Source organism: Triticum urartu, chromosome 5A (assembly GCF_056163025.1).
Source record: "Triticum urartu cultivar PI428250 chromosome 5A, HENAU_Tu73, whole genome shotgun sequence".
NCBI classification, from domain to species: domain Eukaryota; kingdom Viridiplantae; phylum Streptophyta; class Magnoliopsida; order Poales; family Poaceae; genus Triticum; species Triticum urartu.
The window spans coordinates 519,748,993-519,821,081 of NC_141877.1; the positions used below are offsets into that span (position 1 = coordinate 519,748,993).

General features: G+C 43.4%; 4 protein-coding genes and 2 pseudogenes across 8 annotated transcripts; all 6 read left to right on the forward strand.

Moving 5' to 3' along the window:
• The first annotated feature begins 28,510 nt into the window (after positions 1–28,510).
• On the forward strand, positions 28,511–34,030 carry LOC147972421 (F-box/kelch-repeat protein At3g23880-like). The gene is made up of 2 exons (XM_087523060.1): positions 28,511–28,649; positions 28,742–34,030. Exon 2 carries the CDS (start codon positions 28,751–28,753, stop codon positions 30,023–30,025), a length of 1,275 nt encoding a protein of 424 aa, XP_087379186.1. The 5' UTR covers positions 28,511–28,649; positions 28,742–28,750; the 3' UTR covers positions 30,026–34,030.
• Positions 34,031–36,939: 2,909 nt separating this feature from the next.
• Positions 36,940–44,227, forward strand: LOC147972422 (putative F-box protein At5g62660). Its single transcript, XM_087523061.1, is given in 2 exon segments — positions 36,940–37,390; positions 43,479–44,227. Coding segments are annotated over 2 exon segments (1,200 nt in total).
• Positions 44,228–44,948: 721 nt separating this feature from the next.
• LOC147972423 (uncharacterized) lies at positions 44,949–47,043 on the forward strand (annotated as a pseudogene).
• A 1,376-nt stretch (positions 47,044–48,419) lies between these two features.
• LOC147972424 (F-box/kelch-repeat protein At3g23880-like) lies at positions 48,420–50,666 on the forward strand. Of its 2 annotated transcripts, XM_087521456.1 has the most exons (3): positions 48,420–48,556; positions 48,649–49,942; positions 50,517–50,666. In XM_087521456.1, exon 2 carries the CDS (start codon positions 48,658–48,660, stop codon positions 49,921–49,923), a length of 1,266 nt encoding a protein of 421 aa, XP_087377582.1. In that variant the 5' UTR covers positions 48,420–48,556; positions 48,649–48,657; the 3' UTR covers positions 49,924–49,942; positions 50,517–50,666. The 2 variants fall into 2 exon arrangements, with proteins under 2 accessions (XP_087377582.1, XP_087377581.1); XM_087521455.1 differs by lacking the exon at positions 50,517–50,666 and having other exon boundaries at positions 48,649–50,245.
• Positions 50,667–50,702: 36 nt separating this feature from the next.
• Positions 50,703–55,524, forward strand: LOC125510151 (protein DETOXIFICATION 40-like; annotated as a pseudogene). Its single transcript, XR_015603548.1, has 6 exons — positions 50,703–51,328; positions 51,417–51,473; positions 51,563–51,801; positions 54,873–54,993; positions 55,084–55,171; positions 55,456–55,524. The product of XR_015603548.1 is annotated as a protein DETOXIFICATION 40-like (transcript).
• Positions 55,525–60,818: 5,294 nt separating this feature from the next.
• On the forward strand, positions 60,819–69,360 carry LOC125510153 (protein DETOXIFICATION 40-like). Of its 3 annotated transcripts, XR_015602543.1 has the most exons (8): positions 60,819–61,148; positions 66,133–66,764; positions 66,882–66,938; positions 67,030–67,268; positions 67,646–67,777; positions 67,867–67,953; positions 68,207–68,480; positions 69,027–69,360. XR_015602543.1 is itself a non-coding variant. In XM_087521454.1 (7 exons), exons 1-7 carry the CDS (start codon positions 60,819–60,821, stop codon positions 68,212–68,214), a joined length of 1,485 nt encoding a protein of 494 aa, XP_087377580.1. In that variant the 3' UTR covers positions 68,215–69,005. The 3 variants fall into 3 exon arrangements, 2 of the variants coding, with proteins under 2 accessions (XP_087377580.1, XP_048531204.2); XM_087521454.1 differs by lacking the exon at positions 69,027–69,360 and having other exon boundaries at positions 68,207–69,005; XM_048675247.2 differs by lacking the exon at positions 69,027–69,360 and having other exon boundaries at positions 67,659–67,777; positions 68,207–69,005.
• Positions 69,361–72,089: the final 2,729 nt, after the last annotated feature.

The window sequence follows — 72,089 nt, forward strand, 5'->3', positions numbered from 1 at the left end:
ATTTGAAAAACTGTGGAATAGTTTCGCAACTCACGCCACCCAGAACACCACAGCGTAATGGTGTGTCCGAACGTCGTAATCGTACTTTACTAGATATGGTGCGATCTATGATGTCTCTTACTGATTTTACCGCTATCGTTTTGGGGTTATGCTCTAGAGACGGCTGCATTCACGTTAAATAGGGCACCATCAAAATCTGTTGAGACGACGCCTTATGAACTGTGGTTTGGCAAGAAACCAAAGTTGTCGTTTCTTAAAGTTTGGGGCTGCGATGCTTATGTGAAAAAGCTTCAACCTGATAAGCTCGAACCCAAATCGGAGAAATGTGTCTTCATAGGATACCCAAAGGAAACTGTTGGGTACACCTTCTATCACAGATCCGAAGGCAAGACATTCGTTGCTAAGAATGGATCCTTTCTAGAGAAGGAGTTTCTCTCGAAAGAAGTGAGTGGGAGGAAAGTAGAACTTGACGAGGTAACTGTACCTGCTCCCTTACTGGAAAGTAGTTCATCACAGAAAACTGTTTCAGTGACACCTACACCAGTTAGTGAGGAAGCCAATGATAATGATAATGAAACTTCAGATCAAGATACTACTGAACCTCGTAGATCGACCAGAGTAAGATCCGCACCAGAGTGGTACGGTAATCCTGTTCTGGAAGTCATGCTACTAGATCATGATGAACCTACGAACTATGAAGAAGCGATGGTGAGCCCAGATTCCGCAAAGTGGCTTGAATCCATGAAATCTGAGATGGGATCCATGTATGAGAACAAAGTATGGACTTTGGTTGACTTGCCCGATGATCGGCAAGCAATTGAGAATAAATGGATCTTTAAGAAGAAGACTGACGCTGATGGCAATGTTACTGTCTATAAAGCTCGACTTGTCGCAAAAGGTTTTCGGCAAGTTCAAGGGATTGACTACGATGAGACCTTCTCACCCGTAGCGATGCTTAAGTCCGTCCGAATCATGTTAGCGATTGCCGCATTTTATGATTATGAAATTTGGCAGATGGATGTCAAAACTGCATTCCTGAATGGATTTCTGGAAGAAGAGTTGTATATGATGCAACCGGAAGGTTTTGTCGATCCAAAGGGAGCTAACAAAGTGTGCAAGCTCCAGCGATCCATTTATGGACTGGTGCAAGCCTCTCGGAGTTGGAATAAACGTTTTGATAGTGTGACCAAAGCATTTGGTTTTATACAGACTTTCGGAGAAGCCTGTATTTACAAGAAAGTGAGTGGGAGCTCTGTAGCATTTCTGATATTATATGTGGATGACATATTGCTGATTGGAAATGATATAGAATTTCTGGATAGCATAAAGGGATACTTGAATAAAAGTTTTTCAATGAAAGACCTCGGTGAAGCTGCTTACATATTAGGCATTAATATCTATAGAGATAGATCAAGACGCTTAATTGGACTTTCACAAAGCACATACCTTGACAAAATTTTGAAGAAGTTCAAAATGGATCAAGCAAAGAAAGGGTTCTTGCCTGTGTTACAAGGTGTGAAGTTGAGTAAGACTCAATGCCCGACCACTGTAGAAGATAGAAAGAATATGAAAGATGTTCCCTATGCATCAGCCATAGGATCTATCATGTATGCAATGCTGTGTACCAGACCTGGTGTGTGCCTTGCTATAAGTTTAGCAGGGAGGTACCAAAGTAATCCAGGAATGGATCACTGGACAGCGGTCAAGAACATCCTGAAATACCTGAAAAGGACTAAGGATATGTTTCTCGTATATGGAGGTGACAAAGAGCTCACCGTAAAAGGTTACGTTGATGCAAGCTTTGACACTGATCCGGACGATTCTAAATCGCAAACCGGATACGTGTTTACATTAAACGGTGGAGCTGTCAGTTGGTGCAGTTCTAAACAAAGCGTCGTAGCGGGATCTACATGTGAAGCGGAGTACATAGCTGCTTCGGAAGCAGCGAACGAAGGAGTCTGGATGAAGGAGTTCATATCCGATCTAGGTGTCATACCTAATGCATCGGGTCCAATGAAAATCTTTTGTGACAACACTGGTGCAATTGCCTTGGCAAAGGAATCCAGATTTCACAAAAGGACCAAACACATCAAGAGACGCTTCAACTCCATCCGAGATCTAGTCCAGGTGGGAGACATAGAGATTTGCAAGATACATACGGATCTGAATGTTGCAGACCCGTTGACTAAGCCTCTTCCACAAGCAAAACATGATCAGCACCAAGGCTCCATGGGTGTTAGAATCATTACAGTGTAATCTAGATTATTGACTCTAGTGCAAGTGGGAGACTGAAGGAAATATGCCCTAGAGGCAATAATAAAGTTATTATTTATTTCCTTATAATCATGATAAATGTTTATTATTCATGCTAGAATTGTATTAACCGGAAACATAATACATGTGTGAATACATAGACAAACAAAGTGTCACTAGTATGCCTCTACTTGACTAGCTCGTTAATCAAAGATGGTTATGTTTCCTGACCATGAACAATGAGTTGTTATTTGATTAACGAGGTCACATCATTAGTTGAATGATCTGATTGACATGACCCATTCCATTAGCTTAGCACCCGATCGTTTAGTATGTTGCTATTGCTTTCTTCATGACTTATACATGTTCCTATGACTATGAGATTATGCAACTCCCGTTTGCCGGAGGAACACTTTGGGTGCTACCAAACGTCACAACGTAACTGGGTGATTATAAAGGAGCATTACAGGTGTCTCCAAAGGTAGATGTTGGGTTGGCGTATTTTGAGATTAGGATTTGTCACTCCGATTGTCGGAGAGGTATCTCTGGGCCCTCTCGGTAATACACATCACATAAGCCTTGCAAGCATTACAACTAATATGTTAGTTGTGAGATGATGTATTACGGAACGAGTAAAGAGACTTGCCGGTAACGAGATTGAACTAGGTATTGGAAACCGACGATCGAATCTCGGGCAAGTAACATACCGATGACAAAGGGAACAACGTATGTTGTTATGCGGTCTGACCGATAAAGATCTTCGTAGAACATGTAGGAGCCAATATGGGCATCCAGGTCCCGCTATTGGTTATTGACCGGAGACGTGTCTCGGTCATGTCTACATTGTTCTCGAACCCGTAGGGTCCGCACGCTTAGACAGTTATATTATGAGTTTATGCATTTTGATGTACAGAAGGTTGTTCGGAGTCCCGGATGTGATCACGGACATGACGAGGAGTCTCAAAATGGTCGAGACGTAAAGATTGATATATTGGAAGCCTATATTTGGATATCGGAAGTGTTCCGGGTGAAATCGGGATTTTACCGGGTTACCGGGAGGTTACCGGAACCCCCCGGGAGCCATATGGGCCTTCATGGGCCTTAGTGGAAAGGAGAAAGGGGCAGCCAAGGTGGCTGCGCACCTCCCCCCTCCCCTAGTCCTATTAGGACTAGGAGAAGGTGGCCGGCCCCCCCTCTCTCTCTCTCCCCCCTTGGGAATCCTAGTTGGAATAGGATTGGGGGGGGAGTCCTACTCCCGGAAGGAGTAGGACTCCTCCTGCGCCCTCCTCCTTGGACGGCGCCCCCTCCCCCCTTGGCTCCTTTATATACTGAGGCAGAGGCACCCCAGAAACACACAATTGATCCTCGTGATCGTTCCTTAGCCGTGTGCGGTGCCCCCTGCCACCATATTCCTCGATAATACTGTAGCGGAGTTTAGGCGAAGCCCTGCTGCTGTAGTTCATCAAGATCGTCACCACGCCATCGTGCTGACGGAACTCTTCCCCGACACTTTGCTGGATCGGAGTCCGGGGATCGTCATCGAGCTGAACGTGTGCTCGAACTCGGAGGTGCCGTAGTTTCGGTGCTTGATCGGTTGGATCGTGAAGACGTACGACTACTTCCTCTACGTCGTGTCAGCGCTTCCGCAGTCGGTCTGCGTTGGGTACGTAGACAACGCTCTCCCCTCTCATTGCTATGCATCACATGATCTTGCATGTGCGTAGGAAATTTTTTGAAATTACTACGAAACCCAATAGGTAGAACATCATCATCGTCACCACGCCGTCGTGCTGACGGAACTCATCCCCGAAGCTTTGCTGGATCGGAGCCCAGGGAGCGTCATCGAGCTGAACGTGTTCCAAGAACTCGGAGGTGCCGGAGTAACGGTGCTTGGATCGGTCGGATCGTGGAGACGTACGACTACATCAACCAAACGCTTCCGTTGTCGATCTACAAGGGTACGTAGATCACACTCTCCCCTCTCGTTGCTATGCATCACCATGATCTTGCGTGTGCGTAGGAATTTTTTTGAAATTACTATGTTTCCCAACAGTGGCATCCGAGCCTAGGTTTTATGGTTTGATGTTATATGCACGATTAGAACACAAGTGAGTTGTGGGCGATATAAGTCATACTGCTTACCAGCATGTCATACTTTGGTTCGGCGGTATTGTTGGACGAAGCGGCCCGGACCAACATTACGCGTACGCTTACGCGAGACCGGTTCTCCCGACGTGCTTTGCACAGAGGTGGCTTGCGGGTGACAGTTTCTCCAACTTTAGTTGAACCGAGTGTGGCTACGCCCGGTCCTTGCGAAGGTTAAAACAACACCAACTTGACAAACTATCGTTGTGGTTTTGATGCGTAGGTAAGATTGGTTCTTACTTAAGCCCGTAGCAGCCACGTAAAACTTGCAAACAACAAAGTAGAGGACGTCTAACTTGTTTTTGCAGGGCATGTTGTGATGTGATATGGTCAAGGCATGATGCTGAATTTTATTGTATGAGATGATCATGTTTTGTAACCGAGTTATCGGCAACTGGCAGGAGCCATATGGTTGTCGCTTTATTGTATGCAATGCAATCGTGCTGTAATGCTTTACTTTATCACTAAGCGGTAGCGATAGTCCTGGAAGCATAAGATTGGCGAGACGACGACGATGCTACGATGGAGATCAAGGTGTCGCGCCGGTGACGATGGTGATCATGACGGTGCTTCGAAGATGGAGATCACAAGCACAAGATGATGATGGCCATATCATATCACTTATATTGATTGCATGTGATGTTTATCTTTTATGCATCTTATCTTGCTTTGATTGACGGTAGCATTATAAGATGATCTCTCACTAATTATCAAGAAGTGTTCTCCCTGAGTATGCACCGTTGCGAAAGTTCTTCGTGCTGAGACACCACGTGATGATCGGGTGTGATAGGCTCTACATTCAAATACAACGGGTGCAAAACAGTTACACACGCGAAATACTCAGGTTATACTTGACGAGCCAAGCATATGCAGATATGGCCTCGGAACACGGAGACCGAAAGGTCGAGCGTGAATCATATAGTAGATATGATCAACATAGTGATGTTCACCAATGAAACTACTCCATCTCACTTGATGATCGGACATGGTTTAGTTGATTTGGATCACGTAATCACTTAGATGATTAGAGGGATGTCTATCTAAGTGGGAGTTCTTAAGTAATATGATTAATTGAACTTTAATTTATCATGAACTTAGTCCTGGTAGTATTAGCATATCTATGTTGTAGATCAATAGCTCGCGTTGTTGCTTTCATATGTTTATTTTGATATGTTCCTAGAGAAAATTGTGTTGAAAGATGTTAGTAGCAATGATGCGGATTGGATCCGTGATCTGAGGTTTATCCTCATTGCTGCACAGAGGAATTATGTCCTTGATGCACCGCTAGGTGACAGACCTATTGCAGGAGCAGTGCTGACGTTATGAACGTTTGGCTAGCTCAATATGATGACTACTTGATAGTTTAGTGCACCATGCTTAACGGCTTAGAATCGGGACTTCAAAGACATTTTGAACGTCATGGACCATATGAGATGTTCCAGGAGTTGAAGTTAATATTTCAAGCAAATACCCGAGTTGAGAGATATGAAGTCTCCAACAAGTTCTATAGCTAAAAGATGGAGGAGAATCGCTCAACTAGTGAGCATGTGCCCAGATTGTCTGAGTACTACAATCGCTTGAATCAAGTGGGAGTTAATCTTCCAGATAAGATAGTGATTAACAGAATTCTCTAGTCACCATCACCAAGTTAGTAGAACTTCGTGATGAACTATGATATGCAAGGGATAACGGAAACAACTCCCAAGCTCTTCGTGATGCTGAAATCAACGAAGGTAGAAATCAAGAAAAACATCAAGTGTTGATGGTTGACAAGACCACTAGTTTCAAGAAAAGGGCAAAGAGAAGAAGGGGAACTTCAAGAAGAACAGCAAGCAAGTTGCTGCTCAAGTGAAGAAGCCCAAGTCTGGTCCTAAGCCTAAGACTAAGTGCTTCTACTGCAAAGGGACTGGTCACTGGAAGCGGAACTACCCCAAGTGATTGGCGGATAAGAAGGATGGCAAAGTGAACATAAGTATATTTGATATACATGTTATTGATGTGTACTTTACTAGTGTTTATAGCAAACCCTCAGTATTTGATATTAGTTCAGTTGCTAAGATTAGTAACTCGAAACGGGAGTTGCAGAATAAACAGAGACTAGTTAAGTGTGAAGTGACGATATGTGTTGGAAGTGGTTCCAAGATTGATATGATCATCATCGCACACTCCCTATAATTTCGGGATTAGTGTTGAACCTAAATAAGTGTTATTTGGTGTTTGCGTTGAGCATGAATATGATTTGATCATGTTTATTGTAAAACGGTTATCCATTTAAGTAAGAGAATAAATTGTTGTTCTGTTTACATGAATAAAACCTTATATGGTTACACACCCAATGAAAATAGTTCGTTGGATCTCGATCGTAGTGATACACATAATCATAATATTGAAACCAAAAGATGCAAAGTTAATAATGATAGTGCAACTTATTTGTAGCACTGCCGTTTAGGTCATATTGGTGTAAAGCGCATGAAGAAACTCCATACTGATGGGCTTTTGGAATCACTTGATTATGAATCAGTTGATGCTTGCGAACCATGCCTCATGGGCAAGATGACTAAGACTCTGTTCTTCGGAACAATGAAGCAAGCAACAGATTTGTTGGAAATCATACATACTGATGTATGTGGTCCGATGAATATTAAGGCTTACAGCAGGTATCATTATTTTCTGACCTTCACAAGATGGTTTGAGCAGATATGGGGATATCTACTTGATGAAATATAAGTCTGAAACATTTGAACAGTTCAAAGAATTTCAGAGTGAAGTGGAAAATCATCGTGACAAGAAAATAAAAGTTTCTACGATATGATCGCAGAGGTAAAATATTTGAGTTACGAGTTTGGTCTTCAGTTAAAACAATGTGAAATAGTTTCACTACTCACGCCACCTGGAACACCACAGCATAATGGTGTGTCCGAACGTCATAACCGTACTTTATTGGATATAGTGCAATCTATGATGTATCTTACCGATCTACCACTATCGTTTTGGGGTTATGCATTAGAGACAGCTGCATTCACGTTAAATAGGGCACCATCAAAATCTGTTGAGACGACGCCTTATGGACTGTGGTTTGGCAAGAAACCAAAGTTGTCATTTCTTAAAGTTTGGGGTTGTGATGCTTATGTGAAAAAGTTTCATCCTGATAAGCTCAAACCCAAATCGAAAAATGCGTCTTCATAGGATACCCTAAAGAAAATGTTGGGTACACCTTCTATCACAGATCCGAAGGCAAGACTGTTATTGCTAAATTCGGAGTTTTTCTAGAGAAGGAGTTTCTCTCGAAAGAAGTGAGTGGGAGGAAAGTAGAACTTGATGAGGTAACTGTACCTGCTCCCTTATTGGAAAGTAGTTCATCACAGAAATCTGTTCCTGTGACTACTACACCAATTAGTGAGGAAGCTAATGATGATGATCATGTAACTTCAGATCAAGTTACTACCAAATCTCGTAGGTAAACCAGAGTGAGATCCGCACCAGAGTGGTACGGTAATCCTGTTCTGGAAGTCATGTTACTAGACCATGAAGAACTTGCGAACTATGAGGAAGCGATGATGAGCCCAGATTCCGCGAAATGGTTTGAGGCCATGAAATCTGAGATATGATCCATGTATGAGAACAAAGTATGGACTTTGATGGATTTGCCCGATGATCGGCAAGCCATAGAAAATAAATGGATCTTCAAGAGGAAGACGGACGCTGATACTAGTGTTACTATCTACAAAGCTAGAATTGTCGCAAAAGGTTTTCGACAAGTTCAAGGTGTTGACTACGATGAGAGTTTCTCACTCGTATCTATTCTTAAGTCTGTCCGAATCATGTTAGAAATTGTCGCATTTTATGAAATCTGGCAAATGGATAAACAAAACTACATTCCTTAATGGATTTATTAAAGAAGAGTTGTATATGATGCAACCAGAAGGTTTTGTCAATCCTAAAGGTGCTAACAAAATATGCAAGCTCCAGCGATCCATCTATGGACTGGTGCAAGCATCTCGGAGTCGGAATATACACTTTGATAAGTTGATCAAAGTATATAGTTTTATACAGACTTCGGTGAAGCCTGTATTTACAAGAAAGTGAGTGGGAGCACTACAGCATTTCTGATAAGTATATCTGAATGACATATTGTTGATCGGAAATAATGTAGAATTATTCTGTAAAGCATAAAGGAGTGTTTGAAAGGAGTTTTTCAAAGAAAGACTTCGGTGAAGCTGCTTACATATTGAGCTTCAAGATCTATAGAGATAGATCAAGACGCTTGATAAGTTTTTTCAATGAGTACATACCTTAACAAGATTTTGAAATAGTTCGAAATGGAGCAGTCAAAGAAAAGGTTCTTGCCTGTATTACAAGGTGTGAAGTTGAGTAAGACTCAAAGCCCGACCACGGCAGAAGATAGAAAGATAATGAAAGTCATTCCCAATGCCTTGGCCATAGGTTCTATAAAGCATGTCATGCTGTATACAAGATCTATTGTATACCCTGCACTGATTTGGCAAGGGAGTACAATAGTGATCTAGGAGTAGATCACTGGACAACGGTCAAAATTATCCTTACTGGAATAAGGATATGTTTCTCGATTATGGAGGTGACAAAAGGTTCGTCGTAAAAGGGTTAGGTCGATACAAGTTTTGGCACTGATCTGGATGACTCTTAGTCTTCATCTGGATACATATTGAAAGTGGGAGCAATTAGCTAGAGTAGCTCCGTGCAGAGCATTGTAGACATAGAATTTTGCAAAATACTTACGGATCTCAATATGACAGACCCGTTGACTAAAATTATCTCACAAGCAAAACATGATCACACCTTAGTACTCTTTGGGTGTTAATCACATAGATATGTGAACTAGATTACTGACTCTAGTAAACCCTTTGAGTGTTGGTCACATGACGATGTGAACTATGGGTGTTAATCACATGGTGATGTGAACTATTGCTGTTAAATCACATGGCGATGTGAACTAGATTATTGACTCTAGTGCAAGTGGGAGACTGAAGGAAATATGCCCTAGAGGCAATAATAAAGTTATTATTTATTTCCTTATTTCATGATAAATGTTTATTATTCATGCTAAAATTGTATTAACCGGAAACATAATACATGTGTGAATACATAGACAAACAGAGTGTCACTAGTATGCCTCTACTTGACTAGCTCGTTAATCAAAGATGGTTATGTTTCCTAACCATGAACAAAGAGTTGTTATTTGATTAACGGGGTCACATCATTAGTTGAATGATCTGATTGACATGACCCATTCCATTAGCTTAGCACCCGATCGTTTAGTATGTTGCTATTGCTTTCTTCATGACTTATACATGTTCCTATGACTATGAGATTATGCAACTCCCGTTTGCCGGAGGAACACTTTGGGTGCTACCAAACGTCACAACGTAACTGGGTGATTATAAAGGAGCATTACAGGTGTCTCCAAAGGTAGATGTTGGGTTGGCGTATTTCGAGATTAGGATTTGTCACTCCGATTGTCGGAGAGGTATCTCTGGGCCCTCTCGGTAATGCACATCACATAAGCCTTGCAAGCATTACAACTAATATGTTAGTTGTGAGATGATGTATTACGGAACGAGTAAAGAGACTTGCCAGTAACGAGATTGAACTAGGTATTGGATACCGACGATCAAATCTCGGGCAAGTAACATACCGATGACAAAGGGAACAACGTATGTTGTTATGCGGTCTGACCGATAAAGATCTTCGTAGAATATGTAGGAGCCAATATGGGCATCCAGGTCCCGCTGTTGGTTATTGACCGGAGATTTGTCTCAGTCATGTCTACATTGTTCTCGAACCGTAGGGTCCGCACGCTTAACGTTACGATGACAGTTATTATGAGTTTATGCATTTTGATGTACCGAAGTTAGTTCGGAGTCCCGGATGTGATCACGGACATGACGAGGAGTCTCGAAATGGTCGAGACATAAAGATTGATATATTGGAAGCCTATGTTTGGATATCGGAAGTGTTCCCGGGTGAAATCGGGATTTTACCGGAGTACCGGGAGGTTACCGGAACCCCCCCGGGAGCTATATGGGCCTTAGTGGGCTTTAGTGGAAAAGAGAAGGGGCAGCCCAAGATGGGCCGCGCGCCTCCCCCCTCCCCTAGTCCTATTAGGACAAGGAGAGGTGGCCGGCCCCCCTCTCTCTTTTACCCCCTCAGCGAATCCTATTCCAACTAGGATTGGGGGGGGGTCCTACTCCCAGAGGGAGTAGGACTCCTCCTGGCGCGCCTCCCCTTGGCCGGCCGCACGCCCCCCTTGATCCTTTATGTACGGAGGCAGGGGAACCCCAGAGACACACAAGTTGATCTTCGTGATCGTTCCTTAGCCGTGTGCGGTGCCCCCTTCCACCATATTCCACCTCGGTCATATCATTGTAGTGCTTAGGCGAAGCCCTGCGTCGGTAGAACATCATCATCGTCACCACGCCGTCGTGCTGACGGAACTCATCCCCGAAGCTTTGCTGGATCGGAGCCCGGGGAGCGTCATCGAGCTGAACGTGTGCCAAGAACTCGGAGGTGCCGGAGTAACGGTGCTTGGATCGGTCGGATCGTGGAGACGTACGACTACATCAACCAAACGCTTCCGTTGTCGATCTACAAGGGTACGTAGATCACACTCTCCCCTCTCGTTGCTATGCATCACCATGATCTTGCGTGTGCGTAGGAAATTTTTTGAAATTACTACGTTTCCCAACACCACCACCACGCCGTCGTGCTGCTGCTGGAGCCATCTTCCTCAACCTCTCCTTCCCCCTTGCTGGATCAAGAAGAAGGAGACGTTACGCTGACCGTACGTGTGTTGAACGCGGAGGTGCCGTCCGTTCGGCGCTAGGATCTCCGGTGATTTGGATCACGTCGAGTACGACTTCCTCATCCCCGTTCTTTGAATGCTTCCGCGCGTGATCTACAAGGTATGTAGATGCAGTCCAATCACTCATTGCTAGATGAACTCATAGATGGATCTTGGTGAAACCGTAGGAAAATTTTTGTTTTCTGCAACGTTCCCCAACAGTGGCATCATGAGCTAGGTCTATGCGTAGTTCTTCTTGCGCGAGTAGAACACAATTTGTTGTGGGCGTAGATGTTGTCAACTTTCTTGCCACTACTAGTCTTATCTTGCTTCAACGGTATTGTGGGATGAAGCGGCCCGGACCAACCTTACACATACGCTTACGTGAGACCGGTTCCACCGACTAACATGCACTAGTTGCATAAGGTGGCTGGCGGGTGTCTGTCTCTCCTACTTTAGTCGGAGCAGATTCGATGAAAAGGGTCCTTATGAAGGGTAAATAGAAGTTGACAAATCACGTTGTGGCTTTCACGTAGGTAAGAAAACTTTCTTGCTAGAACCCTATTGCAGCCACGTAAAACTTGCAACAACAATTAGAGGACGTCTAACTTGTTTTTGCAGCAAGTGTTTTGTGATGTGATATGGCCAAAGTTGTGATGAATGATGAATGATATATATGTGATGTATGAGATGTTCATGCTATTGTAATAGGAATCACGACTTGCATGTCGATGAGTATGACAACCGGCAGGAGCCATAGGAGTTGTCTTTATTTTTTTGTATGACCTGCGTGTCATTGAGAAACGCCATGTAAATTACTTTACTTTATTGCTAAACGCGTTAGCCATAGTAGTAGAAGTAATAGTTGGCGAGCAACTTCATGGAGACACGATGATGGAGATCATGATGATGGAGATCATGGTGTCATGCCGGTGACAAGATGAACATGGAGCCCCAAGATGGAGATCAAAGGAGCTATGTGATATTGGCCATATCATGTCACTATTATTATTTGATTGCATGTGATGTTTATCATGTTTTTGCATCTTGTTTACTTAGAGCGACGGTAGTAAATAAGATGATCCCTCATAATAATTTCAAGAAAGTGTTCCCCTAACTGTGCACCGTTGCGACAGTTCGTTGTTTCGAAGCACCACGTGATGATCGGGTGTTAGATTCCAACGTTCACATACAACGGGTGTAAGACAGATTGACACATGCAAACACTTAGGTTGACTTGACGAGCCTAGCATGTACAGACATGGCCTCGGAACACAGAAGACCGAAAGGTCGAGCATGAGTCGTATAGAGGACGTCTAACTTGTTTTTGCAGGGCATGTTGTGATGTGATATGGTCAAGGCATGATGCTGAATTTTATTGTATGAGATGATCATGTTTTGTAACCGAGTTATCGGCAACTGGCAGGAGCCATATGGTTGTCGCTTTATTGTATGCAATGCAATCGTGCTGTAATGCTTTACTTTATCACTAAGCGGTAGCGATAGTCCTGGAAGCATAAGATTGGCGAGACGACGACGATGCTACGATGGAGATCAAGGTGTCGCGCCGGTGACGATGGTGATCATGACGGTGCTTCGAAGATGGAGATCACAAGCACAAGATGATGATGGCCATATCATATCACTTATATTGATTGCATGTGATGTTTATCTTTTATGCATCTTATCTTGCTTTGATTGACGGTAGCATTATAAGATGATCTCTCACTAATTATCAAGAAGTGTTCTCCCTGAGTATGCACCGTTGCGAAAGTTCTTCGTGCTGAGACACCACGTGATGATCGGGTGTGATAGGCTCTACATTCAAATACAACGGGTGCAAAACAGTTACACACGCGAAATACTCAGGTTATACTTGACGAGCCAAGCATATGCAGATATGGCCTCGGAACACGGAGACCGAAAGGTCGAGCGTGAATCATATAGTAGATATGATCAACATAGTGATGTTCACCAATGAAACTACTCCATCTCACTTGATGATCGGACATGGTTTAGTTGATTTGGATCACGTAATCACTTAGATGATTAGAGGGATGTCTATCTAAGTGGGAGTTCTTAAGTAATATGATTAATTGAACTTTAATTTATCATGAACTTAGTCCTGGTAGTATTAGCATATCTATGTTGTAGATCAATAGCTCGCGTTGTTGCTTTCATATGTTTATTTTGATATGTTCCTAGAGAAAATTGTGTTGAAAGATGTTAGTAGCAATGATGCGGATTGGATCCGTGATCTGAGGTTTATCCTCATTGCTGCACAGAGGAATTATGTCCTTGATGCACCGCTAGATGACAGACCTATTGCAGGAGCAGTGCTGACGTTATGAACGTTTGGCTAGCTCAATATGATGACTACTTGATAGTTTAGTGCACCATGCTTAACGGCTTAGAATCGGGACTTCAAAGACATTTTGAACGTCATGGACCATATGAGATGTTCCAGGAGTTGAAGTTAATATTTCAAGCAAATACCCGAGTTGAGAGATATGAAGTCTCCAACAAGTTCTATAGCTAAAAGATGGAGGAGAATCGCTCAACTAGTGAGCATGTGACCAGATTGTCTGAGTACTACAATCGCTTGAATCAAGTGGGAGTTAATCTTCCAGATAAGATAGTGATTAACAGAATTCTCTAGTCACCATCACCAAGTTAGTAGAACTTCGTGATGAACTATGATATGCAAGGGATAACGGAAACAACTCCCAAGCTCTTCGTGATGCTGAAATCAACGAAGGTAGAAATCAAGAAAAACATCAAGTGTTGATGGTTGACAAGACCACTAGTTTCAAGAAAAGGGCAAAGAGAAGAAGGGGAACTTCAAGAAGAACAGCAAGCAAGTTGCTGCTCAAGTGAAGAAGCCCAAGTCTGGTCCTAAGCCTAAGACTAAGTGCTTCTACTGCAAAGGGACTGGTCACTGGAAGCGGAACTACCCCAAGTGATTGGCGGATAAGAAGGATGGCAAAGTGAACATAAGTATATTTGATATACATCTTATTGATGTGTACTTTACTAGTGTTTATAGCAACCCCTCAGTATTTGATACTAGTTCAGTTGCTAAGATTAGTAACTCGAAACAGGAGTTGCAGAATAAACAGAGACTAGTTAAGGGTGAAGTGACGATGTGTGTTGGAAGTGGTTCCAAGATTGATATGATCATCATCGCACACTCCCTATAATTTCGGGATTAGTGTTGAACCTAAATAAGTGTTATTTGGTGTTTGCGTTCAACATGAATATGATTTGATCATGTTTATTGTAATACGTTATTCATTTAAGTAAGAATAAATTGTTGTTCTGTTTACATGAATAAAACCTTATATGGTTACACACCCAATGAAAATAGTTCATTGGATCTCGATCGTAGTGGTACACATAATCATAATATTGAAACCAAAAGATGCAAAGTTAATAATAATAGTGCAACTTATTTGTGGCACTGCCGTTTAGGTCATATTGGTGTAAAGCGCATGAAGAAACTCCATGCTGATGGGCTTTTGGAATCACTTGATTATGAATCAGTTGATGCTTGCGAACCATGCCTCATGGGCAAGATGACTAAGACTCCGTTCTTCGGAACAATGGAGCGAGCAACAGATTTGTTGGAAATCATACATACTGATGTATGTGGTCCAATGAAACATTGAGGCTCGTGACAGGTATCATTATTTTCTGATCTTCACAGATGATTTGAGCAGATATGAGTATATCTACTTGATGAAACATAAGTCTGAAACATTTGAAAAGTTCAAAGAATATCAGAGTGAAGTGAAAAATCATCGTAACAAGAAAATAAAGTTTCTACGATCTGATCGTAGAGAAGAGTATTTGAGTTACGAGTTTGGCCTTCAGTTAAAAACAATGTGAAATAGTTTCACTACTCACGCCACCTGGAACACCACAATGTAATGGTGTGTCCGAACGTCATAACCGTACTTTATTAGATATGGTGCGATCTATGATGTCTCTTACCGATCTACCACTATCTTTTTGGGGTTATGCATTAGAGACAGCTGCATTCACGTTAAATAGGGCACCATCTAAATCCGTTGAGACGACACCGTATGAACTATGGTTTGGCAAGAAACCTAAGCTGTCGTTTCTTAAAGTTTGAGATTGCAATGCTTATGTGAAAAGGCTTCAACCTGATAAGCTCAAACCCAAATCGGAGAAATGTGTCTTCATGGGATATCCAAAGGAAACTATTGGATACACCTTCTATCACAGATCCGAAGGCAATACTTTTGTTGCTAAATTCGGAAACTTTCTAGAGAAGGAGTTTCTCTCGAAAGAAGTGAGTGGGAGGAAAGTAGAAAAACTTGATAAGGTAATTGTACCTTCTCCCTTATTGGAAAGTAGATCACAGAAATCTATTCTTGTGACTACTACACCAATTAGTGAGGAAGCTAATGATGATGATCATGTAACTTCAGATCAAGTTACTACCGAATCTCGTAGGTAAACCAGAGTAAGATCCGCACCAGTGTGGTACGGTAATCCTGTTCTGGAAGTCATGTTACTAGACCATGACGAACTTGCGAACTATGAGGAAGCGATGATGAGCCCAGATTCCGCGAAATGGTTTGAGGCCATGAAATCTGAGATATGGTCCATGTATGAGAACAAAGTTTGGACTTTGGTTAACTTGCCCGATGATCGGCAAGCAATTGAGAATAAATGGATCTTCAAGAGGAAGACGGACGCTGATAGTAGTGTTACTATCTACAAAGCTAGAATTGTCGCAAAAGGTTTTCGACAAGTTCAAGGTGTTGACTATGATGAGAGATTCTCACTCGTATCTATGCTTAAGTCTGTCCGAATCATGTTAGCAATTGCCGCATTTTATGAAATCTGGTAAATGGATAAACAAAACTGAATTCCTTAATGGATTTATTAAAGAAGAGTTGTATACGATGCAACTAGAAGGTTTTGTCAATCCGAAAGGTGCTAACAAAATGTGCAAGCTCCAGCGATCCATCTATGGACTGGTGCAAGCATCTCGGAGTTGGAATATACGCTTTGATGAGTTGATCAAAGCATATAGTTTTATACAGACTTACGGTGAAGCCTGTATTTATAAGAAAGTGAGTGGGAGCACTACAACATTTCTGATAAAGTATATGTGAAAGACATATTGTTGATCGGAGATAATGTAGAATTATTCTGCAAAGCATAAAGGAGTGTTTGAAAGGATTTTTTCAAAGAAAACCTCGGTGAAGCTACTTACATATTGAGCATCAAGATCTATAGAGATAGATCAAGACGCTTGATAAGTTTTTTCAATGAATACATACCTTGACAATATTTTGAAGTAGTTCAAAATGGAACAGTCAAAGAAATAGTTCTAGGCTGTGTTACAAGGTATGAAATTGAGTAAGACTCAAAGCCCGACCACGGCAGAAGATAGAAAGAGAATGAAAGTCATTCCCTGTGCCTCAGACATAGGTTCTATAAAGTATGCCATGCTGTGTACCAGATCTATTGTATACCCTACACTGTGTTAAGCAAGGGAGTACAATAGTGATCTAAGAGTAGATTACTGGACAACGGTCAAAATTATCCTTAGTGGAATAAGGAAATATTTCTCAATTATGGAGGTGGCAAAAAGGTTTGTCGTAAAAAGTTACGTCGATGCAAGTTTTGACACAGATTTGGATGACTCTAAGTCTCGATCTAGATACATATTGAAAGTGGGAGCAATTAGCTAGAGTAGCTCCATGCAGAGCATTGTAGACATAGAATTCGCAAAATACTTACGGATCTGTATGTGACAGACCCGTTGACTAATATTATCTCACAAGCAAAACATGATCACACCTTAGTACTCTTTGGGTGTTAATCACATAAACGATGTGAACTAGATTATTGACTCTAGTAAACCCTTTGGGTGTTGGTCACATATCGATGTGGACTATGGGTGTTAATCACATGGTGATGTGAACTATTGCTGTTAAATCGCATGGCGATGTGAACTAGATTATTGACTCTAGTGCAAGTGGGAGACTGAAGGAAATATGCCCTAGAGGCAATAATAAAGTTATTATTTATTTCCTTATATCATGATAAATGTTTATTATTCATGCTAGAATTGTATTAACCGGAAACATAATACATGTGTGAATACATAGACAAACAGAGTGTCACTAGTATGCCTCTACTTGACTAGCTCGTTAATCAAAGATGGTTATGTTTCCTGACCATAGACAAAGGAGTTGTTATTTGATTAACGGGATCACATCATTAGTTGAATGATCTGATTGACGTGACCCATTCCATTAGCTTAGCACCCGATCATTTAGTATGTTGCTATTGCTTTCTTCATGACTTATACATGTTCCCATGACTATGAGATTATGCAACTCCCGTTTGCCGGAGGAACACTTTGGGTGCTACCAAACGTCACAACGTAACTGGGTGATTATAAAGGAGCATTACAAGTGTCTCCAAAGGTAGATGTTGGGTTGGCGTATTTCGAGATTAGGATTTGTCACTCCGATTGTCGGAGAGGTATCTCTGGGCCCTCTCGGTAATGCACATCACATAAGCCTTGCAAGCATTGCAACTAATATGTTAGTTGTGAGATGATGTATTACGGAACGAATAAAGAGACTTGCCGGTAACGAGATTGAACTAGGTATTGGATACCGACGATTGAATCTCGGGCAAGTAACATACCGATGACAAAGGGAACAACGTATGTTGTTATGCGGTATGACCGATAAAGATCTTCGTAGAATATGTAGGAGCCAATATGGGCATCCAGGTCCCACTATTGGTTATTGACCGGAGACGTGTCTCGGTCATGTCTACATTGTTCTCGAACCGTAGGGTCCGCACGCTTAACGTTACGATGACAGTTATTATGAGTTTATGCATTTTGATGTACCGAAGTTAGTTCGGAGTCCCGGATGTGATCACGAACATGACGAGGAGTCTCGAAATGGTCGAGACATAAAGATTGATATATTGGACGGCTATATTCGGACACCGGAAGTGTTCCGGGTGATTTCGGAGAAAACCAGAGAGCCGAAGGTTTACCGGAACCCCCCCGGGAGAAATAATGGGCCATATGGGCCTTAGTGGAGAGAGAGGGGCTGCCAGAGGTGGGCCGCGCGCCTCCTCCCCCCTGGTCCGAATTGGACTAGGAGAGGGGGCGGCGCCCCCCGTTCCCCTCTCCCCCTCCACCTCTTTCCCCCTCCTAGTAGGAGTCCTACTCCTACTAGGAGGAGGACTCTTCCTGGCGTGCCAAACAAGGGCCGGCCGGCCTCCCCCTGGCTCCTTTATATACTGAGGCAGGGGGGCACCTCTAGACACACAATTGATCCTCGTGATCGTTCCTTAGCCATGTGCGGTGCCCCCTGCCACCATATTCCACCTCGGTCATATCATTGTAGTGCTTAGGCGAAGCCCTGCGTCGGTAGAACATCATCATCGTCACCACGCCGTTGTGCTGACGGAACTCATCCCCGAAGCTTTGCTGGATCGGAGCCCGGGGAGCGTCATCGAGCTGTACGTGTGCCAAGAACTCGGAGGTGCCGGAGTAACGGTGCTTGGATCGGTCGGATCGGAAAGAAGACGTACGACTACTTCCTCTACGTTGTGTCAACGCTTTCGTTGCGATCTACAAGGGTACGTAGATCATACTCTCCCCGCTCGTTGCTATGCATCACCATGATCTTGCGTGTGCGTAGGAAAATTTTGAAATTACTACGTTCCCCAACAATACTCACTATGTCTGGGTTACATAACCGCTTGACTCAGCTGGGAGTTAATCTCCCGGATGATGCGGTCATTGACAGAATCCTCCAGTCGCTTCCACCAAGCTACAAGAGCTTTGTGATGAACTTCAATATGCAGGGGATGGAAAAGACCATTCCTGAGTTATTTTCAATGCTGAAATCAGCAGAGGTAGAAGTCAAGAAGGAACATCAAGTGTTGATGGTGAATAAAACCACTAAGTTCAAGAAGGGCAAGGGTAAAAAGAACTTCAAGAAGGATGGCAAGGGAGTTGCCGCGCCCGGCAAGCAAGCTGCCGGGAAGAAGCCAAAGCATGGACCCAAGCCCGAGACTGAGTGCTTTTATTGCAAGGGAAGTGGTCACTGGAAGCGGAACTGCCCCAAATACTTAGCGGACAAGAAGGCCGGCAAAACAAAAGGTATATGTGATATACATGTAATTGATGTGTACCTTACCAGTATCCGTAATAGCTCCTGGGTATTTGATACCGGTGCAGTTGCTCACATTTGTAACTCAAAGCAGGGGCTGTGGAATAAGCGGAGACTGGCAAAGGACGAGGTGACGATGCGAGTCGGGAATGGTTCCAAGGTCAATGTGATCGCCGTCGGCACGCTACCTCTACATTTACCTTCGGGATTAGTTTTAAACCTTAATAATTGTTATTTAGTGCCATCTTTGAGCATGAACATTGTATCGGGATCTCGTTTAATTCGAGATGGCTACTCATTTAAATCCGAGAATAATGGTTGTTCTATTTATATGAGAGATATGTTTTATGGTCATGCTCCTACGGTGAATGGTTTATTCTTAATGAATCTCGAGCGTAATGCTACACATATTCATAGTGTGAATGCCAAAAGATGTAAGGTTGATAATGATAGTCCCACATACTTGTGGCACTGCCGCCTTGGTCACATAGGTGTCAAACGCATGAAGAAGCTCCATACAGATGGACTTTTAGAGTCTCTTGATTACGAATCATTTGACACGTGCGAACCATGCCTCATGGGTCAGATGACCAAGACTCCGTTCTCAGGAACAATGGAGCAAGCAACCAACCTATTGGAAATCATACATACTGATGTGTGCGGTCCAATGAGCGTTGAGGCTCGCGGTGGCTATCGTTATGTTCTCACCCTCACTGATGACTTGAGTAGATATGGGTATATCTACTTAATGAAACACAAGTCTGAAACCTTTGAAAAGTTCAAGGAATTTCAGAGTGAGGTTGAGAATCAACGTGACAGAAAAATCAAGTTTTTGCGATCAGATCGTGGAGGAGAATACTTGAGTCACGAATTTGGTACACACTTAAGAAAATGTGGAATAGTTTCACAACTCACGCCTGGAACACCTCAGCGTAATGGTGTGTCCGAACGTCGTAATCGCACCCTATTAGATATGGTGCGATCTATGATGTCTCTTACCGATTTACCGCTATCTTTTTGGGGATATGCTTTAGAGACTGCCGCATTCACTTTAAATAGGGCTCCGTCGAAATCCGTTGAGACGACACCGTATGAATTATGGTTTGGGAAGAAGCCTAAGCTGTCGTTTCTAAAAGTTTGGGGATGCGATGCTTATGTCAAGAAACTTCAACCTGAAAAGCTCGAACCCAAGTCGGAAAAATGCGTCTTCATAGGATACCCTAAAGAAACTATTGGATATACCTTCTACCTCAGATCCTAAGGCAAGATCTTTGTTGCCAAGAATGGATCCTTTCTAGAGAAAGAGTTTCTCTCGAAAGAAGTAAGTGGGAGGAAAGTAGAACTTGATGAAGTATTACCTCTTGAACCGGAAAATGACGCAACTCAAGAAAATGTTCCTGAGGTGCCTGCACCAACTAGAGAGGAAGTTAATGATGATGATCATGAAACTTCAGATCAAGTTGCTACTGAACTTCGTAGGTCCACAAGGACACGTTCCGCACCAGAGTGGTACGGCAACCCTGTCTTGGAAATCATGTTGTTGGACAACAGTGAACCTTCGAACTATGAAGAAGCGATGGCGGGCCCAGATTCCAACAAATGGCTGGAAGCCATGAAATCCGAGATAGGATCCATGTATGAAAACGAAGTATGGACTTTGACTGACTTGCCCGATGATCGGCGAGCCATAGAAAATAAATGGATCTTTAAGAAGAAGACAGACGCGGATGGTAATGTGACTATCCATAAAGCTCGGCTTGTCGCTAAGGGTTATCGACAAGTTCAAGGGGTTGACTACGATGAGACTTTCTCACCGGTAGCGAAGCTGAAGTCTGTCCGAATTATGTTAGCAATTGCCGCATACTATGATTATGAGATATGGCAAATGGACGTCAAAACGGCATTCCTTAATGGTTTCCTTAAGGAAGAATTGTATATGATGCAGCCGGAAGGTTTTGTCGATCCTAAGAATGCTGACAAGGTGTGCAAGCTCCAACGCTCGATTTATGGGCTGGTGCAAGCATCTCGGAGTTGGAACATTCGCTTTGATGAGATGATCAAAGCGTTTGGGTTTACGCAGACTTATGAAGAAGCCTACGTTTACAAGAAAGTGAGTGGGAGCTCTGTAGCATTTCTCATATTATATGTAGATGACATACTGTTGATGGGAAATGATGTAGAACTCTTGGACAGCATTAAGGCCTACTTGAATAAGAGTTTTTCAATGAAGGACCTTGGAGAAGCTGCTTATATATCAGGCATCAAGATCTATAGAGATAGATCGAGACACCTCATAGGTCTTTCACAAAGCACATACCTTGATAAGATATTGAAGAAGTTCAATATGGATCAGTCTAAGAAGGGGTTCTTACCTGTGTTACAAGGTGTGAAATTGAGCTCAGCTCAATGTCCGACCACGGCAGAAGATATAGAAGAGATGAGTGTCATCCCCTATGCCTCAGCCATAGGTTCTATTATGTATGCCATGCTGTGTACCAGACCTGATGTAAACCTTGCCATAAGTTTGGTAGGAAGGTACCAAAGTAATCCCGGCAAGGAACACTGGACAGCGGTCAAGAATATCCTGAAGTACCTGAAAAGGACTAAGGAAATGTTTCTCGTTTATGGAGGTGACGAAGAGCTCGTCGTAAAGGGTTACGTCGACGCTAGCTTCGACACAGATCTGGATGACTCTAAGTCACAAACCGGATACGTGTATATTTTGAATGGTGGGGCATGCCCGCTGGTGCAGTTGCAAGCAGAGCGTCGTGGCAGGATCTACATGTGAAGCGGAGTACATGGCAGCCTCGGAGGCAGCACATGAAGCAATTTGGGTGAAGGAGTTCATCACCGACCTAGGAGTCATACCCAATGCGTCGAGGCCGATCAAGCTCTTCTGTGACAACACTGGAGCTATTGCACTTGCCAAGGAGCCCAGGTTTCACAAGAAGACAAGGCACATCAAGCGTCGCTTCAACTCCATTCGTGAAAATGTTCAAGATGGAGACATAGAGATTTGTAAAGTACATACGGACCTGAATGTAGCAGATCCGTTGACTAAACCTCTCCCTAGAGCAAAACATGATCAACACCAGAATTCCATGGGTGTTCGATTCATCACAATGTAACTAGATTATTGACTCTAGTGCAAGTGGGAGACTGTTGGAAATATGCTCTAGAGGCAATAATAAAAGCATTATTATTATATTTCCTTGTTCATGATAATTGTCTTTATTCATGCTATAATTGTGTTATCCGGAAATCGTAATACATGTGTGAATAACAGACACCAACATGTCCCTAGTAAGCCTCTAGTTGACTAGCCCGTTGATCAACAGATAGTCATGGTTTCCTGACTATGGACATTGGATGTCATTGATAACGAGATCACATCATTAGGAGAATGATGTGATGGACAAGACCCAATCCTAAACATAGCACAAGATCGTATAGTTCGTTTGCTAGAGTTTTTCCAATGTCAAGTATCCTTTCCTAGACCATGAGATCGTGTAACTCCCGGATACCGTAGGAGTGCTTTGGGTATACCAAACGTCACAACGTAACTGGGTGACTATAAAGGTATACTACGGGTATCTCCGAAAGTGTCTGTTGGGTAGACACGGATCAAGACTGGGATTTGTCACTCCGTATGACGGAGAGGTATCACTGGGCCCACTCGGTAATGCATCATCATTATGAGCTCAAAGTGACCAAGTGTCTGGTCACGGGATCATGCATTACGGTACGAGTAAAGTGACTTGCCGGTAACGAGATTGAACGAGGTATTGGGATACCGACGATCGAATCTCGGGCAAGTAACATACCGATTGACAAAGGGAATTATATACAGGGTTGCTTGAATCCTCGACATCGTGGTTCAACCGATGAGATCATCGAGGAGCATGTGGGAGCCAACATGGGTATCCAGATCCCGCTGTTGGTTATTGACCGGAGAACGATCTCGGTCATGTCTACATGTCTCCCGAACCCGTAGGGTCTACACACTTAAGGTTCGGTGACGCTTGGGTTGTAGGGATATGTATATGCAGTAACCCGAATGTTTTTCGGAGTCCCGGATGAGATCCCGGACGTCACGAGGAGTTCCGGAATGGTTCGGAGGTAAAGAATTATATATAGGAAGTGCTATTTCGGCCATCGGGACAAGTTTCGGGGTCACCGGTATTGTACCGGGACCACCGGAAGGGTCCCGGGGGTCCACCGGGTGGGGCCACCTATCCCGGAGGGCCCCATGGGCTGAAGTGGGAAGGGATCCAGCCCAAAGTGGGCTGGGGCACCACTTCCCCTAGGGCCCATGCGCCTAGGGTGGGGAAAACCCTAAGGGGGGCGCCCCCTTGCTTGGGGGGCAAGCCCCCCACCCCTTGGCCGCCGCCCCCTAGGAGATTGCATCTCCTAGGGCCGCCGCCCCCCTAGGCCCCCTATATATAGTGGGGGGAGGGAGGGCCTCTCACCCCACGCCTTTGGTGCCTCCCTCTCCCTCTCCAACACCCCCTCCTCCTCCATAGTGCTTGGCGAAGCCCTGATGGAGTACTGCAGCTCCACCACCACCACGCCGTCGTGCTGCTGCTGGAGCCATCTTCCTCAACCTCTCCTTCCCCCTTGCTGGATCAAGAAGAAGGAGACGTTACGCTGACCGTACGTGTGTTGAACGCGGAGGTGCCGTCCGTTCGGCGCTAGGATCTCCGGTGATTTGGATCACGTCGAGTACGACTTCCTCATCCCCGTTCTTTGAACGCTTCTGCGCGTGATCTACAAGGTATGTAGATGCAATCCAATCACTCGTTGCTAGATGAACTCATAGATGGATCTTGGTGAAACCGGAGGAAAATTTTTGTTTTCTGCAACGTTCCCCAACAGTATGATTTCGTTCCTTTCTTTTCTAATAATGTGACCGCATACATCCTTGATGTCTGGACTAGTTCATATTTTATTGGTGTAGGGGCCGAATATAAATTGGTATACATTTGATATTAAAATATATTTTTTGGCATGGTAAGATTTTTACTATTACGACATCCATGCATCTTTTGCATATATTCTTCTAAAGCTAAACTACATTGCTAACTACAATGTTACTATTATGTTTTTCAACAGAAAATCCCGAAGGATTGTGTGCCTCTTCTGATGTTTCCGAAAGGTCGCCTTGATGTTATTAGCCTATGGCCAAGTCTGCCTAGGCTTCACCGCTGTTCATACCGGATTCCTAAAACCGATGAAGACATGACAATTAAAGAATGAAAAATATGTATGAACAATCATAGGGAGCTACTTGGAAGCAACATTGTGCGAAGCGAAAGAATTGGAGACAGGATAATCTCCATTCTCCATAATGGAGCGTCAGGGCCACTCTTGTTTTATGCTATTTTACCTTAGAGAGGGTAGTAGGTCCTAGCTAATACTCATGATCATGTGCTAAGAACAATTAAATAGGGTTGGTTAGATGACTAAGATGATGATGAGTATGACTTGTTATTATGATAACGAATAGAAGTTGTATGATGATGAGTATGACTTTTCATTATTAACGAGTAGAAGTTGTCACATGACTATGATGATGATGAGTAGGACTTGTTATTACGATAACAATGATGAGTTATATATTATTATGATGATGCATGATGCTAAGTTGTTATATGAGCATGCTGAGTTATTATATATATCAGTGGGTGAAATAAACATGGATCAGATTCAAGGCACTTCGTGTCACTAGAATTGGTGACCGACGTCAGGTAAGTGAGGTTATCAGCTTTGATGACACCAGCCATGGAAGCTGGAGGAGAAAGTAGGACCCTCCGTCCAGTATCTGTACAGGTCGCAAGGTGAGATGCGTGGTCGTCGATGTGGTGGTCTACTTCTTGATGGATTTTGGTCAGTTTGTAATAATCAAGCTTTTGAATGTGGTGTTTCAAAATATAACACGCTGGTCCGAATGCAACATATGAGTACAAGAATGCACTCGTATCAATAGTGATGCACAGTACCTTGTTCCTTAAAGATGATCTTACCCTTTGGTGCTTTTCTCACATTTATGTTGTCCTTGAATGTTCAATGCTACCTGGTGTACATTGGTGTCACTGAGTCACATCTTCTGTTTCACTGTTATCCTTCGATCTCTTGGCTCCTTTCTTTTGTCACCATTGTTTTACTGATTTTTGTGCTTGTAGTTCATCTTCTGCTCCGGTTTTGAAGGGACACAAAATTAACGGAGTCATGATTAATCTGTTTGCTGATCTATGGGTGGCTCATATCGAGTGAATATTCGAAAAGAAGTCCTGTAATCGCTGGCTGTGGTAATTTACAAGCTCTCTTCTCCGCTGGTTCCATGTAAAATGAAATGATGGCAAGGAGCTTTTCTGCGATGAAGAGAGAACTCAGAACCCAACTCTGTAGGGCAAGGCTTGCTGTACAAAGAGGCGTAATTACGGCACGGAGAGTATTTTGGTCTTTTGTGTCTGGTGCTAGTTGGATAATTGGATTTTATAGATTTTGGTCTTGTAACTGTAGGACTCGGATAATTTAAAAGAACCAGATTTTGGTAACCATGCATGTGCAAGGCACTTCTCACATAAAATTTATCTTTAACATCCAATGGAATTAATGCCTACTATAACTCTCTTCCTGAACGAATAAGATAGCTGATTCTAATCTGGCTTTTGCCTTTTGGTACCTAAAATCACCAATCAATTTCTACAAAACTTGCTCTATCTTGCATCTTCAAATTTATAATTTGCTTCCTCTGTTCCTAAATATAAGTCTTTTTAGACATTTTAAATGGAATACAACATACGGATGTATGTAGACATATTTTAAAATGTAGATTCATTCATTTTGCTTCGTATGTAGTCACTTGTTGGAATTTCTAGAAAGATTTATATTTAGGAATGGAGGGAGTATAATTTATCTGGGCGAGAATGGTTGGCCTCCTGGTGAATGGAAGCTGGAAATCCTTGCACCTTATTAGATGCCATGTAGGTTGTAGTTAATTGATGCCAATCAGATGTATGATGCTTGGTACAAGGTCAAAGGGTATCTATGAAAGGTGAATGACGATTAACATATAGGATAATCGACGGCTTACCCGCAGTTCATTAGTTACTTCAACTTCCCAATCATGTCTTCCATTCCACAGTGAAGCAAAGGTTGTTGACCTGGTATGCATAGGCTTACCTCGAAAGTCATCTAAATTGCACGTATTTGATCTTGTGACAATAACATCAGTGCTTACCTCGAAAGTCATCTAATGTCTTCATGTTCACTATATTTTCCATTGCTGCCTACTTGTTGGTCTGGATGTATAGAAGTAAAAACATTAATAGCTTAATCCTGGAATCTTAAACACTGAAAGCTCCTTGCAATGAACTAATATTTTTTGACATTTTCTTAAGGAAAAGATAGCAAGGCTGGGCAAAAATATATTAAAAAAAGTTTAAGAAACGGTGAACATATACCTACAGGTGAAAAGAAAAAAGATGGAATAAAAATAAATATGCATTAAAAATATTCATTGTTTATTTTAAAAATGTCCATCGGGTATTTCAAAGCTGTTCATCGCGTATTTTGAAAAAAATTCATTAACTATTTTAAAAAATGTTCGTCGTGTATTTTTTAAAAATCATCCGTTATTTAGACAATGTTTGTTCAGTGTATTTATAAAATCTTCATCATGTATTGTTTAAAAATATGCAAACATTTTAAAAATGAACTATTTCTTAAACTTCATGAACATTTTTGAAGTAAGTGGACACTTATTAAAAATAAAAAATTATAATTTATGAGCACGGATTAAAAATACATACCCAATACTTCTCGTTATAATTGACGAACACTAATTAAAAGTATAGTTTATGGGAAATGATTGGAATCATCTGACGGAACACGACGCGTGCGTCCGTCATTCCGTGGACGTTGGATCATATTTTAATGAGATGGCTAGAAGCAACGTATTACCTAGACTAGTTTTTACAATTAAGTGATCATTGCAATTTATCCCATCGCAACAACTGGTTTGTTGCGGGATCTAAATCTGGATCTCCTCAAGAGCAGCCACCCCCCGTGCTCCTCCAAAGCACCCCCCGATGCGCCACCACTGACGCCGGGGAGCACCCCTGTTGCGCCACCGCCAAGCATCCCCATTGATTCCACCATGACGCCCGCGAGCACGCGCTCCGTCGTCGTGGTTGTCGGCCGCCTCCACCACCATCCATCCTCTCTCCTCCTCCCTCTTCTCACCTTCATCCAAACCAGGCGCTGGCAGCCGCACCGCCACTGAGCACCCCTGTTGTGCCACCGCTGACGCCGGCGAGCACGCGCTCCGCAGTCGTCAGCCGCCTCCACCATCACCCACCCTCTCTCCTCCTCCCTCTTCTCAATCGACGACACCCGCTCCCGCTGCTACCGGGGGATGAAGAAGACAACCTCCGCTCGACACCGACAACACAAGGCGGCGTCCACTTCTGCAACATCACTGCTGTTGCAAAAAAAAATTGCACAAAGACCTCTGTTGCAAAAAAAAAAATCGCAACACAACCTCTGTTGCAAAAAAATTCTGCAAGACAACCTCGGTTGCACAAAAATTCTGCAACACAATCTTTGTTACTCCCTCCGTCACGGTTTAGAAGGCACACTTGGAAATTCTCTGGGACTTAGGTGGTTATCTATTGGTTGTGAGATGGGTTAAAAAATAGCATTCACACTACGCATACATATAGAAATAGTATATCGAAGTACTAATTAGCTACTAGAAATAAATGCAATGCGCCCTAAACCTTGTCTATTGTGGAAACACACGCAAATTTAACTGTGCCTTCTAAACTGTGACGGAGGGAGTATAAATGTTTCTGCAACAAGGTCTTTGTTGCAAAGTTGAGAAGCAAAGTTGAGAAAAGAAGTTCACCCTATTAGATCTGTGTCAGAACCGACGGCTAGATCCGCCGGTCGACGCGCAGCAGCCCCCTTAATTTATATAGAAGATTTATAAAAACAGGGAAAACATGAAAACAAAAATGTGAGAAGAAAAATGAAAGAGAAAACCTGCTCCCCCCAAACAAAAATGAAAGAGAAAAGGGAAAGAAAAATGTGCCGCTCCGGCTAGGCCTGGCCCATACCGCGGCGCTGTAGGCGAGTCCGTGCTCCCCCCAAACCCTCGACGACTGCAGTGGCCGCTTTCCCCTCCGCCTTCCTCGTCCACGGCGCTCGCCCCGCCGCCCGGCTGCTCGCCGCCGGCGCTCTCGGTAAGGCCAAGCCCTCCTCGGCACAGACCCATCTGAATCTGTCGTCGGTTTGGCGCCCTTGATTGCTCACCCACGGCATCTACTTACCACAGCTGACGGCGATGTCGTCTTCGGAGCTGCGCCCGCGCCCCGCCGCCCCCTTCTCCGGCGACCTCCCCGCGGACGCGCTGGACGAGGTCCTCCTCCGCATTCCGGCCAAGGAGCTCTGCCGCCTCCGCGTCGTCTGCCCCGCCTGGCGCGCCCTCACCTCCGACCCGCTCTTCGTCGCGGCGCACAAGTCCCGCCACCACACGGCGCCCCCGCTCCTCGCCATGGACTACCGCGACGATAGTGGGGTCAACGGCATCGAGATTTCGGATTTGTCTGGCAATGTGGTGAAGCGGATACCAAGCGCCGGGTATGAAATTGTTCTGGTGGACGGGTTGTCAGGGGTTGCCAGTGGGCGGAAGTCAAGCAAGGACGATACCATCCGTGTTGCGCGCACGCGGCTTGACCTTGTCTGTTTCAACTGGAGTTTCTGCTCTGGGGACTTCTGGGTGCTGAACCCGGCCACCGGAGACACCATCACCTTGCCGATGGGCTTCTCGGACGAATTGGCGCATGAGCTAGAGGTAGAGGGGATAAAGGAATGGTGCTGCAGAGTCGAGTGGTGTGCTTTCGGGCAGGTCTCCTCTACCAGAGAGTACAAGGCGCTCCGCCTTTCTGATATTGGTGATCGGAAGGTATGTGAGGTTATCACCTTTGATGCCACCAAACATGGAAGCTGGAGAAAGCAGGACCCTCCACCGGCCCACATCTTTGCGAGTCTCAAGATGAGATCATTGAAATCTGTGGTCGTCGATGGGGTGGTGTACTTCTTACTGGACTTCTACTCCACGTATCATGAAACTGGAGTTATGACCATCGAACCTGGTAGTGTAGCTTCGTTCAACCTCGAGACGGAGGAGTGGGGTGTTCTACGTGGCCCAGAACAGGTACAGAGGGTTGTGCAAGAGAACCACAACATTTCCGGTTACTTAGAACTTGAACTCCAGTTATCATTGGCTGAGTTGAATGGATGCTTAGTTATGGTTCATAATATTCATAAGGTATCTATGGACTTGTGGTTTTTGACAGATTTTGAGAAAGGTACCTGGATTAAGAAATACAGCATGCCTTCACATGTTGCTAGGTTTGGCAATCCTTTTTTGATGTTAGATGATGGGAGAATTTTCTTCAATCGGTTGGATTATGGACAAGGTTTCTTTAGTGCTGGAGAGCATGGAGAGGGATTTCTGCAAAGTTATGATCCAACAAATGACACTTCTGGTGAGGCACTAAAACTGAAAGAGTCCAAATCCATTGGCGTTTACACAGGAAGCCTGCTGAGTTTGTAGAGTAGCTATCATTAATGAGGTGAATAATGCATCGAACTGGCTGGTCACCTTATGTTGTGGAGTATATGTGAACAATTAGTGAGAGAATGTTCTGATGTATGCATCGATGAAAATGTACCTTTGTGCCTTCAAAGTATTCACAAATTAATCAACCCCTCGAAAGCATGCAGGGACAAATGTGGTGGTTCCCCTGGCCTTCTTCTTGCCCCTCCTTTGGTATCTTGGGCTCCTTACTGCTAGTATTATGTTAATTTCTGATGCATTTTGCATGAGAAGATTTCCAGGTCCGTTTCATTTTATATGGCAATTGCAGGAGTTTGATCGATGAGTCGCTAGATAGCTATGGTCAGTTTGTAATAAACAAGCTTTTAATGTGGTCTTTCAAAATATAATATGCTGCTCCTAATGCAACATACGAGTACATGAATGCATAGTTTGTTCCTTTCTTGGAAAACATAATGATTTGCTAGGTGCAGAGGTTCGTGCAAGAGAATGACATTTCCGGTTATTAGAACTTGAACTCCAGTTATCATTGGCTGAGTTGAACGGTTGCTTAGTTATGGTTCATAAATATTTATATGGTATCTATGGACTTGTGGTTTTTGACAGATTTTGAGAAAGGTATCTGGGTTAAGAAATACAACATGCCTTCACATGTTGCTAGGTTTGGCAATCCTTTTCTAATGTTAGATGATGGGAAAATTTTCTTCACTCGGTTGGATTATGGACAAGGTTTATTTAGTGCTGGAGAGCATGGAGAGGGATTTCTGCAAAGTTATGATCCAAGAAATGGCACTTATACTATGCACTAAAACTGAAAGAATCCAAATCCATTGGCGTTTACACAGGAAGCCTGCTGAGTTTTATAGAGTAGCTGTCATTAATGAATAATGCATCGTACTGGCTGGTCACCTTATGTTGTATATATGTTAACAATTAGTGAGAAAATGTTCTGATGCATGCATCGATGAAATTTTTTCAGATCTGTGGATTTTGTGTATTTTGGTCTTGTGACTGTGGGAGACTCTTTCATTTTTCAGATCTGCACTTATGTGGATGCCTTTTAGAACATGTTCGTCTATTTTCTTTCACCTTTTCTAATTTTCGGCCGTCTGTTTTCTATTTTGCTTCAGGCCGTTTTTTTGGCCATCCGATCATGTACAGATCTCAGCGCCCCGGTGTGACTCATTTTTCTGTCGCTCGCGTGTGTGCGTCGGTATTGGGGCGAGGTGCAGAGAGAGAGGGAGAGAGACGTATGCTCGTCAGTCCCCTTTCTCTTCTTTGATTCAATGGCGATGAGGGAGAAATAGGTAGTCAGCCAGCCCAACCCAGCGACCACGGCGAGGGGGGTGAACCAAATCTGCCTGTCTGAAGTGTTTGCTTTTTTTGGACAGTTTCAGTTCTGTGCCTGCTGTGTGTCTACCACAGAGTTGCATATGAATGATTTGTTTTGAATTTTACATGAGAGAGCTTTGGTCAGTGATGGAAAATGAGTTATTGCTCATCGCTTTAGCTAAGGGGAGGGACTGTGTCAGCATGTGATTTATTGGGTCGAAAGTGGTGGTGTTTTTGCTGCCATTTCTGTCAGTCCAGTGTCTATTTTGTGCAATGTACGTGCTCTTCATTAGCATGTGAGATAGTGGATCTTGTCGGTAGATTTTTGGGGACTCAGTCGTTGAATGTACTAGCTATGTTCAGCAGCATGCCATTTGATATTTCGTTCTCAGGATGCTTCTGCTGAATACTTCATTATCACCTAGGTAATTTAATGTTTTTTCATGTAGATAGCCCCAAGTATTATGCTCAGTCCATCAATCTATTTCTTCATTTAGGCTGTCAATAAACAAAATTAGTTGTAAGTTAATAGGATTCAATGTGTATAATTCAGTCCAGTGAATGTTCAGTTATCAAATATTTTTATCTTCATTTTGGACGCCATATAAACAAAATTTGGTGTAAGTTAATATGATTCAGTGTGTATTGCAGTTCAGTGAATGTTCAGTCTTCCACTTTTTCAGTTCATTCAATAGTTTTTATATTTTCTAGCACTTTTCAGTATTCATTTTTTAGTTCATAAAGTTACTAGTACTACATATAGAAGAACGACCAGCCAACGCAGCGCAGCAAGTACGGTGTGCTCGTCGTATCAGTCATGAGTCTTCGGTTATCAGCCATTAGTTTGTTCATAGTCTTTGTCACTTCTCATTCTAGGTTTAGTTCTTAGTATCAGTCCTCAGTTTTCATTTCCAGTCTCCAATTTTTAGATATAGCCTAAGTTTTCAGTCCTGTTCTATGTGTCTTATCAGTCCCGTTCAGTTAAGCATTTCCATTTATTTCCTTAGTTTCTATTTTTATTTTTATTTCATTAATCACTCTTCAGTCCTTATGTTTGCATCACTCTTCAGTGTATCATTCTGAAAACTTATTTTCTTCAGTCAATATTAATTCAGTTTGTTTTTAAGTCTAATTCATATTTCAGTAATTTTCTATTATCCTTTTATCTTGTCATTCTTTTTTGCAAACTAAGGTCGGTTGTTAGTTTTCTGTATTTCTTTTTAAATTATTCTTCAGTCCCTCTTTCCTCATTTTGCCTTTGCCTAGTCACGATCAGAATGACACTATAGACACACCTTTGATGGAGAAAAGGACATGTGGCCTAGAAAGTTTTGTCATTCTATTTTTTAGTCTTCATTTTATTACACGAGTCAGTTGTTTACCTCAGTCTATCAGTCTAGGAAGCTTACTTATTTATCAGTGTTCCAACCTTTAGTCTATCGGTCTTCATTGATTATCTTACTTTTCATTTTTAAGTTTATATTTAGGTCTGAAAACTTGAACTGATCAGGAAAGGGTTACAGAATTTTTTGCTAAAAACTGAAAAATACTTTCGAACTTGTCCTTGGCTTCGTTCTTCATTACTAAAAACTTAGCGGTCTTGTTTAGGTTTATATATTCCTTATGCTCAATAGCTTACTTTTCATTTATAAGTTTATATATCTATCTTCATTACTCATTAGTTTAACATGCATGAGGAGAGCCAAATTTTTTTGTTCTATCTTTTTAATTTTTACTTGCTTTTTTTATGCAGTTTGTCCCATGCCACTCAAGGGCCGAATTCAACAGCACAACTGGCGACTGCGTGCTCTTTAAGGAATGTGAGGGGCGCCTTCATCAGACTGAACAATCTCTTTGAGGATGATTTGGTCCATTTTGTACTGGATGGATCATTGCCAAAGTTGCAGCTTTGCATCGTTACGCAATCACCCAACCATGTTGAGCTAGCAATTGCGGCTACTGTGTTTACCCAAGGCATCAGGTTGACTGCAAACAAGTATGCAAATCATTTCCAAACCCTGCTGGCGAGTGATGGATTCGTTGGGATCCCATTTTGTGCATCGTCTGACAAAGACTAGCGTTGTCGACCACGTGATGGTATGTTTTCTGATTCCCGTGTTTTTATTTTTAGTTTCCTTTTTCCTCTTGTATTGTTTTGCTCCTGAAAGACTTTTTTGCATGGTGGTGACTGACATACAATCTTATTTTCTTTGTCTTTCTATTTTCTGATGGACGAGAAAAACCAGAAATTGCTTTTCAAGGTAGTTTCCAGCGTGACAACCCCTGAGGAAGGCATGGCTGGACTACACATCGTTGCTGGTTGTATCTTCTTCAACAAGGAGGGGTGGGAAGATTTCGTGGCGGAAAACGACTTAGGAGTTGGCACGGCGATTCTAATCAACATCAGGAATAACACTCTGAATGAACTGAATATGCTGGTTGTCTTCAACACCATCTAAGCACCAATTTGTTTGTGCAATAAGGGGTGTGTGGTTGCAGTAGTAGTGGGCACCATCTAATCAACACCATCTAAACCTCTATGTGATTTTCCATATATCTAACTCCATGGTTTCAAGAATTATGTGTGTGCTTTCTCTGTGTTATCAACCAGATGTAAATTGTTGCCTGAATCTTTGTGTTTTTTTTTGTGCGGTTAGAAACACAAGAAATGTGTGGTAAAAATCTGCTTATTTTTTGTGTTTTGCTATTACACAATATAGTAGGGTTTCTTCCTCCATTTTTCTGTTAATAAGAGGCATGTTCTCATTTTTAAAAGTGTTTTTCTGCAGGAGATCATTATATCATTTCTTCAGTGTTTCACTACCCTCACATCCTTTTTTCTTCCTACTATATGTTGAATGAATAAGGTAAGACATGCAGGCTTTACATTCTTTTCTCATCTGTTTATTTTCTTTTTGATGAATGCAATCATACGCTTAATCCAAGAGGGGAGGTGGAATTTGGACCTGAATCTGGTATTAAAACAGACGTTTTTTTCAGACTGACCACGGATTGAAATTACAGAAATACACGTGTTAAAAACTGGTTGGACAAAAAAAATGACCTAAACCAAATGAAAAAACACACATCTGATAACTAGACGCTTTTCTTTTGGTGATGAAGTCGGGACATATATACTGAAGAAACTCAGAAAATTTCTAAAGAACTGGTTAGTTGCTTTTGTTATACTAAAATGCAGAGTAACCATGCACGTGGAATGCACTTCTCACATAAGTTTACCTTTTGACATCCAAAGGAGCTCTTGCTTACTGTACTTCTTTCAGTGACTCTGATCAAGCACTTAATATCTAAAATATCATCACTCAGTTTTCCCACAAACTTGTTTAATCATGCATCTGCAAATACATTCTCCAAAATAGAATCACTGGCTGATTCATGGGTGAGAATTGGTGGCCTCCCGCTGAATGGAGGCTCAAAATCCTTGCATCTTATTGGATCCCATGCACTATCTCCATTCCTAAATATAAGACCTTTTGGTAGGCTAGGAATGGAGGTAGTAGGTTGTAGTCAATTGATGCCAATCAAATGTATAATGCTTGGTACAAGGTCAATTGCATGTAAAAAAGGTATAAATGGCAATGAACAGCTAATCGATGGCTTACCTGAAGCTCATTAGTTACTTCTACTTCCCAATCATGCAGAGCTGCAACATATGTTTATCTAACATAACCCAGTCAAACAAAAGTTTTTGACCTGGTATGTGTGGGCTTGAGGCTGATACAAATTGCATGATGAATACAGAACGGTCACACATCTGATCTTCTGACAACAACGTCAATGCTAACTCGAAAGTCACAAAATGTCTTTTATTCTTTATATTCCATCATACTTTGTGGTATGGATGTAGAAAAGGAAAATTATTAACACCTTAACCCCGTATTCTTAGCATGTCGATCCAAAACCCTAGGAAAGTTCCTCGCAATGAACTACTATATTTTTGGTGGTACTTTGCGTCAGAGCCCAGGCTCATCTGCACCTGATGAACAATAAATTTGTAAGAAAAAATTAAATAACCTGAATCGAAGACGCTTGAGTGTGCCAGGAGCGTGTAAATTTTCCGGGCGAAATGACATTCGAGGAGCTTTCGGCAAAAAATAAATCGGCTCCGAACAATGTTCTTTTTCAAAGTTTCTGTGCAGCAAGGACAACGCGACATGCACCAATTTCAGCAAAAAAATCTTCGCCGTCTAAAAAAGCAAAAAATCTTTGTTCTCTCAAAAAAATCTTTGGTAAATAAAACGAGTTTTTTAGGTTTTTCTTTGAGAATCAGTTCTTTAAGGTAAATAAAACGAGTACAGGAATACAATTCATCGTAGGCCTTAATTATCCACCTGAAGCCTGAGGCCCATTTTAGACCAGCCCACTCGTGGACCTTAATTATCGTATGTTTTTATGGAGACTATCTAAACAGTCGATACCAACAAATGATGTCCGGGCGCATCGACATATGACTGATTCCAGCTCATGCGGCATGTGTGGTCAGCCGGACTCGTGGAGACATTCGTTGCTGCAGTGCACTATGTCACGATGTATATGGGCCCTAGTGGATGAAGACCTCTCTCAACAGCTAGCAGTTGTCACGGAACCTAACGTGAAGCAGTGGCTGTTTACACTCAAGGAGCTATTATCACATGATCAGTTCGTTAAGCTTACTGTAACGCTGTGGGCGGTCTGGTCAGCACGCCGCAAAGCTATCCACGAGGGCATTTTTCAAAGTCCACAAAGCACACATGGATTTATATGCAGGTTCATACAAGAGCTCGAACTGATTAGAGAATCAGGGCAGACCACTTCAAGGCGAGGAACGAGAGCAGTCCAACAAAACCAGCGGCCAAAAGCCCCTCCATCGGGTGTGGCTAAGATACATGTTGATGCCGCATGTCGCCGAGGCACAGGAGGGGTAGCAAGAGCAGTGTGCAGAGATGCAAATGGAGTTTTCATGGGGAGCTCCGCTCTAGGCATAGCAGGTGTTGATGATCCTGCCATTTTGGAGACGATTGCATGCCGGGAGGCACTTGTCCTAGCACAAGATCTAAATCTCCATAATGTGCTAGTGGCGTCGGATGCAAAGGACGTTATGAGTGCTATCAACAAGTCTTGCCAGGGTTCAAACGGAGCCATAATTGCTGAGATAAACAGTTTATCTTCCATATTTAGCGTTTCTTTTACTTTTGAATCTCGTGCCGTCAATGTAGAGGCATATAGTTTAGCCAAGCATGTTTTTTCATTGGGACCGGGGCGCCACCTGTGGCTAGGCCGATCCCATGATCAACGTTGTATCCCACATTCTATAGAATTCTCTGAATAAAGTTTGGTTTTATCGCTCAAAAAAATTATCCACTTGAAGCCTGAACCCCGTACAATTCCCCAAACCCTCGACCACTGTCCAGTGACTGCCGTCGGCCGCTTTCTCCTCCACTCCTCTACGGCGGACGCCTGGCTGCTCACCGCCAGCGCTCTCGGTAAGGCCAACCCCTCCTCGGCGCACAACCCCATCTCAACCCACCGTCGATTTGGCGTCCTCGCTTGCTCACCCGTGACATCTATTTACCACAGAGATGTCGTCTTCAAAGCCGCCCCCAGGCCCAGCCGCCTCCAGCTCCGGCAACCTGCCCGCGGACGCGTTGTACGAGGTCCTCCTCTGCATCCCGGCCAAGGAGCTCTGCCGCCTCCGCGCCGTCTGCCCGGTCTGGCGCGCCCTCACCTCCGACCCGCTCTTCGTTGCGGCGCACAAGTCCCGCCACCAGAAGGCTTCCCCGCTCCTCGCCGTGGCCTACGACGACGACGATGACCACAACGGTGTTGAGATTTTGGATCCGTCGGGCAACATGGTGAAGCGGATTCCGAACACCGAGTACAAAGCTGTTCTGATGCACGATAGCATCCGTGTTGTGCGCACGCGGCTAGACCTCATCTGTTTGAACTGCTTTTGGGTGCTGAACCCGGCCACTGGAGCTACTACCGCCTTGCCGTTGGGCTTCTCAGAGGAATTGGAGCATGAGCTAGAGGGAAAAAGGCGCTCCTTGTGCTGGAATTTTGTCTATTTGGGCCTAGCCCAATAGCAGTTTCAGAAATTCCTAATAAATCCTAGAGGCCCACGCAGCCCATTTGTGCAAGGCAAGAGGTGGAACAAAAGTTTAGTCCCACATTGCTAGTTTAGAGGGAGTTGGACTACGATCTTCCCCATCCCGGCTTGCGGCGTGCACCGCAGGTCGGGACAGTAGGCCTCCGAAACCGCATCTTTTGAGTCCTGTACGGGAGAAGGGTGATAAGGTTTTTGGGGAGCGCTCAGCGCGACTACTGGCTGCTTCATCACGGACGATCCGGTCGCCGACGACTACTTCCCCGACGACGACTTCTTCCCCGACGCCCACGACCTCCTCGACGACATGGCAGGCGAGGACACCGACCCCAAGTCCAGCGTTTCTGCTGCTGCTTTCCCGTACGTGTTCTTGTCTTTCCTTTTAAAGGTTCTGTCGCAGTTCCTTGTTCTAGTCCTTGTCCTACCCATGTTAGGTTCTACTTCATATATGCTACTTGCTATACTGTCTGCTTTAGATATGATAGGCTACGGTTCATATATGCAGAAGTTATTTACCTTCTCTCTGTCAGAACGCATGACTTGTTTTATCTCTTCTATATTAGTCATGCTTTATCTAGTATTTCAGTTAATAAAATCATTTGGTAAATTGCTCATATTTCCAACAATCCAAAAACCTTATTATAGGCAATTTACCCCAAGTGGTTTTGCTGCTTCCATGAGACCTCCTATGTTTGAGGGTATCCACTATAAGAGGTGGCGCGTGAGATCAGTCTTATGGTTTCAAACCATGAGTTGCTATGACGCCACTCTCGGCAAACCTGAAGGAGAGCTTGATGCTCAACAGGCACAAGCTTTTCAGAAAATGGATACTCTGTTTAAGGCTGCTCTCTTGAGTGTTCTTGGTGAGAACATAGTTGATGCTTATGCGTCAATTGATAACGGAAAAGATATGTGGGATGTACTCGAGGCCAAGTTTGGGGTCTCGGATGCTGGCACTGAGCTGTACATTATGGAGCAATTCTATGATTACAGGATGACTGAAGAGCGCTCCGTGGTTGAGCAAGCTCATGAGATACAGTCATTTGCTAGAGAACTTGAGTACTTCAGTTGTATGCTACCGGACAAGTTTGTTGCCGGAGGTATCATCACTAAGCTTCCTCCTTCATGGAGGAACTTTGCTACCTTGCTGAAGCATAAGAGGCAGGAGTTTTCTGTCCCGGATCTCATTGGCACTCTTGACGTGGAAGAAAAGGCGAGAGCAAAGGACACACGTGCTCGAGGTATTGAGGGAGGATCTAGTGCCAATGTGGTACAGAAGCAGAACTTCCAGCCCCACAAGTTCAAGAACAAGGGCAAGTTTGATGGGAAGAACAAGGCTGTGCAACACATGAACTTCAAGAAGAAGAATGGCAAGAAGAAAGGTGATTGTCATGTGCGTGGGGATCCTGATCATTGGGCTCCTAGTTACCCTAATCGCTATGACAAGCGTCATCCTGGGAAAGGCGGCAAGACCGCTAATGTTGTCATTGGAGACACTGACATGAAGGATGCTGGGTATGGTATATTTCCCACTATTCTTTCAGTATGTCATTCTCCTGACTAGTTGATTGACACGGGTGCTAATGTGCATGTATGCGGTGATATTTCCATGTTTTCGTCTTATCAGACCGCAGGGACTTCAACCGTGCTGATGGGCAACGGTTCAAGTGCTTCTGTTCGTGGTGTTGGCACGGTCGATCTGAAGTTTACTTCGGGGAAGATCGTGCGGCTGAAGAACGTGCATTATGTCCCCTCCGTCAATAAAAATCTTGTTAACGGATCTCTTCTATGTAGAGATGGCTACAAGCTTGTCTTTGAGTCGAATAAATTTGTAATATCCAAGTATGGAACCTTTGTTGGTAAAGGCTATGAGTCAGGATGGTTGTTTCGTTTATCCTTATCAGACGTTTGCAATAAAGTTGTTAATCATATTTGCAACAATAGTGAATCCGATGTGTGGCATTCATGTCTTTGTCATGTTAACTTTGGTTGCATGTCGCGACTAGCGAAGTTGAACTTAATCCCTAGTGTCATCACCGTCAAGGGATCTAAGTGTCAAGTGTGTGTGCAAGCTAAGCAACCTCGTAAGTCTCACACGACTGCGGAAATAAGAAATCTTGCACCACTAGAGCTCATACATTCAGATCTATGTGAAATGAATGGTGTGTTGACAAAAGGTGGAAAGAAATATTTCACGACGTTAATTGATGACTCCACTAGATACTGCCGTGTGTATCTTCTGAAATCTAAGGATGAGGCTTTGAACTTTTTCAAGATCTACAAAGCTGAAGTGGAAAACCAACTTGATCGAAAAATCAAGAGGCTTAGGTCCGACCGTGGTGGAGAGTATTTTTCCAATGAGTTTGATGCTTTTTGTGCGGAACATGGTATAATCCATGAGAGGACTCCTCCCTACTCACCTCAGTCAAATGGGGTGGCCGAAAGAAAGAACCGTACTCTAACTGATTTGGTTAACGCCATGTTAGATACATCGGGTCTCTCCAAGGCATGGTGGGGGGAGGCGATATTGACAGCATGTCATGTCCTGAACCGAGTCCCCACAAAGAACAAAGAGATAACTCCATTCGAGGAATGGGAGAAGAAAAGGTTAAAACTCTCTTATCTGCGAACATGGGGTTGTTTGGCGAAAGTCAATGCTCCAATTTCAAAGAAGCGGAAGCTTGGACCAAAGACTGTGGATTGTGTTTTCCTGGGATATGCTTTTCATAGCATTGGCTATAGATTCTTGGTTGTAAAATCTGAGGTACCTGACATGCATGTCGGTACGATCATGGAGTCGAATGATGCGACTTTCTTTGAATATATCTTTCCCATGAAGGATATGGCTACCTCATCTAATCAGGAGATGCCTAGTTCATCGAATCAGGAACCAGTTACAATTACCGAACCCGCAATTTCGATGGAACACTTTGAAAGTCCTGTGGAGGAGAACAATGAAGTTCCTATTAGGAGCAAGAGACAGAGGACTGCAAAGTCCTTTGGTGATGATTTTCTTGTGTACCTCATAGATGACACTCCCAGTTCTATTTCAGAGGCCTATGCATCTGAAGATGCTGACTACTGGAAGGAAGCGGTTCATAGCGAGATGGATTCCATCTTGGCAAATGAAACTTGGGAGATAACTGATCGTCCTTATGGGTGCAAACCAATAGGATGCAAATGGGTATTCAAGAAGAAGCTTAGGCCTGATGGTACTATTGAAAAGTACAAGGCTCGGCTCGTGGCTAAGGGTTATACCCAAAAGGAAGGTGAAGACTTCTTTGATACTTACTCACCTGTGGCTCGACTGACCACTATTCGAGTTCTACTTTCACTAGCTTCCTCGCATGGTCTTCTCGTTCATCAAATGGATGTTAAGACTGCTTTCCTAAATGGAGAGTTGGACGAGGAAATTTATATGGAACAACCAGATGGGTTTGTACTAGATGGTCAGGAAGGGAAAGTGTGCAAGTTGCTGAAGTCTTTGTACGGACTTAAGCAAGCACCCAAACAGTGGCATGAGAAGTTTGAAAGAATTTTAACAGCTGCAGGCTTTGTTGTGAACGAAGCTGACAAATGTGTGTACTATCGCCATGGTGGGGGCGAGGGAGTTATCCTGTGCTTGTATGTTGATTACATACTGATTTTCGGAACCAATCTGAATGTTATTAAGGAGGTCAAGGATTTCCTATCTCGTTGTTTTGAGATGAAGGATTTAGGAGTGGTTGATGTCATTCTAAACATCAAGTTGTTGAGAGACGATGATGGTGGGATTACATTGCTTTAATCTCACTATGTGGAAAAGATCTTGAGTCGCTTTGGCTATAGTGACTGCAAGCCCTCTCCAACACCATATGATGCTAGTGTGTTGCTTCGAAAGAATCGAAGAATTGCTAGAGACTAATTGAAGTATTCTCAGATTATTGGCTCGCTTATGTACTTAGCCAGTGCTACAAGACCTGACATCTCTTTTGCTGTTAGCAAACTGAGTCGGTTTGTTTCAAAACCAGGAGATGTGCATTGGAAAGCTCTAGAGAGAGTTTTGCGTTATTTGAAAGGCAATGCAAATTATGGAATTCACTACACCGGGCATCCAAAGGTGCTTGAAGGGTATAGTGACTCAAACTGGATCTCAGATGCTGATGAGATAAAGGCCACGAGTGGTTATGTATTCACTCATGGAGGTGGCGCTGTTTCTTGGAAGTCTTGCAAGCAGACCATCTTAACGAGGTCAACAATGGAAGTAGAACTCACAGCACTAGATACAGCTACGGTCGAAGCAGATTGGCTTCGTCGGCTCTTGAATGACTTACCGGTTGTTGAGAAACCTGTACCGGGTATCCTTATGAACTGCGACAATCAAACTGTGATCACGAAAGTGAGCAGCTCAAAGGATAACATGAAGTCATCAAGACACGTTTAGAGAAGGTTAAAGTCTGTCAGAAAAATGAAAAACTCCGGAGTTATTGCATTGGATTATATCCAAACGTCTAAAAATCTGGCAGATCCTTTTACTAAGGGTCTATCACGTAATGTGATAGATAATGCATCGAGGGAGATGGGTATGAGACCCACAATATGAGTTGGTCATAGTGGTAACCTATTCTTTGTGATCGGAGACCCGTGAATTAGATGTGGAAGACAAGCTGTTGGTCAACTGAGAGGAGAGTATCTTTACTATTCACAATACCTCTCCATGAAGATGCAATACTCTCCTTATCTGCATGGCAGGTTGATGTATATCTTAATGTGTTCTAAGTGGCTTATTTAAGCAGAGATGTTATCCTGCAGAACATCTTTTAAAGAACACACCTATATGAGTCAAATTGTCAAACGTCGCAATCTATGAAAGTAGGGTTCTCTCTAGTAAACTCATGAAAGGTCACGGAGTATGACGCATAAGCTCCACCCGCGGGGAAGACCCACGGTAGCCACGTATCGGTCAAGGCTTTATGTGAAGCTAGATTCGCAGAAAACTTGCAGTTCAAGGCCCAGTCCACTGTTCAAGTTGCTTACTAGTGTAGCATAGAGTTCTAGGTGGAAGTTCAACTTAACAGTCTCCACTGCAGTACCGGTATATAAAACAGTGTTTTTGAACCAAAGGCAAATTTTTATGTGCCTCTGGGATCTGGTGGGGGATTGCTGGAATTTTGTCTATTTTGGGCCTAGCCCAATAGCAGTTTCAGAAATTCCTAATAAATCCTAAAGGCCCACGCAGCCCATTTGTGCAAGGCAAGAGGTGGAACAAAAGTTTAGTCCCACATTGCTAGTTTAGAGGGAGTTGGACCTCTTTATAAGGGAGGTTCTTTCCCCACATGTATGAGCATGAGAACAAGAGGGACATCCACGCGCGCTCCTCCTCCGCCGCCCGCCGCGCCGCGCCGCGCCGCAGCCTCTTCGCGTCCTTCTCCTGTGCCTATATAAGAGAGGTCGCTCCTCTCCAGAGAGACACACCAGAAGATCCCCTTCCTCTCGCCACAAAGTTTCTGAGCACTGTGCTGCTGCTACGATCTTCCCCATCCCGGCTTGCGGCGTGCACCGCAGGTCGGGACAGTAGGCCTCCGAAACCGCACCTTTTGAGTCCTGTACGGAGAAGGGTGATAAGGTTTTTGGGGAGCGCTCAGCGCGACTACTGGCTGCTTCATCACGGACGATCCGGTCGCCGACGACTACTTCCCCGACGTCCACGACCTCCTCGACGACATGGCAGGCGAGGACACCGACCCCAAGTCCAGCGCTTCTGCTGCTGCTGTCCCGTACGTGTTCTTGTCTTTCCTGTTAAAGGTTCTGCCGCAGTTCCTTGTTCTAGTCCTTGTCCTACACATGTTAGGTTCTACTTCATATATGCTACTTGCTATACTGTCTGCTTTAGATATGATAGGCTACGGTTCATATATGCAGAAGCTATTTACCTTCTCTCTGTCAGAACGCATGACTTGTTTTATTTCTTCTATATTAGTCATGCTTTATCTAGTATTTCAGTTAATAAAATCATTTGGTAAATTGCTCATATTTCCAACACCTTGTGCTTTTGGGACTGCCAAGTTGAGTCCTGTGCTTTTGGGCATGTCTCCTCTACGAGAGAGTACAAGGCGCTCTGTGTCTCTAGAATTAATCATCACCAGCAGGTAAGTGAGGTTATCACCTTTGATGACACCAACCATGGATGCTGGAGGAGAAAGCAGGACCCTTCGTCCCATATCTGTGCCCGTCGCCAGATGAGACTTGATGCGGTGATCTACTTCTTGATGGATTTTTACCCCACATACTGTAATACCCCGGGGTTTTAATCACTGAGCCTGGTAGCATAGTCGTTCAACCTTGAGACAGAGGAGTGGGGTGTTCTACCTGGTCCAGAACAGGTGCAGATGTTTGTGCAAGAGAACGATGATTACAGTTACGCAGAACTTGACCTCCAGTTATCATTGGCTGAGTTGAACGGCTGCTTAGTTCTGTTTCATAATATTCTTCACAAATCTATGGACTTGTGGTTTTTATCAGATTCTGAGAAAAGTATCTGGGTTAAGAAATACAACATGCCTTCACATGTTTCTAGGCTTTATAGGTATCCTTTTCTGATGTTAGATGATGGGACGATTTTTTTCAGTGGGGTGGATGGTCTACAAGGTTTACTTAGTGATGGAGAGCAAGGAGAGGGATTTCTGCTAAGTTATGACCCAAGAAATGACACTTATGGTTATGCAGTCAAACTGAGAGTTTCCAAATCCATTGGCATTTACACAGGAAGCCTGCTGAGTTTATAGAGTAGCTGTCAGTGATGAGTTGAATAATGCTGGATGTTTACCTTATGTTGTGCATGGGAACAATTAGTGAGGCATTGTACTGATGCATGGCAATAAAAAAGTACTTTTGTGCCTTGAAAGTTTATTATGTTTATATCCGGTACATTTTGCATGAGAAGACTTGCAGTTTTTTGTTTGTTCCATTTTGTATGGCAATTTCAGGAGTTTGGTCAATGACCAGTTTGTAACAAACAAGCTTTTCAATGTGGTGTTTCAAAATATAATACGCTGCTCTTTACCCTTTGACACCAAACCAATCATGCTCTTTACCCTTTGGTACTTGTCTCACATTTATGTTGTCCTTGAATGTTCAATGTTACCTGGTGTCAGTGAGTCACATATTCTGCTTCACTATTATCCTTCAATCTCTTGGCTCCTTTCTTTTGTCACCATTCTTTTACTGATTTTTGTGCTTGTAGTTCATCTTCTGCTCCAGTTTTGAAGGGACACAAAATTAACGAACTCATGATGAATCTATTTGCTGATCTGTGGGTAACACATATCCAGTGAATATTTGAAAAGAAGTCCCGTAATTGCTGGCTGTGGTAATTTACAAGCTCTCTTCTCTGCTGCTTCCATGTAAAATGGAAATGATGGCAAGGAGCTTTTCTGCGATGAAGAGAGAACTCAGAACCGCAACTCTGAAGATCAAGGCATACTGTACAAAGAGTGTACTTACCGCATGGGGTATTTTGGTCTTTTGTGTCTGGTACTAGTTGGAAAATTGGATTTTATGGATTTTGGTATTGTGACTAGGATTCTCTTCCATTTTTAGATCTGTACTCACGTGGATGCCTTTTAGAACACGTTCTTTGTTTTATTTTACTTTGGATGAAGTTCAGAACATATACAGAAACTCTGAAATTTTCTAAGAACCAGGGTTTCTTTTGGTATACTAGTAGACATGCACGTGTAAGGCACTTCTCACATAAAGTTTATCTTTAACATCCAATAGAATTAATGCCTTCTATAACTCTTTTCGTCAACGAACAAGGTGGTTGACTCTAATCTAGCTTTTGGTACCTTAAATCACCAATCAATTTCTGAAAAACTCGCTCTATCTTGTATCTTCTGGGCGAGAATGGTTGGCCTCCTGGTGAATGGAAGCTGGAAATACTTGCACCTTATTAGATGCCATGTAGGTTGTAGTTAATTGATGCCAATCAGATGTATAGTGCTTGGTACAAGGTCAACGGGTATCTATGAAAGGTGAATGACGATTAACATATACTAGGATAATCGACTGATTACCCGCAGTTCATTGGTTACTTTAAGTTCCCAATCATGTCTTCCATTCCACAGTCAAGCAAAGGTTGTTGACCTGGTATGTATAGAATTGACGCTGATCCAAATTGCACGTATTTGATCTTGTGACAACAACATCAATGCTTACCTTGAAAGTCATCTAATGTCTTCACATTCATTATATTCCATCCCGCTCGTTGGTCTGGATGTATAAAGGTTGACCCTGGAATCTTAACACGTCGATCCAAAACCCATGAAAAGCTCCTTGCAATAAACTGATATTTTTGTGACATTTTCTCAAGGAAAAGATAGCAAGGTTGGCAAAATTAAAAAAATATTAAGAAACAATGAACCAATATAGATTTCCGGCAGGTTATAAAATAAAAAGGATGTAAACAACAACAAATATCTATTAAAATATCCATCATTTATTTTAAAACTGTTCCTCGTGTATTTAAAACTGTTCCTCGTGTATTTGAGAAAAAGTTCATTGAATATTTAAAAAACCTCATCCATTATTAAAAACTTTTCCTTGTGTTTTTGTAAATATTTATCATGCATGGTTGTTAAAAAATATGAAAAATTCGAAATAATGAAGTATTTCTTAAATTACATGAACATTTTCAAAGTATGTGGACACTTATTAAAAATTAAAATAATTATTCTTGAATACTGTTAAAATGCCTACCCAATATAATTTATATAGTGAATTTATAAAATAGAGAGAAAAAAGTGAAAACTCAAAATTCATAAGTATAGAGAAAAAAAATGAAAACAAATGTTCATGAAAAAAATGAACCAGGGTCAGCGGCGTCGCGATTTCGGATTTGTCGGGCAACGTCGTGAAGAGGATTCCAAGCGCCGGGTACACGTTTGTTATGAAAATCACGGGCGATGCCATTGGCCGGTTCACAAGCAAGGACGACAGCCTCATTGTTTTGAGCGCGCGGCTAGACCTCGTCTGTTTCAGCTGGGAAGATTACTCTGAGGCCTTGTGGGTTCTGAACCCGGCCACCGGAGCCACTATCGACCTGCCAACGGGCTGCTCCGAGTCGTGCGCTATTGGGCAGGTCTCCTCTACCAGAGAGTACAAGGTCCTCCGCGTCTCTAGAACCGGTGACTACTGGCAGCAGCAGGTATGTGAGGTTATCACCTTTGATGACACCAATCATGGAAGCTGAAGGAGAAAGCAGGACCCTCCGTGCTATATCTCATTCAGATGCAGGACGGGATGTGTGGTCGTCGATGGGGTGGTGTACTTCTTGATGGATTTTCACTACACATACTTCAGAACTCGCATGAAAACCACTGGACCTGGTAGCATAGCTGCGTTCAACCTCGAGACAGAGGATTGGATGGGTGTTCGACGGGGGCCAGAGCCGGTGCACAGGTTTGTGCAAGAGAACCAGGTTTACGGCGGTTACCCAAAACTCGAACTCCAGTTATCATTGGCTGAGTTGGACGGCTGCTTAGTTATGGTTCATAATAGAGAAAAGTATACTTTTCGTCCCTCAACTCTTGGTGAAGTTTAGATTTGGTCCCTCAACTTCAAAACCGGACAACTTGCACCCCCAACTACCGAAACTGGACAAGGTTCGTCCCTGGACTCGGCTTTGACCGGCTTTTGGTGTTTCTCACCCCGGGTTTTGACCGGTGCTCATTCATATTCCTGTAATTTTTTTATATCCGTGAACTCCAAAACCGTGACCAAGGATACTTTTCATCCCTCAATTCTTAAACCCTAACCCTAAACCCTCCACAAGTCCATAGAAATTCGGGGTGCAAGTTGTCCGGTTTTGGAGTTGAGGGACCAAATCTAGACCCCATGTAGGTTGTAGTCAATTGATACCAATCAAATGAATAATGCTTGGGACAAGGTCAAAGGGTATCTATAAAAGGTGAAGAGATCTCAAAGGTGAATGGCGATGAAGCCTCATTAGTTACTTCAACTTCCCAATGGCGATGAAGCCTCATTAGTTACATATTTTCAAGAACAATATAGCAAGATTAGACAAAAAATACCAAAAAAACAAAACAAAGAAACTGTGAACCAATATAGATTCCATCCAGGTAAAAATAAAAAAGATTGAAACAACAGTAATGATGCATCAGCTTTGCTTGCTTCATAATGGCTATTACAAAAGGGCAATTTACAATCTAGGTTTTTTCTTTTCTTTTAATAATGCGGCTGTGTGCATGAAAAAAAGCTCATTATTGACGTTGTATCGGCGCAAAGGTCGAGTGCAATTGGTATATTTTTTTATATTAATATATGCCCTTTTTCCAAAAAAAAACGAAGCTCTTGTTCCCTGGTCGCTGCGGGGAATACTATGTTACTCATACAAAACTTCCACGCGGGAGATAGTGAGCCAGCCCATGTATACATTGGTTTTATTCTGATTTTGTTTTTCCTTTCCTTGTCCTGTATTTTTATTTGCTGGTTTAAATTTAGAACATTTTTTCAAATCAGCGTGTTTTTAAATGTTGTGATCATTTTTTAAAATTTATGAATATTTTTAAATTAACCATATCTTTTATATTCTGGAATATTTTTAAAATTCATGAACATTTTTCAGTATCATGAACTTTTTTCAAATTGAAGAAAACATTTCAAATCCATGTACATTATTTTAGTTTATTAACATTTTTTTTTCAAATTCATGAAGGTTTTATGAATTAGTGAACATTTTTAAAATTCATAAAAATTTTCTAACAAATCAGGTTGTTTGAATTTCACGATTTTTTCAAATCTGGAAAATAAAACGGTTACCTTTTTTTTTTGAGACAAAATAAAACGGTTACCTGAGCGAGGGGAATTACGGACGCGGCGAGGCAATTGGGCCGCACCCCACGCAGCACAGGCCGAGCACCCGCTAAGAATTCTTTGTGTCAATGAGAAAGCGAGAGGCCCATTTTGTCCAGCCCAACTGATTGGTACTTCGGGAGAGTCCCAATCCGCAAACCCTTGACCACTGACTGACCGCCGGCCGCTTTCTCCTCTACGGCGACGCCCGGCCGCCCAGCTGCTCACCGCCGGCGCTCTCGGTAAGGCCAACTCCTCCTCGGCACAGCCCCATCTGATTCTGTCGTCGATTTGGCGCCGTCGACTGCTAACCGACAGCATCTACTTCCCACAGCCGACGGCGATGTCGTCTTCGGAGCCGCGGCCGCGCCCCGCCGCCTCCTTCTCCGGCGACCTGCCCGAGGACGCGCTGTACGAGGTCCTCCTCCGCATCCCGCCCAAGGAGCTCTGCCGCCTCCGCGCCGTCTGCCCGGCCTGGCACGCCCTCACCTCCGACCCGCCCTTCGTCGCGGCTCACAAGTCCACCCACCGCACGGCGCCCCCGCTCCTCGCCATTGCCTACCGCGACGACAGTGAGGTCAACGGCGTTGCGATTTCGGATCTGTCGGGCAACGTCGTGAGGCGGATTCCAGTCACCGGGTATGAGATTGTTATGGTGAACGAGTCGGGTGATGCCGTTCACCGGAGCTCAAGCAAGGAGGAGCATGATAGCATCTGTGTTGTGCGCAGCCGGCTAGACCTCGTGTGCTTCCACTGGAATGTGTACTCTAGGACCTTCTGCGTGCTGAACCCGGTCACTGGAGCTACTCTCGACTTACCGATGGGCCACTCAAAGGAATTGGAGCATGAGCTAGAGGTACAGGGAAGAAAATGGGGCTGCCATGTCGAGTGGTGCGCTTTTGGGAAGGTCTCCTCTACCAGAGAGTACAAGGCGCTCCGCATCTGTAGCATTCGTGACCGGCAGGTATGTGAGGTTATCACCTTTGATGACACCAACCATGGAAGCTGGAGGAGGAAGCAGGACCCTCCGCCCCGTATCTGTACCGGTCGTCAGATGAGATGCGTGGTCGTCGATGGGGTGGTGTACTTCTTGATGGATTTTCACTACACATACTTTGAAACCGGGGTTATAACCATTGAGCCTGGTAGCATAGCTTCATTCAACCTCGAGGCGGAGGAGTGGGGTGTTCTACCTGGTCCAGGACAGGTCAAGAGGTTTGTGCAAGAGAACAAGAAATACAGTTACTCACAGCTTGAGCTCCAGTTATCATTGGCTGAGTTGAACGGCTGCTTAGTTCTGGTTCATAATATTCATAAGGTATCTATGGACTTGTGGTTTTTGACAGATTTTGAGAAAGGTATCTGGGTCAAGAAATACAGCTTGCCTTCACATGTTGCTAGGCTTTTTTGGTATCCTTTTCTCATGTTAGATGATGGGAGAATTTTCTTCAGTGGGATGGATTGTCTGGAAGGTATATTAAGTGGTGGAGAGCAAGGAGAGGGATTCCTGCAAAGTTATGATCCAAGAAATGACACTTATGCTGATGCACTAGAACTGAGAGATCCCAGATCAATTTGCATTTACACAGGAAGCGTGCTGAGTTTATAGCGTAGCTGTCACTGATGAGGTCAGGAATGATACATCGTACTGGCTGTTCACCTTATGTTCTAAATGTGAACAATTAGTGAGATAATGTTCTGATGCATGCATCTTTGAAAAAGTACCTTTGTGCCTTCAAAGTATATTATGTTAATCTCCAATACATTTTGCGTGAGAAGGTTTGCAATTTTTTCATTTTTTGTTCGTTCCATTTAGTATGGTAGTTTCAGGAGTTTGGTCAATGTGTTGCTATATTGCTATGGTCAGTTCGTAATAAACAAGCTTATGAATATGGTGTTTCAAAATATAATACGCTGCTCCGAGTGCAACATATGGGTTCGGTACAGGATGCATAATTTGTTGGTTTCTTGGAACAGATAATCATTTGCTAGCACATTTATGTTCTCCTCGAATGTTCAATGCTACCTGGTGTACATTGGTGTCACTGAGTTACATTTTTTGTTTCTCTGTTTTTCTTCCGCCTTGTGGCTGCTTTCAGTTGTCACCATTTCTTTTTACTGTATTTTGTGCTTGTAGCCCGCTCAAGTTTTGAACGGACAAAAATCTTGCGAACTCGTGATGAATCTTTTCACTACTCTTAGCTTGGGAACCCAGGACACTGCTTCTGTGGGCGGCTCATACCGAGTGAAGATTTGAAAAGTGGTTCAGGCAATCTCTGGCTGTGGTAATTTACAGGCTCTTTTCTCCATCGCTTCCATGTAGTAAAAGGCAGAGGATGCCAGGGAGCTCTTCTGCGGCAAACAGATAAGCTAAGCTATTTTGGAGTCATGAATGACGATCGCAAGCCTGGCCACAAACCGGCCCGACTCAGACTGAACACAACCGTGGACGGTTTGCAGCTCGGCATGGGGAGCGCGGTGCAGACGCTGTGCGGGCAGGTATATGCAACGTTCCACCGTGCTGCTCATGGCCACCGGCGTCCCGATCACCGTCCTCTTCATGTTCTCCCGCCCCATCCTCATCCTCCTTGGCGAGTCCCCCAAGATCGCCAGCGCCACGGCCATCTACGTGTACGGCCTCATCCCGCAGATCTTCACCTACGCCGCCAACTTCCTGATCCAGAAATTCTTGCAGGTGCGGAGCATCTTAGTGCCCAGCGCCTACATCTCGGCAGCCATGCTTCTACAAGCTGGGGCTGGGGCTTCTGGACGCGTCGCTCCTGCTGATGGATCATCGTCATCCCGCAGTTCATCTACATCGTCACGAGCAGCCGGTGTCGGCTCACGTGGACTGGATTCTCCCTGCAGGCATTCTCCGGTCTGCCTGAATTTTTAAAGCTGTCCCTTGCCTCTGCTGTCATGCTCTGCCTCGAGACATGGTACTTCCAGATGCTCGTGCTCATTGCCGGCCTCCTCAAGGACCCCGAACTGGCTCTCGCATCGCTCGCTGTTTGGTAACTGATTTTAGTGAAACTTGGCTTAATTGCCTCTTTTGTTCAGATGATGATAACTACTGCCTGATGTGTTTGTGTGTGTTTGTAGCATGACCATTTCAGAATGGGTGCTCATGATTCCACTTGGATTCTACACCACAACCAGGTGAAGTTGCCACTTCTGAAGTTTTCATTTGCATCAATTTGCAGCAGGTGAAATAAACTAGATTCGTACATGTTTAACGAGCAATGCAGTGTCAGGGTGAGCAATGAGCTTGGTGCGGGCAACCCCAAATCAGCGGCGTTATCAGTCGTGGTGGTCACGATGTTGTCGTTTGTCCTATCAGTTATAATCTCGGTAGTCATCCAGCTCTTCAGTGACTACATCAGCTACATTTACACCGGCGGCGAACATGTGGCAGTGGCCGTGTCCAAGCTGACCCCACTCCTGGCACTCACCATAATCCTCAATGGCATCCAACCCGTGCTATCAGGTATACTAGAACAGTAAGAGAAATGGTCTAATGTTTGTGGCTGTTTGGGGGTTGTATTTTTTGCATGCTCACCGGTAATTTACTAGGAGTAGTATTTAGTCCTCACTACTATTCCAACTAGCTGATTGCCCGTGCGTTGCCACGGAGCGGCACGACATTGTTTTATTGTTTTGTTTGTCCCGCTTGACCCTTCACTGGTTCTATTTTTTATTGACATATTTCTTATCCCAACAATAACCAGACAAACATTGATCTTCCTTCACTGGTCCGCCACTGCACTCTAGCTTTGATGTCCTGGTTTAACTTCACTTGATGTAGCTTCCATTGTGAGATTATAAGCTAACACTTTCGATGTTTGTGATTTGTTCTTTTATGGATTTATTGACAACGCTCATGTGTCTGTTTTCATGAGGATTTTGGACTAACCAGACCTTCAAATAAACGCTTCCTGTGTTTGCCCTCTTTCATTCTCACCAAGCATCACAAAATTCTCAGAATAAGTGAATTCATCATTGTGCTCACGTTTGCTTGGAAAGGCGAAAAATAAATATGGGTGAAGTCTTACTGGAATATGCTGGTGATACATATAAACTGAACATAGTTTGGTCAGTCTATGCTCGCTCACTGAACAAAAACGGAACCACGGATAAACCTCATACTGGATGCTAAATTATCTACATACAACAACATACCATGAAGTTTTCTGACAATGTCACTGAGCAACAAGTCTTTCCTTCTATTTTTAAAATTCAAAAAACGGTGTTGCCTTTCTCCCACATAGCTCCCTTTCCGCCAATCACCATGTCCCTTTCTCCACACTAAGTCCCATATGAAAAACAAGATAAAGCATGAATATGATCTTTCTCATCCTCGGCTACCTTTGTTAGTCCTTATTTGTGCATCTTGCTTGCAGTAGATTGAAACATATATGTACAATAAAAAATAGCACGTAAACTGACCCTGGTATATGGAGACTATGACTGCAGCTGAGGTTGTGGCATCGTCCAAGAGGAAGCCATCAGCATGCCAGCCGGGCAGCGTCTTGGTCAGGTACTGGGAGATGCTGCTGCCACTCGCGCTAGCCGTGCCACTGGCGTTCGCCGCTGTAGCCAGCATGAGCCCGTGTTGCAGGGGCTACTGATGTTCTCTTCCTCCCCCGGTTCCTCCTGACCCTAATTAACAACATTGAGGATTTACCCAGGAAACACTACCATGGTCAGTGTAACACTAATTTACTTACCAAGAAAACAACACCTTCCTCCCCTATGTTCCAAAGCTGGGCTAAATAGGACACATACTTCAACTCCACCCTCCATGCATCCAGTCCCTAGTTCATGTTGTGGACAAATATGCCTCCTCCCTTTTCCGCTCGCCCCAATCGTGTGCTCTTTTCTCACCTGTACATTCAGTGAGTACATCAGAATCTCATATCAATAAAAACTTCATAACATATGGTAGAATTGGATATGGATACATCGACGACGGCAAGAAACTGTGGATCTAAGTGAGTTGCACTTTTACAAGGAGACCTGGTGAGCCTGTCTGCAGGAGCAAGGTTGTTAAATTTTTTGAGTTAGTTCCCTTGCGTTAGGAGATGACGTAACATTACTTTTTCCATTTCAGAGATCTGCAAGAGATCATCATCAAATAATTAAATGGTCCAAAATAACCTGATGTATAATCATCTTATTTAATTCATTTCAGAAAAATGAATTATGAAGCAACAATACAAATTGGAGGTATTATGTGACCTTCATGGGAAAGAATATAAGACATGAAGAGAGAAAAAAGAGTGAGGAATTTTACCAGCACCCCAAGGCTGTATAATCATCTTATTTCATTCATTTCAGAAAAATGAATTATGAAGCAAGAAGTACAAATTGGAGGTATTATGTGACCTTCATGGGAAAGAATATAAGACAGGAAAAGGGAAAAAAGAGAGGAATTTTACCAGCGCCCCAAGGCTCGCCCTCCGTCAACAACAGCAGCGCCCAATCCTTATCTGAAATTCAACAACAATTAGCATGCATAAACAATAACTGAACGTCTTCTAGTTTCTTAAGGAATTCGTCTTCCTTGCAATAAGTACTGCAGAACTTAAAAAAAGGGAGGCATAATCAAGATCCTTCAAGCACATTCCCATAACGAGGAGAAAAATAAAGCCGTCAGTACAATCCCATGACGAGCACAAAAATGAGGCGGTACAAAATCACATTTTGTGTACAATGAACCGCAGAAGAAAAAAGAAGGGGAACCGCGACCTACAGTACCCGCTGGATGATAGATCCGTGTGGAGGGCTGTGGATGCGTCGCCGGAGAATTTGAGCTTTAGGGCGCTGGAGGAGGGCGGTGCTAGATTGGAGACACTCACACTTAACCCATGGATCTAAAGAGTTGGGTGGGCAGCATACAGAGGTTGTGCGATGGTGACAAACACGATGGCGTTGCGACAGGGACGGATACAGAGAATATATGGTCCTCATGCAGTGGGGGGTGCGGGGCCGGTGGCGATGTCCACAGCCAGGACGACGTGGCGTCGTCGACGGTTAGGACCGCAGCCACGGCGACGCGGCGTCTTCCACGGCCAGGACCACAGCCACGACGATGCGGCCTCTTCCATGGCCAGGACTGCAACCACATCGACCACGAGAGGACGATGAGGGGAGCAACGGCGGCGAATTTCTCAAGAGATGGAAGAGAGATTGGTTCAGCAGCGATGGGGGGTGGGGGGAGACGAAGGCTGGGACGTGTGTTCGTGGGTTCTGGGTTGTGGGTCTATCTTTTTCTTTGGGCTGTTTTTTCGAGCGAGGATGTGAGGAGCGGTGGTTGTTTTCCTGATTTTAGTCGTGCGTACGAAGGGTGGAGGTAGATGTCGATCGTTAGGAGGGAAGGTCGAACCATCACGACGGCAGATCCCCTTTAATAGTAGAGATAGGCCCTTAGACACAGAACATAAGCCTTTTGTCAGCCTTCAGCTTTGAGCTAAGGAGCGTTCAGGTTTAGACAAAAGCAACCAAAGAATTTGATTCATTTATTGTGGACGAAAACAGTGATGTAGATGTTATAAGCAGGGGAAGCCATGGGCTATGGTTGGCAAGCGTTTGTCGCCTACGTCAACATCGGCTGCTACTATGCTGTGGGCATCCCCCTTGGCTTCCTCCTCCTCGGCTTCTACTTCGTCCTCGGTGCAGTGGTAAGGCATAGGTGCATGGTTCCGGATAACTTTAGTTTGATCAACCATGCATTTTTTTACATATAACAAAATGGATGACACAAAATGTAAGGCATATGGAGTGGTATGATTGGAGGTACATTGATGCCGACTGTGATCCTAGTCTGGGTTACCTTGAGGACAGACTAGAACAAAGAGGTAAACATGGGATTCCTCTTGATCGTAATAGACACCATGACCTACAAGACCGCAATGAGTTTCTGTAAGCTCTAGCTAGACAGAGTGGCTTGAAGACCATGATATTCTAGGGATACAAATCTGAACCAACATTAAGACAAAATTAATTGTTAAGTTACACATTGCAAAGTTAAACACCCCAAAAAACCAATACACCATACTCACATTATGTTCTTTGTCAAGGGCATGTCATTATCCTCTAGCACTATTGATAGTTACCTAGTTCCCTTCTCATATGATTGCAGGTGTCCAAAGCGATGAAAAGATTGCAGAGGTGGGAAGACAAGACACCTCTATCGTCAGGGCAGGAATGACAAACATCCTATGGTTGACTTGTCTATATGATCAACATAGACGGGGTTCGTTAGCAAGTCAATCTCCCTGAAATGTGTAAAATGCGTTGTCAGAGGGATGTCCGTGAGACAGACAAAACCAGAAGACAAATTGCTTCCATGCACCCTATCGGAGGGAGGACCCATTGTCTTTGTCATCAAGATCACCCCTCCAAGCTCCTTCTCGGTGAGGTGCAGTAGTTCACCCCCATGGCTACGGGTTTACAGTAGTAGTATCTACTAGATCGGGTTCGCGCCTTGGCGCGAGGGTGCCGGTCAGAACGTTTAGACAAAGTATGAAACAACTTGTCGGTAAGAGCACAGGAATAGCATGTGTAGACAACCAATTGTGTTAGAAGCAAAACACAATGGGACTGAAGATGAACATCAGGTTATAAGATAAAATCAAGGTCGGTGCTTTCATTCGACCAGAGACAAAACACAGGACCAATATATTACTTTTTACGACAGAGAGATAGGAATTAAAATCTGAAGTCTATACATGCCTTGTTTAGAACAAAGTGAAAATAGCAACATACCACCAGGTGGTACCTTCCACTCCAAAGACAACAACGAGAATTTAAAGGCAGATATCGAGGTTGGAACAAGCAAACCATCTTAAATGTAACCGCCACAGGAGACTTGCTGCCCGGACATGTCTTGTGATAGTAAATTGCAGGGGCAGCTTTAGAGCTTGCAACATGAAGGCAAAAAATGTGGGAATATGGAATCACCATTAGATAGTCATCATCCTGTAGAGGAAAGGATAAAATAATTTTTTTACAAAAGGATATGCAGGCAAGAGTACTGCTGCTGTAAAATTACTGAAACTACTCTATAGAATTAATAGAATTAACATGATCTCCTGGAGTAGTTCAAGCAATACTGGAGTGGTTCAAGATACTAATCTTGGTGCAGCACTAAGCATGAAATACAATACTCCACAAAATTAACACAATCAAGAAAGCATCAGCAAGTTAACAATCTAACAAGACAAGTTTCAGTACAGCACCAAGTCAAAATCCACTGCAATCTCAAAACAGTGAAGTCCCATTTTAAGCTACTGCAGTCTTTCTCTTAAATCTAGTCATGCATCTGTGGAACTTGGCAGCATTCATTTAAGAATGGAGTAAATTAACTTGGCAGTATACAAACTTTAAGTAAGTTGACTTAGCATTCTACTGAAATTCCACTGCAATCTTTAAACTACTATAACCTGTCGGAAATACTCTGGAAACCCCCACAAAAAGTTCATCTTTTGTACTGAGTACCTTGAAGATGGCGTCGTAGCCGGCGAGGACCTCCTCGATCTACGTTCACTTCCTCTCCGGCTTATTCTTGTCATCCTCACTGGCTTCCTCGAGCTTGGTCTTGGCCTTGCCGGCGGCACCGGGCTTGGACTTGGGCTCCCACTTCCACTTGTGATCGAAGCGGTCGTCGTAGGGGGAGGCGAGCTCTGCCTCCCACTTGAGAGCCCGACCCCACCGTGCGGGTTCTCCTCGGCCGTCCACTTCACCTTGCAGCCCTCCGGGGAGGCGGCAGTGTAGCTATACTTGCGCCGAGCCGGCTGGGCGCCTTAGTGCGAGGGTGCCGGTCCAAATGTTGTAATTAAGCAAATAATGGTCAAGTTAGTAGGAAGGTTTGAGAAACTGTTTACATCTAAAAAATCAAAGTAACCATCCATGATAGATGAGTTTACTATAGGCCACAAATAGCAAAATAAACCAATGCAAGGTAAGCAAGGCATAGTCAATCCACAGGATAATTGATTTGCATGGTCACGACAAAAGCAGTAAGAGAATTGGCAGTGAAGTGGACACTAAAACTAAACATTTTTCTGATATTCTAAAAACTTTCATACACATAAACGATTCATTTCACAAGGGACTGAAATATACCAGGCAAGGAAATGTGAATACTGATCGAAGATGTATTAGTTATAACCTTTCATAGCAAACATTGGAGCAGAAAGTTCCTACTTGAGCTAGATGATATCAGATATAACCTTTCATTTCAATGTGAATACCGATCGAAGATGTATTAGTTAGTTATGTCACATGCAGAATGAGATACAAAAAGAGCATGTAGTATGCAAAAAAGGGAATGCAGCAACAGCGGAAAGAAACGCTAAAAGGGAACATAGAGAGCAGAAAACCAACCCAAAATGCAAGCAAGAACCTTTAAAAGGGAACATAGAGCAGCATGTGCATGAGGCATAGAAAAATGGGGTCACCTTAAGATCAAGAATCAGTGGCCCTCTCTCAGTTCAAATCAGAAGGAAAGAACCACTATTATTGATTAGAGTTATTTTTAATTAGGCAAAGCATTACAGCACTGGATCCTAAGCTATAGTTGAGGCATACAAAACTACAAGTGTCTACAATTTTCATATATAAACAATCTTTAGTATCTCAACCAGAACCAAAGCAAAAAAAAATCATGGTTAAGTAACCAGCAAATGAAGAATGAACCTTTTTGGAATTTTAAAGTAGCAAGACATGAAAAGTTCTCTTTTGCCTCCAATACTACACACATTAGGGGAGGTAGCTGCAATTTTATTGCATAGTGGGCTCAGATTCGCCTTTCCTCGATCATATAACCTACCCCATGTCATCTCTTATCACCAGATCAATCTGTTTATACAGTAGAGCTACCCTGGTTATCACTCAACAAGAATGACCATCCAAGGACAACAAGTATCACATGACCAAAAAGGATTCTAGAGACAAGAGGAAGGATCCAACTTGATACCCATAGGTGCTTCGGTTGCTCAAAGGCACACTAATTCCAGCCAAGGTAATCATCATCGCCCTAGCACGAACACCACTTGAGCATAAATAAGCAACACCTTTAAATACAAATAAAAATGGTTCAGGGTCCATTGCATAGCCGCCACGGACGCCATCACCGGCGCCGCTGATATGCCTCCCTCCTCCGTGGCCGTTGCCGCCGCCGTCGTGGTTGGTGGAGCCACCTGTGTGGGAGGGAGGGAGGCAGCTGCAGGAGCGAGTGAGAGAGGAGGCAACGGCTAGGTCTCCCACGGCAGCGGCCCCCCTTATACCCCCCCTAAGCGAAATGACCGAAATGCCCTGGTGGGGGTATGGTATTTACATTCTGATGCAATTGGAATTTTATCCGACGGCTGATGTTGATCGGGTAAATATCTAACGACCCACTGCAATTTGGATCGAGATCTGACGGTCTGTGTCGCGAGGAGATTCTGATCAGACGGCCAGAATGCCCAAATCGCTGAGGAGCCTCAGGTTGCAACTCGTCTCGTGTTTCTGAATTGAGGGTTCATTGCATAGCGGGCTCAGATTCACCTTTCCTCAATCATATAACCTACCCCCGTCATCTCTTATCACCAGATCAATCAGTTCATACAATGGAGCTGCCCTGGTTATCACTCAACAAGAATGACCATCCAAGGACAACAACAAGTATCACAGGATCAAGAAGGATTCTAGAGACAAGAGGGAGGATCCAACCTGATACACACAGGTGCCACGATTGCTCAAAGGCACACTTATTTCAGCCACGATTAATCATCATCGCCCTAGCACGAACGCCACTGATCAATCTAGCAAATCCGGGCGCATAGCTATAGGACCAGGGCATCCGCATGTAAACCAAAGCATCACATGAGCTCCTATGATAGCAACTAAACATAAACAACAGCCTGCAAACCCTAAAATGGCATGGATCCACAACTACAGAGCTCAAGTAGGAAGCAATGCATGAGTAGGGCATATAGCATCAACCAGACGAGCACCACATCAATATAGCCATGGCCATGTCCCATACAGTAGCCAAAGCAAAGGAGTGGGAGGAAGATGGACCTCACCGAGGGAGGTTGTAGCCGAGGCAGTACTCAGTGCGCGCCGGGGTGAATGAAATGCTGAAGATGTGGCGTGGAGAAGAACAGTGTAGGCGCTTGTTGTACATTCGGTTCAGGTGCGGATCAATGATTATTATTAGGCGTTGGTTGTTGGATGTTGGCCGCTCGTACAAGGAAGAACAGAATAGTACAGAGGTGATGGGCCAAGCTTCCTTGAATCATTGCAGCAATACAGAGGTGGATACAAAGATCCTAACTGAAACATACATATTTAATACAGACATAGCCCAACGAGCTTTGCCGTGAGGCGCCAAGTCATGCCTGCTGCCGGGCATGTGTTACATGCGGTGGCTCCTATAGAGACGACAAATCATGCATGTTGCTGTGGATTGAAGGTGGTGTGACGGTGACGAGAGGTGAGGCAGTAAGGGCGTCTATGTCTACCGGTATCTTCTCTAGAGGTATTCATCTATTGAGGAGTATGTAGCTGGACAAGTGATGATGGTAGAGGAGGCTTCAACGACAAGTTTGTGCAATCCGATAGAAACACAAGATCTTGCCGATGTGCGGCTGTGTAATGTTTTTGCTGAATGTGGTGGATCGAAACTCGACTTTGGGAATGAAAATCCGAGACCAAGATATGGTTGGACTCGTCATCATTGGCGCATGTGCGTCATTTTCTTCGTGAAGGCTTAGCCTAGGAGTTGTGTATTTTTCTTTTGTTTCTGTCTTTTACCATAGGGTTAGTGTTTGCTTGGAGGAGTTACTGTTACGAGGCATACGTTCTTGGATTTTCTTTTCGGTATCAAACTTATTCGACTAATGAATTTTATCTTATTAATAATATATGATTGTGTGCATTTAATGGCTGGGGTTATCGTCCTTTAAAAAGATTCAGCGAGGAGAGCACGCCGGAGCACCTGAGTATTTTCCAAGCATAGTGTATATAATCTCCGGCAAAAGTTGTCCATGAAAAATGTTGTCAGATTGATGTGATGTCATAGAATTACAAGAAGACATAAAACAAATACTCCCCTCTGTAGTGATCTAATATCTCTTTATGGAGGAAGTACATAACATGTTGCATGAATCTCCAACAAGCTGGATGGTGAGGCTTGCATAGTATATATCCTATGCACGGTAGAATTGCATTTCTTCGCAGAACAAATACAAACTTGATTCTAATTCTTATTTCTAGGCAATAGCAATAGCGTTTTAGGATGTTACACATTTTTTAATAATTGATACATGCAAAGCATAAAGATGCATCTGAACTGATGCATGGAAAAGGTATAGAGTAGTGGTCACAAAAGCTAGCAGACACAACAATAACTAAATTACTATTTTCTCCCTGGTGGCCGTTGCAGCTTCATAAAACCCCCCACACAAGCGCTGGGCTCCTCTGCGTCTTCGTTCTCAGCCACGCATGGTGCGCGCCATGGGCGGCGCCAGCGAGGCTGCGGACAGCAAGCTACAGAGCCCGCTGCTGACACCCCTGCAGCCGACGGCCGGCGGGCATGGAGCGGGCAAGCAGCTTGAGAGCATCCTGAACGACGAGTCGGTGCCGTGGGTGCATCGGATCTGCGCGGCGACGATGGTGGAGATGCGGATGCTGGTTCCCCTGGCGGCGCCCGCCGTGCTGGTGTACATGATCAACTACCTCATGTCCATGTCGACGCGGATCTTCTCCGGCCATCTCGGCACGCTCGAGCTCGCCGCCGTTTCCCTCGGCAACACCGGCATCCAGTTCTTCGCCTACGGCCTCATGGTACGTTCTTTCTTCCATTCCAACTTCTGTGAATAGTCAAGTTTTTTACCTTTTAGAAATAGAGGTTCTGCGAATAGTCACGTAGGTGTGCATAGGGATTCGGATATTTGGAACTCGGCTGCATATGAACTGTGATTCAGTTGAACTCCTTGACACGCATTTAAAAGGGACAAAAAAAAAAGAAAGAGAAATGCGTGTCTGATCCACATCGACGGCTGGTAGTACTAAAAGATTCGGAACAAGGGGGGAGGGGGCTAATGACATGTATTGTTTTGATTGCTTCGTACAGCTTAGAGTATTGATTGTACTAGATGATGATCCACGCGTTGCTATGAGAACCTTGCTAAAAGAAATGCATAAAAATTGCTAAAAAAACATCTAACCTAATGTAAAAGCAAATGTAAGCTTAAAAGAAAATACAAAGGGTATAAAAATGAATTATAATTAAAAGAATGTCATTTCTACCTAAAGTGCGAAGGGTGAACTACATAGGTAACGTCAATACATAATCAAATGCAAAAGTTGACTTATGAGTAACATGCATGAACATATGATGTGGCGGCGCTGCATTCATAGAGTAATGCTAAAATATGTAATTTATGACTTGCATGTATGATTTGCTTATGTGGCATGGTTGCATGTCTAGGAAGAAAAATATAGCGGTTGTAGCTATTTAGGAATAGAAGATACTGGAGGCTATGCACGCTTCGTTGCGCCATTCTTACTCATGGGATAATCATTTTTCTTTAGCAGGTTATTGTGGCCGGTTGTTTTGTTTTCGTTTTATGTGTTTTACTTTAGTTTTAGTTATGTTCTGGTGGTCTTTTTGTTTCGCATATCGTGTTATGGTGTTGCTAGAGACATTACTTGTTTTGAGAGGAGAGTGGAGTTGTTTGGCACGTGATTGCGGTGTCCTTACAAATTTTGATGTCATTGTCAGCTGGTGGTTATTGTGTGAGCCCCTTGGAAGCACCTATTCCCTATTGAAACCATGGGCGCCATGCAAATTACATTACAAGTTGTACCATTCACAAGGTGCCATGCATTCACAAATGCAAATTCAATTTAGCTTGACTGGACACCTCGATAGAGTTGTCAGTTTGTCAAATCCAGTACAAATATTTTTGTGGGGGGTTTAATTGGGTCACAACACATGTGAAGTAGTAGTCATTTTTCTAAAAGAGGTAGATTTATTTAATTGAGAAACAAGGACGTCACAGAGTTTTACAATCTCTTCAGGCCCCGAGTGGAACCACAACAGCCGTGCTAAACAGTGGCTAATCACAACAGCCGTGCTAAAATTTGGGAGTAAAGAAAATCTTATGTTGAGCCAACTAGCCAGCTAGCCTTAACATTTTATCGAGTTGCTACTAGTACACGTCATCCTATTTTTTTTTTACAGTGACTACACGCAATCAATTTTGTTGGACCCGGTGCCATGGCAACAGTTTGCACTCAGTTCATCACGGCTGCATGCCCCCAGCGCACTGCTCTGACATCACGGGCTGTCCCCCATCCCCGTTGAAGTGTTTGCGACGAGATACTCAGAATCATTTGTGGCCATGTCATCCACAAACTCACAAAGTCCGCTCTCCATATAAAATAATAAATACAATGCTATACTACTACCAACTGTATCTGGCAAACGCGTCAGATGCATGGATACATAAATGCTTTCGACAGAGTTAAACTACATTGATACTCTATTATAACATTCAATTATGCTTGGAAAAGTATTTTTCATTCAATTATATTCTACTACTTATATTCAATAAATGTTGTTACAATTATACATAATCAAATAATAAGTCATACGTATCTCAAATTTGGCTTCCATGTTATCAACCCATAATTTTCATTAATCAATTCCCACAACAACGTGCGGGGTATTTTCTAGTTAAAAATTAAGCACAAACCGAAATCAACAGCTCACAAAAAAGGACCCACTGCAGTTTAAATAAATTAACGAAAACACTAACACCCACACGTGTGGGCGTTATCCAACTCGCCCACACGCCTGAATCGTCGTTCACTGTCTTTTGCACGAATCTTGACACGAAAAAAGTGGATTTGGTGTGCCACGTAGGACGGGGCTGATGTGTGGGCGTTGGAAAGTTTGCCCACACGCCCGCACCACGCTGTTTGCCAGCTGCATTGTGTGGGCGAACTGCTTTTCGCTCACACAGTCACCAATTAGGTCATGCGCGTGTGAGTGAATTGCTTTTCACCCACACGACACTACTACCTTGTGGATGGCAACTGCAGTTACGCGAACATGGCAACTTGGTACACACACATGGCAACTGTGATTCTTTGCTACATGGCAACTGCAGTTACGCGAATATGGCAACTCGGTACACACACATTGCAACTGTGATTCCTTGCTACACGGCAACTGTAGTTGCGCATACGTGGCAACCAGATAAACATACATAGCAACTGTGATTAACAATACATGGCAACTATGGTTGGACCACACGTGGCAACTAGGTAAATACACATGACAACTACTGTTTTGACCATATGTGGCAAGTAGTTAATCACGCACGACAACTACGGTTTGATTACACGCAGCAACTACCATAAATTAGACATGGCAACTATAGTTAACCAAAACAGATAGAGTTGCCATGCTTTTACAACTACACTTGCCATTCCGGAAAACTACATCTGCCAACCAGGCTGGCAACTAAGTCGTCATCCCGCGGGGTACCTAACGTAGCTGCATCAGGACGTGTGGGCATTTTTGCTTCATGCCACACGCACGGGATGGAGATGAGTAGTATTTGTTGGGCGTGTGGCACGAAGTAGCCGCGCCCACACGTGTGGGCAATTCTAATGTCCGCCCACACACAGCCCGTGTGGGCTGCTCCTGCTCACATCACACACGGTGTGTGGGTACATGTCGTATATACCACACGTGTGGCAGTTATCGGCGTCCTAAATTAATCATATTTAGTACTTTGCGGATGGACAGTTCAAAAGTTCATCAAATCTGGGATGCTAATGACTAAGAAAGATCAATGGCTGGATATTCTACAGGGAACTACTACCAAACTTTATAGTACTTCCTCCGTTAACAAATATAAGACGTTGTGAATATTTTAATATGGACTACATATATACTGAAATGAGTGAAGTGACACACTATAACATGTTTATATACATCCGATTTATAAAAAAGTTAGGACATCTTATATTTATCAGCGGAGGAGTAGACAATAATTAGTGGTAAATTCCCGCTACTTCGAAATTCTACTACAAATCTGACTTCCACACAGGATTTTGATGTTAGAAACTGTTTTATGTTCAAATTTCACATTATAAAATTTTCAGTTTTGACTTCCAATTAGTAGTCTGATGTAGAGATTTATTTTGAGTTAAGATCTCGTATTACAGAACTTCCCTATTCAACCCAAAGTTTTTTTTTTCACCTAGGCATGTTATAATCAATGTCGACATATCCTGCAGGAAGCTACCTGCACGATCACAAAGTACTGTTTTGTTTCCCCAGCAAAAATGTTCTTCCCGTTGTAAGAAAATGTACATACCAAAAAACTGGTCGTCCCTTGCTAAAAAATGTTCACACATTTTAAAAAATACGCCCGCAAAAAGAACATTTTAAAAAATACGTGTACTTTTTGTCCCTTGGAAAATATATCTACAATCATTTTTATATGAACTAGTCCATGTATAGTTACCCAAACCATATTGGTCACTGTTATATCATAAAAAACGTGTACGTTATATAATTTGGAATGGAGGAATTTATTTGGGGTAAACATTTTGGAATGGAGTAATCAACATAATTGTCAATAGGAACAAACCAAAGTATCGCTGCATTTAGTAGAATATATGCTAGTTTTACTTGGCCAGCCAACTAGTTCTGAGACATATGTATGTACTATTTTAATTAAATATTCAAATAAAACATTTTACAGAAACGGTTTAGGATAAAATCTGCAATAACCCACATGTAGTAAAGTGCTTGAATCTTGCCGATTTCTGAAGTGCAAGAAATGTCGTTGAGAGCAAGTTTAATAGTATAGCCAACAACGGGCTATATAAAGTTGTCAAGCCATTTATAACTAACCTGATAGCCCACTCATATAATAGTTAGTCATACCTGATTGTTGTGCTGATAATATGTGGCCCGTATTTCTCCCACAAAAATGGTGCCGGGGCACGTGTTAAAGCCGTCGGTAAATCTACAACCCATTTCTCTTCTCTCTCCTATGCTCTTTCCTCCAACTAGACAAAAATCTGATCTGACATATCTTATAACCGGCTTATAACAGTTCCAATTTCTAGACGATCGTGGCTGCCTCTACTAAACAAACAACAGTACCGCACCAAACAAATGTTGCACATTTTTAATTGTTCAAAATATTCTAAAAAAAATTAGTACATTCACGCTACATCAGTGTAGGCTGTCAGAAAATTTGAAGTCAAAATTCAAAACATAGCTAGGAAAGCAAAAAATGATAAATTTGACACTGAATAGTACTACCTCCGTTTCAGTTTACAAGTCCTACGCGTATACCTAGGTTGCCAATTTTATCACCTTAATATAAACTATATAACACAAAAATTATACGATTTAAAAATAGAACATCTGAAGTTTATATTGGTATATTTTTTGTAATATATGACTTGTATTAGGTTGGTCAAATTGACGACCTAGGGGCACGCACACGCCCTGTAAACTGAGAGAGAGGTAGTACATAACATAGTTGGGCTTTAGATTTTACCCATTATCATATTATGTCAAATTTGTCATTTTTATATCTCAAGAAATATTTTAAATTTTGAGACGAAATTGTGTGAGAACATGCAGCGATCAATGTTGTGTCAATATGCTAAATTTGTTTTTAGTTTTTTAAACATTCTATAGCATCCGGTGCAGCGATAGCACCATAAGTGTGGGTGCGCCGGATACATTCCGTTGCAAAATACCTGTTGATAACTCTGCAATGGTTTGCAGCTTGGCATGGGGAGCGCGGTGGAGACGCTGTGCGGGCAGGCGTACGGCGCAAACAAGTTGGACATGCTGGGCATCTACATGCAACGCTCCACCGTGCTGCTCATGGCCACCGGCGTCCCTATCACCGTCCTCTACGTGTTCTCCCGCCCCATCCTCATCCTCCTCGGCGAGTCCCCTGAGATCGCACGCGCCGCGGCCATCTACGTGCACGGCCTCATCCCGCAGATCTTCGCCTACGCCGCCAACTTCCCGATCCAGAAATTCTTGCAGGCGCAGAGCATTATAGCGCCGAGCGCCTACATCTCGGTAGCCACGCTCGTCGTCCACCTCGTCCTCAGCTACCTCGTCGTCTACCAGTTTGGGCTGGGGCTTCTGGGCGCCTCGTTCATGCTCAGCACCAGCTGGTGGATCATCGTCATCGGGCAGTTCGTCTACATCATCACAAGCAGCCGATGCCGCCTCACGTGGACTGGATTCTCCCTGCAGGCATTCTCCGATCTGCCTGAATTTTTGAAGCTATCCCTTGCCTCTGCTGTCATGCTCTGCCTGGAGACTTGGTACTTCCAGATACTGGTGCTCATTGCTGGCTTCCTCAAGGACCCCGAAATGGCTCTCGCATCGCTCGCTGTTTGGTAATTGATTTTAGTGAAACTTCTCTTTAATAACTGTACATAAATTGATTGCTGCCATTGTTCAGAATCAGATGATGACCCAATTAATCATTCTGTTGTGTTTGTGTGTGTTCGCAGCATGACCATTTCTGAATGGGTGCTCATGATTCCACTTGGATTCTACGCAGCAACCAGGTAAATAAGTTGTCATTCTATAGTTTTCACTTGCATCAGTTTGTAGCAGTTGAAATAAACTAGATTCTTACATGTTTAACGAGCAATGCAGTGTCAGGGTGAGCAATGAGCTTGGTGCGGGCAACCCCAAGTCAGCGGCATTCTCAGTTGTGGTGGTGACAATGTTGTCATTCGTCCTATCAGTTATAATCTCGGTAGTCATCCTGCTCTGTAGTGATTACACCAGCTACATTTACACCAACGGCGAAAATGTGGCAGTAGCCGTGTCCAAGATGACCCCACTCCTGGCACTCACCATAATCCTCAATGGCATCCAACCAGTACTATCAGGTATACTAGAATAGAAAGAGAGAGAAATGGTCCAAGGTTTGTGGCTGTTTGGGGGTTGTATTATGCTCACTGGTAATTCACTACTCCCTTCATGCATCCCATTTTAGTTGTCGAGCAAACGGATGTATCTAGCACTAAAACAACGTCTAGATACATCCATTTCCACGACAACTAACATGGGACGGAGGGAGTAGTATGTAGCCCTCACTTAAGCTAAATATCAATGGCCTCACGAAATTCACAACTTTTTCAAACATGCTTTTAGACACAAACACAAGCCTTTTGTCACCCTTCAACTTTAAGCTAAAGAGCTCTCAGCTTTAGACAAAAGCAACCAAAGATTTTGATTCATTTATTGTGGGCACACAATGATGTAGATGATATAAGCAGGGGTAGCCGTGGGCTGTGGTTGGCAAGCGTTTGTCGCCTATGTCAACATCGGCTGCTACTATGCCGTGGGCATCCCCCTTGGCTTCCTCCTTGGCTTCTACTTCGACCTCGATGCAGTGGTAAGGAACCTATGCATGGTTCTAGATAACTTTAGCTTGATCAATCATGCATTTCTTACTTATAACAAAGTGGATGACACAAAATGTAGGGCATATGGAGTGGTATGATTGGAGGTACATTGATGCCGACTGTGATCCTAGTGTGGGTTACCTTGAGGACAGACTGGAACAAAGAGGTAAACATGGGATTCCCCTCAATCATAATAGACATCACGACCTACAAAGCCACAATGAATGGATACAAATCTGAACCAACATTAAGAGAAAATTAATTATTAAATTACACACTGCAAAGTTAAACATCCCCAGAATACTAATACGCCATAGTCACATTATGTTCCTTGTCAAGGGCATGCCATTATCATCTAGCACTATAGATAGTTACCTAGTTAACTAAGAGAAACATATTGCCTTCTCATATGATTGCAGGTGGCTGATGCTATGAAAAGATTGCAGAGGTGGGAAGGCAATACACCTCTATTGGCAGGACAAGAATGACAAACATCCTATGGTTGACTTGTCTACATAATCAATAGAGACAGGGTTCGTTAGCAAGTCGATCTCCCTGAAATATGTAAAATACGTTGTCAGAGGGATGACCGCGAGACAGAGAGGAAACCATAAGACAAATTGCTGACACCCTATCGGAGGGGGACTCATTGTATTTGTCATCAAGATCACCACCAAGCTCCTTCTCGGCGAGGTCCAGTAGTTCACCCCTTGGCTATGTGTTTACAGTAGTATCTATGTTGTCACATATTTCATATGTGCTTCAATGTCAAGATAGGTGTTGAACATGATTATGATTATCTATGCAATTCTTCCGGTGGATGTTTTGTTATGAGTTAAATTAGTCAATATGTTGTTGTTATGATGAATGGAATATTAATTCATGCAGGCATAGGATCTTCTTTCTATTAGTCTATTGGTTACCTCAAGCCGGATTCGACCCTTGTAGTACTATGACTTTTTTCCCTAGAGACCCTAGATTTATTGAACCATCCGAAGTATGGAGCTGGCAAGGGACATCTTACAAGTCCTTAGCATCTCAATTAGTTCTTGTTTGTCGGATCAAATAATGTGAGTATTAGAAACACAAAACTACTACCAAAAAGGGAGAAAGGCGAAGACAATATCCTACATACAAATGCACTTCGAGGCCCAACAAGATAGTAAAGCTACAATGTAATGATGCAACTCATGTAGGAAATAAATTGTATCTGATTAAATAAAAAATGGATTGATGCAGGTCTCCATGGGGATCAACATTGATATGGGGTATTATCAAGATCATCTAGAAGGTCACGTAATCTAGCTTAAAATCAGCACTACGAGACTTGTCATCACCAAGCATGTCATCATATTTCTCATTGTCTAGAAGAGCATCATGCTTTGTAGCAAATTGTCATCCATGCTTCTTGTTTTGTGCTTTTCCTCTTCCAGTTGACTATATGTAAGCAAATGCCTAGGTGTTGAACAGTTGTGAGGCCAATGCTCATCATTTCCACACCTAAAACAACCATATTGTTTATTACATGGTTCAACACTTTGTATATGCCTTCTTGAATTTTCATCTATCTCTTTTGTTTTACTCTTTTTTTTGAATGAACTACCCATATTCTTTTATCTCCCTTAGCATTACCCATTGTCCTTTCTGCGACCAATGGAACTTTCAGTATTTCAAATGATGGAATTGTTGGGTTTCGTAGTAATTTCAAAATTTTCCTACGCACACACAAGATCATGGTGATGCATAGCAACGAGAGGGGAGAGTGTTGTCTACGTACCCACGCAGACCGACTGCGGAAGCGTTGACGCAACGTAGAGGAAGTAGTCGTACGTCTTCCCGATCGGACTGATCCAAGCACCGTTACTCCGGCACCTCCGAGTTCTTAGCACACGTACAGCTCGATGACGATCCCCGGGCTCCGATCCAGCAAAGCGTCGGGGAAGAGTTCCATCAGCACGACGGCGTGGTGACGATCTTGATGTTCTACCGACGCAGGGCTTCGCCTAAGCACTACAACGATATGATCGAGGTGGAATATGGTGGCAGGGGGCACCGCACACGGCTAAGGAACGATCTCAAGGATCAACTTGTTTGTCTAGAGGTGCCCCCTGCCTCCGTATATAAAGGATCCAAGGGGGAGGGTGCGGCCGGCCAGGAGGAGGGCGCAGGAGGAGTCCTACTCCTACCGGCAGTAGGACTCCCTCCCCCCCAATCCTAGTTGGAATAGGATTCCCCGAGGGGGGAAAGAGAGAGAGGGGGCCGACCACCTCTCCTTGTCCTAATAGGACTAGGGGAGGGGGGAGGCGCGCAGCCCACCTTGGGCTGCCCCTTTTACCTTTCCACTAAAGCCCATTAAGGCCCATATGGCTCCCGGGGGGTTCCGGTAACCTCCCGGTACTCCGGTAAAATCCCGATTTCACCCGGAACACTTCCGATATCCAAACATAGGCTTCCAATATATCAATCTTTATGTCTCGACCATTTCGAGACTCCTCGTCATGTCCGTGATCACATCCGGGACTCCGAACTAACTTCGGTACATCAAAAATGCATAAACTCATAATAATTGTCATCGTAACGTTAAGCGTGCGGACCCTACGGTTCGAGAATAATGCAGACATGACTGAGACACATCTCCGGTCAATAACCAATAGCGGGACCTGGATGCCCATATTGGATCCTACATATTCTACGAAGATCTTTATCGGTCAGACCGCATAACAATATACGTTGTTCCCTTTGTCATCGGTATGTTACTTGCCCGAGATTCGATCGTTGGTATCCAATACCTAGTTCAATCTCGTTACCGGCAAGTCTCTTTACTCGTTCTGTAATACATCATCCCGCAACTAACTCATTAGTTGCAATGCTTGCAAGGCTTATGTGATGTGCATTACCGAGAGGGCCCAGAGATACCTCTCCGACAATCGGAGTGACAAATCCTAATCTCGAAATACGCCAACCCAACATCTACCTTTGGAGACACCTGTAGAGCACCTTTATAATCACCCATTTACGTTGTGACGTTTGGTAGCACACAAAGTGTTCCTCCGGCAAACGGGAGTTGCATAATCTCATAGTCATAGGAACATGTATAAGTCATGAAGAAAGCAATAGCAACATACTAAACGATCGGGTGCTAAGCTAATGGAATGGGTCATGTCAATCAGATCATTCAACTAATGATGTGACCTCGTTAATCAAATAACAACTATTTGTTCATGGTTAGGAAACATAACCATCTTTGATTAACGAGCTAGTTAAGTAGAGGCATACTAGTGACACTCTATTTGTCTATGTATTCACACAAGTATTATGTTTCCGGATAATACAATTCTAGCATGAATAATAAACATTTATCATGATATAAGGAAATAAATAATAACTTTATTATTACCTCTAGGGCATATTTCCTTCAGTCTCCCACTTGCACTAGAGTCAATAATCTAGATCACATCACCATGTGATTAACATCGATAGTTCACATCATCATGTGATTAATACCCATAGTTCACATCGCCATGTGACCAACGCCCAAAGGGTTTACTAGATTCAGTAATCTAGTTCACATCGCTATGTGATTAACACTCAAAGAGTACTAAGGTGTGATCATGTTTTGCTTGTGAGAGAATCTTAGTCAACGGGTCTTTCACATTCAGATCCGTATTTATTTTGAAAAATTCTATGTCTACAATGCTCTGCACGGAGCTACTCTAGCTAATTGCTCCCACTTTCAATATGTATCAAGATTGAGACTTAGAATCATCTAGATCAATGTCAAAAACTTGCATCGACGTAACCCTTTACGACGAACCTTTTTGTCACGTCCATAATCGAGAAACATATCCTTATTTCACTAAGGATAATTCTGACCGCTGTCCAGTGATCTACTCCTAGATCACTATTGTACTCCCTTGCTTAACATAGGGTATACAATAGATCTGGTACACAGCATGGCATACTTTATAGAACCTATGGCTGAGGCATAGGGAATGACTTTCATTCTCTTTCTATCTTCTGCCGTGGTCGGGCTTTGAGTCTTACTCAACTTCACACCTTGTAACACAGGCAAGAACTCTTTCTTTGACTGTTCCATTTTGAACTACTTCAAAATCTTGTCAAGGTATGTACTCATTGAAAAAACTTATAAAGCGTCTTGATCTATCTCTATAGATCTTGGAGCTCAATATGTAAGCAGCTTCACCGAAGTCTTTCTATGAAAAACTCCTTTAAAACACTCCTTTATGCTTTACAGAATAATTCTACATTATTTCCGATCAACAATATGTCATTCACATATAC

What these genes read in the sequence shown, in the direction of transcription:
- LOC125510153 (XM_048675247.2), top strand. Translation starts at nt 60,819, where the DNA reads ATGGGCGGCGCCAGCGAGGCTGCGGACAGCAAGCTACAGAGCCCGCTG. An exon ending in ACTTCGACCTCGATGCAGTG is followed by an intron (nt 67,778 to 67,866) that starts GTAAGGAACCTA and finishes CACAAAATGTAG; the next exon opens with GGCATATGGAGTGGTATGAT. An exon ending in GGACAGACTGGAACAAAGAG is followed by an intron (nt 67,954 to 68,206) that starts GTAAACATGGGA and finishes ATATGATTGCAG; the next exon opens with GTGGCTGATGCTATGAAAAG.
- LOC147972421 (XM_087523060.1), top strand. Translation starts at nt 28,751, where the DNA reads ATGTCGTCTTCGGAGCTGCGCCCGCGCCCCGCCGCCCCCTTCTCCGGC.
- LOC147972424 (XM_087521456.1), top strand. Translation starts at nt 48,658, where the DNA reads ATGTCGTCTTCGGAGCCGCGGCCGCGCCCCGCCGCCTCCTTCTCCGGC.